The sequence below is a fragment of the Hemiscyllium ocellatum genome, chromosome 14, assembly GCF_020745735.1.
Source record: "Hemiscyllium ocellatum isolate sHemOce1 chromosome 14, sHemOce1.pat.X.cur, whole genome shotgun sequence".
Lineage (NCBI taxonomy): Eukaryota > Metazoa > Chordata > Chondrichthyes > Orectolobiformes > Hemiscylliidae > Hemiscyllium > Hemiscyllium ocellatum.
The window spans coordinates 65,999,576-66,051,074 of record NC_083414.1 but is presented as its reverse complement, the minus strand read 5'-3'; the positions used below and the strand labels follow the sequence as shown (position 1 = coordinate 66,051,074).

General features: G+C 42.7%; 1 protein-coding gene across 2 annotated transcripts; it reads left to right on the top strand.

Annotated features, from left to right (window-relative positions):
• Positions 1-9,515: 9,515 nt before the first annotated feature.
• amt (aminomethyltransferase) lies at positions 9,516-50,882 on the top strand. Of its 2 annotated transcripts, none has more exons than XM_060835241.1 (9): positions 9,516-9,621; positions 17,805-17,972; positions 21,849-21,929; positions 31,304-31,435; positions 32,102-32,180; positions 34,496-34,641; positions 39,335-39,515; positions 46,448-46,603; positions 48,230-50,882. In XM_060835241.1, the coding sequence occupies exons 1-9, from the start codon at positions 9,526-9,528 to the stop codon at positions 48,406-48,408; spliced, it is 1,218 nt and encodes a 405-aa protein (XP_060691224.1). In that variant the 5' UTR covers positions 9,516-9,525; the 3' UTR covers positions 48,409-50,882. The 2 variants fall into 2 exon arrangements, with proteins under 2 accessions (XP_060691224.1, XP_060691225.1); XM_060835242.1 differs by lacking the exon at positions 9,516-9,621 and adding an exon at positions 10,369-10,393.
• Positions 50,883-51,499: the final 617 nt, after the last annotated feature.

Sequence of the window (51,499 nt, the reverse complement as noted above, 5' to 3'; positions counted from 1 at the left end):
CCGAATGGCCAACTCCCCATTCTTGTAGGCCATTCTATGTTGCAAGCCCCCATTCTCTCCCACAATATATCCAGCTGTAGCACCACATGCCCTAGTCGTAGCAAATTCCTTGTCAACCCACACCTGACATATCCTTGGATATTCCCAATGCAAACATCTTCTAAATTTCCTCAGCAAAAAAAATGCTGAAAATCTCTGAGTACTGCCCTACAACACCTTAATGAATTTTCCAACAAATCCATTCAAAGTAATATCATATACCAAGAATTACTGGATAAATCAAAACCCACAGACCACACTGCCTAGTAGTATTTTGCACTCCAAAACATTTCATTGACGATAAACTGCACTGTATAAGTGCAAGTTATATTTGTTTGTCACTACCCTCTATCTGAACTGCTATCTACAAACCAAATATTTTCGCCCTAATGGCCACCATATCTACCATGCTTATCATTACAGAGAATTTGTATTTAAACAATAGCCTTAATCATATATTCTGGCAGGGCCAGAATGGTGAGAGTAGAGTGTGGAGGCAGAATCAGAACTTGCGGAGAACCAGAGCTGTGTTCAAAAGAAACATTAAGATAGTGATTGGCTGGTGAGTATTTCCTATTTATCTAATCTAGAGTATTTCATTTGAGGTAAGTAGAACATTTCTGTTAACAATAAGAATAAACGGCCATACAAGCCAAGAAGGTTTAATTCAAATTGAAGAAATTAATTAGTAAACTAAAATACTGAAGATGGCGGAGCAGGTGATATGTTGCAGCTGCAATATGCAGGTGTTGATGGATGTGATCTAAGGCAAACACAGCAGTACGTTTCTGCAGTTTGAGGAGCTTCAGTTTAGAATCATTGAACTGGAGGCCAAGCTAAAAACTCTGTATATCATGGTGAAGTGACCTCACACTTCTAGAAGGCATAAAGGCTTATAGCTGAATTTCCATTGCAGTTGTAACAAACAGATGAATTGTCAGCTCAAATGGAAATACATTTGGGGCAGCACGGTGGCTCAGTGGTTAGCACTGCTACCTCACAGCACCAGAGTCCCAGGTTTGAATCCAGCCTTGGGTGACTGTCTGTATGGAGTTTGTACATTCTCCCTGTGTCTGTGTGGGTTTCCTCCCATAGTCCAAAGATGTGCAGGTCAGGTGAATCGGCCAGGTTAAATTGCCCACAATGTTAGGTGCTTTAACTAGAGGGAAATGGGTCTGGGTGGGTTTCTCTTCAAGGGGTCAGTGTGGACTTGTTGGGCTGAAGGACCTGTTTCCACACTGTAGGTAATCTAATTTGCATGACCTGTTAGCCATCATATAGCAATGCTTAGACCTGAACAATTCAGTGTACTTATAATTTTGAATGGACAGGAGACACAGAAAGCGTGGTGAGGTTGCCCTCTTAATCAAGAATGACATTGATACAACAATGAGAGATAACTTCATCTTTAGAAGTTAGGTTATGGAATCAGTTTGGGTAGAGAGGATTTTAAAAAAAGAAAGGTAAGAGGTAAATTGTGGAAGTAGATCATATGTATCAATGGCAATGATGCTCTGGGACCAAGTAAAGAGGAAGAAATAAATGCAGTGTCTTAGAAAGATAGCAATAATCTTGAACAATGTAACTTTACAGTCAAATTGGCAAAGGTAGACTAGGAGATCTGTTCTGTATTTTTATGACAATTTTTTACAATAGCGCATTGTAAAACCAACTAGAGAACAGGATATTCTAGACCTAGAAGAGTACAATGACAGGTTTAATTAATGAGTCCATTGTTAAGGAGCCTCTAAGTAGCAGCAATCATGATTAAACTTTGCAATCAAATTGTTGGAGAGAAGGGTGGATCAAAGAATAGTGTACTAAACTTAAAGGGAAATATAAAAAGAGAGCTGGCTAAAATTTTCTAGGAAACCAGATCAAAGAATAGGTCAGTTGAGAAGCAGTGTCAAACATTTACAGTTGATATTTTTTAATAGTCAGTGAAGATGAATTCCAGTGAGAAAGAAAGGTCCAGAAGAAGGGTGAATCATAAGTGGCTAACTAATAAAGACAGTATCAAATTGGAAGAAAAGGTGTACAATTTTTCAAAGATTAGCAGAAGCTTTCACAGAATTTAGAAGCCAGCAAAGTATTTCCAATTATCAATTCCACAGTCTCACTCACCAAAGGATTCGTGTTCACTTTACTCTTTGTACTGTCATTTCATATTTTAAGACCACTTCCTCTCATTCTCTTATTTTTCACTTTTTAGCAAAGGTTAAAGTCACTATTGTCTGACCTGTCAGAGAGAGAGAGAGAATCACAATTGATGGTGGTTTAACCTGAAGGTCACCACTCAGCAGGTGACAGCAGAGGTTGAGAAAGAGAGTCCTTCATGGTAACTTCAGTGTGCACAGGAATTGAACCTATGCCGTTGGCACTACTTTGCACCACCTCTCCCCTTGCCTGCGGCATGGTGACCCTCAGGTTAAACCACCACCAGTCATCTCTCTCCAATGGGAGAGAAAACCTATTGTCTGGTAAGACTATGGCAGCTTTACTTTTGCTAAAATTAAAGAGGAGGGAGGATAAGAGTATAACAGAAAGTTCTCTGAACATATGAAACCATAGTACAAGTTTCTACAAAGATTTAAAAAAGAGTAAAGTGAATAGAGATCTTCTAGCGAATGAATCTGGGGAATTTATAATAATCATCTGGGGAATTTAAACAATGTAAGTATTTAACAGATATTTTGCGTCATCTTCACTGTAAAAGACAAAAGTAACATTAGAGAAATAGTTGTACTCTAGGTGAAAGGGAGTCATCGAGATGTACAGCACGGAAACAGACCTTTTGGTCCAACCTGTCTATGCCGACCAGATATCCCAACCCAATCTAGTCCCACCTGCCAGCACCCAGCCCATATCCCTCCAAACCCTTCCTATTCATATACCCATCCAGGTGCCTCTTAAATGTTGCAATTGTACCAGCCTCCACCACTTCCTCTGGCAGCTCATTCCATACATGTATCACCCTCTGCATGAAAAAGTTGCCCCTTAGGTCTCTTTTATATCTTTCCCCTCTCAAGTATTACTGTTGTCAATATTAGGAATGCTTCTTCAACACTTAGTAGCGATTGGTAGGTATCAAAGCGTAACTATCAGTATACATTTTGCTATTTACAACTCCCTGAAATCCTTATTGCTGACATTAATAGGTATAATGTGCAGCATTTTTGCATCCAGTATTTTAGCAGAACTAGGAACTAACTGAAAATGCACCCATTAAAAGAATGGATAAAGGTGCATAATTCAATACAAGAATCATTCATCTGTTCATATCTATTGCTATGCTATAGCAGTTCAAGAAGTTCTTGAAATTAATGTTCATTTCAATTAATTCCAGTCGATGAACTAAAACTTTGTGCTGTTGCTGAATGGAAATACCTGAGAATGATTTTAGCTGTTTGCTAAGTAATTATAAACGTGATTATAAAAATGTTAGCAAAGTAAAAAAAAGTTTTTGTTAATTTTAAAGCATTAAAATGCATTTACTAATTATAGAAATAGGAGTATATCATTTTATCTGTTTCAAATTTTTGGAATGGACATCAAATTAAATATTAAGCAAATCATCAGCTTACCAAACTGGTTAGTATGGCCCAAATAAAGTACAATACACAGAATGTTCATAAGGGAGGAATGTAAAACAATTACCAATCACCAGAGCTAAGGTAGTAAGAAAACAATTAGAAATAAAGGCTGACAAGTTCCTAGGATCTGACTGGCATCATCATAGTGTCTTAAGAGAAATGATTATGAAGATAGTAGGTGCATTGTTGTAAATTTCAAAATTCTCTGGATTCTAGAACATTCCCATCAGATTGGCAAGTCGCAAATATAACTCTTCCAGAAAAGAGAAAGACAGAAAGCAGGAAACTGTGCTAGTTTACCTAACATCGGCCACAGAGTAAACTTTAGAATCCATTGTTAAGGAGCCCATTAGCAGGGTACTTCAAGATGGCATTAGAGTAGGACGCTTCAGCCGGAGCTCGTCAAAGGTTCCTACATTTGAACATACAAAATAGAAACAGAAGTAGATCATTAAATTCCTCAAGCCAGTTCCAGCATTCGGTACGATCATGGCTAATCTATTTGTGTTTTGAATTCCACATTGCAATATGCCTTACCTTACCTGCGGTTCCCTTAACTGAAAAGAATCTACCTACCTCTGCCTTGTAAGATGTTAAATGATCCCACCTCTGCTGCTTGAGGTAGAGAGTTCTAATGTGACACAACAATCTAAAACATTTCTCCTTATACATGTCATATAGGCTCACCCTTAATTTTAAAACGGTGACCCCAGTCTCGATGCACCCAAAAGAAGAAATGTCATTTCTCTAGCCAACCTGTCAATATTGTTGAAGCATGTAGAATCCCAAGTAAAATCTTCCCTCACTCTTCGAAACTCCAGTGGAAGCAAATAGAGTCTGTCCAATATATTCTCATAAGACAGCCTGCTTGTTCCACATATCAATCTCGTAAACCTCCTCTGATAGATATAAGTACACGACAGCTCATTGTGTAGCAGGTAGCATATTACGGATAGAGGTTTGATTTTCAAACAGGAAGTAGAGAGTCTGGATAAATGATTTCATTTCTGACTGTAATTAGTGGAATGCCACTGAGGTCAGTACTGGACCTCAAATATTTACAATCTATATCAATTATTTTGAGGGCACTATATATAATGGATACATTTGCTAATTGTAAAAAAGGTGGGTAGAAAAGTATGTTGTGAGAAGGACAGAAAGTGTCTGCATAGAGATTTTGGAAAGTTAAGTGAATGAGCAAAATGGAGTGATGGGAAAATGTGAATTTGTCCATTTCAGAGAGAAGAGTAGAGAAACAAAGTTATTTAAATGAAGAATTTGAAGTAACAAGGAATCGGGTACTGGTGTATAAGTTACAAGTGTTAGTGTGCAAGTACAGCAAGCGATTAAGAATGCAAATAAAATGGTTTACCTTATTGAATGTAAAAGTAGAACCATTTTATCACAATTGTACCAGGGTGTGAGTGAGATCATAGCTTTCATACACTGTACAGTTTTGATCTCCTTATTTAAGAAATTGTACAAGTGCATTGGTAGTAGTTCAGAGAATGCTCACTTGTCAGATTACTGTGATGAGGGGTTATCTTGTGAGGAAAGGTAGGACTGACTGGGCCTGTATTCATTGAAATTTTGAAGAATAAGGGATGATCTTACTGAAATATGAAAAACTGAGGGTAATTAACAGGTTGGATGCTGAGAAGATGTTTCTCCTTGTGAAAGAAACTGGAACCAGGGGACAAGTTTTAAAAATATAGAATCCCATTTAAAATGAACATTAGAATTTGGTTTTTTTCTTTGCAAGTCCATGCCCAATGACATTCTCTTACATTGTTTACAATGGAGAGTATGTCATTCAAAACTGAATTAGATAGATTCACAACTAACAAGAAAGTCAGCAGGTATGGGGACGGATAGGAAAGTTAACGTCACAATCAGATTGGCCATGATCTTAGCAAATGGGCACATTTGAGGGGCTGAACAGTATTCCTGCTAATAAAATTAATATTTGTGAAATGCAGCCATCCATTTGAAACAACACCTATAATCTGTTTTGCAATGTAACAGATAAATGTTGTTAGGGAAGACACGTTCCGTTGAAAGATCATCAACCTGAGAGGCGACACTGTCTCCAGAAATTGTGGATTATGTGCTGAATATTTCAAAAATGAGCAGCAGTTTGGTTTTAGAAAATGTCCCTGTTCTAAGTCCATAAGAAATAGGAACAGGAGGAGGCCATTCGGCCCTTTGAGCATGTTCCACCATTCAGTATGATCATGGCTGATTCAAACCTTCTCATCCATTTGTAGTGGACAGTGAAAAAGATGATCTCCGAGTACGAGACCTTGATCAGATGGGTCAATGGGCTGAGCAGTGGCAGATGGAGTTTAATTTAGATAAATGTGAGGTGTTGCCTTTTGGTAAGGCAAACCAGGACAGGACTTCTACAGTTAATGGTAGAGCACTGAGGAGCTGAGGAGTGCAAGTTTATAGTTCCTTGAAAGTGGAGTCACATGGTGAAAAATCTTCGAGTAAAAAATGAGGTCTGCAGATGCTGGAGATCACAGCTGAAAATGTGTTGCTGGTCAAAGCACAGCAGGCCAGGCAGCATCTCAGGAATAGAGAAATTTTTTATTTTTTTGAAGGGCTTATGCTCGAAACGTCGAATTCTCTATTCCTGAGATGCTGCCTGGCCTGCTGTGCTTTGACCAGCAACACATTTTCACATGGTGAAAAAGGCATTTTGAACGCTTATCTTAATTTGTCAGAACTTTGTGTATAAGAATTGGGATTTCATGTTGCAACTGGACAGGACATTGGTGAGGCCACTTTTAGAATACTGTGTACAATTGTAGTGATAGAGATGTACAGCACAGAAACAGACACTTCGGTTTAACTCATCCATGCCGACCAGGTATCCTAAATTAATCTAGTCCCATTTTGCAAGCATTTGGTTCAAATCTGTCCAAACCCTTTCTATAGATATACCCATCCAGATGCCTTTTAAGTGTCCTAATTGTACCAGCCTCCACCACTTACTGTGGCAGATCATTCCATACACACACCATCCTCTGCGTATAAAAGTTGCCCCTTAGGTCCCTTTTAAATCTTTTGCCCTTTTATCTTAAACCTATGCCATGTACTTTTGGACTCCCCCACCCAGGGAAAAAAACCTTGGTTATTCACCTCATCCATACTCATCATGATCTTATAAACCTTTATAATGTCACCCCTCAGCCTTCGGCACTCCAGAGAAGACAGCCCCAGCCTCTTCCTTAAGTTCAAATCCTCCAACTCGGCAACATCCTTGTAAATCTTTTCTGACCCCTTTCAAGTTTCACAATGTCCTTCCTGTAGGAGGGAGACCAGAATTACACACAATATTCCAACACTGACTGAACCAATGTCCTGTACAGCCACAACATGACCTCCCAACTCCTGTACTCAATGCTGTGGCTAATAAAGGCAAGCAACCAAACACCTTCTTCACTACCCTATCTACTCCACGTCCACAAAACTATGAACCTGCAGTCCAAGATCTCTTTGTTCAGCAACACTCACCAGCACCTTAGCATTAAGTGTACAAGTCCTGGGGCTTTCTTCTCTGTAGCATCAGAGGCTGAAGGATGACTTTTATAGATATTTTTAAGATCATGAGGGGCACAGATAGGGTGAATAGCAAAGGTCTTTTTTCCTATGTTGGCAATTAGCATAGGTTTGAGGGGAAAGATTTAAAAAGGGGTAACATTTCACGGAGCAGGTAATGTATGAAATGCATATATGGAATGAACTGTTGGAGGAAGTGGCAGAGGCTGGAGCAATTACAACATTTAAAAGACATCAGGATGGGTATATGAATAGGAAGAACATAGTGGTATTGTCCAAATGCTGACAAATGGGGCTAGGTTAGAGTTGGGTGTCTGGTTGGCAGAGAAGTTTCTGTCTGCATGCTTTGTGACTCTGTAACCCTTGATTGCCCTATCAAGAATCTCTATCTCAGCCATAAACAGGCTCTGCAACCACAGCTTTCTTTGGCAAGGCATTCCAAAAACACTCAACCATATTAAGAGAAATTCTTCATCTCAGTCTTCAATTGGCACCTCTATTCTGAGACTAAGCTCTCTTTTCCTAAACTATCCCATGAGGGGAGACATAGGATGTTTCCAAGATGGTGGCAAAATAGGACACTCCTGTCATCAGAGGTCCTCTGCTCCACCTGTTCTTTTGTTTTTCTGGGTTTTTTTTGTCTCTTTTGTTTCTCCTTCTTCTCTCCCCTTAGCACTGGATGGAAATACTGGTGCAGCAGCAGGCGCAAGCAGCAAGTTCCCAGAGCAGTGGGCCCTGGTACAGCATGTGGGCTGTCAGTTCTGGAACAGGGCAAGCAGCAAGTCTTGGTAGAGAATGTGGACTGCGAGTCCTGGTACAGCACATGGACTGCGAGTCCTGGTACAGCATATGGACTGCGAGCCCAGAGCAGCATGGGAAAGCAGCCCCTGAGCATCGTGCAGGCGGCGAGTCCTGGGCAGAGGCTAGAAGGGGTGAGGCAGTCCTGACACTTACCTTGGAGCAGCTGAGTGCTGGTACGGAGCGGTCTGGGCTTGGACTAGAGCAGGGACTGCTGTTAGACTGGGGTCTCGTGCGGGTGGTGCAGATGCCCTACCCCGAGAAAATTTGAAATTTCCTATCTTATTGTAAACCTTTAATATTGTCCTACTTTTAACTTATTTTACAACCTTTATTCCTCTGCTGTAACCAAGAATGGTACCTAGCTACTTGTACCTCAGATGTTGTCATAAGAAAAAGGTGAGGACTGCAGATGCTGGAGATCAGAGCTGAAAAATGTGTTGCTGGAAAAGCGCAGCAAGTCAGGCAGCATCCAAGGAGCAGGAGAATCGACATTTCGGGCATAAGCCCTTCTTCAGGAATGAGGAGGGTGTGCCAAGCAGGCTAAGATAAAAGGTAGGCGGCACCCCCCCCCTCATTCCTGAAGAAGGGCTTATGCCCGAAACGTTGATTCTCCTGCTCCTTGAACGCAGACTGACCTGCTGGGCTTTTCCAGCAACACATTTTACAGCTGTTGTCATAAGAAGCCAGACATTGTAAAATCTTTTCATTGTACTCCTACAATGCAGTACATGTGACAATAAAAGGATATTTAATTGTATTATTGTATCCTCTCAGCATTTATTCTGTCAAGCTCCTTTAAAATTCTATGTTTCAATGAGATCGCCTATCATTCTTCTGAACTACAGTGAGTAGAGTGCCATCTGTTTAACCTTTGCTCAAAAGATAACCTCTCCATGCTGGGGATCATCTTAATGAAACTTTTCTGAACTGACTCCAGTGAAATAATACATTTTAAATAAGGGACTAAAACAGTTTAGAATACTCCAGATGTGGTCTAACCAACACCTTGTGTCGATGCAGTAAAACTGCCCTACTCATTTATTCCAACTCCCTTGAAATAAGGCCCAATTGAGTCATGAAATGCTTACAACTACTTGACGGGTTACGCAACACCTTAATTAAATGTCTTATCTGACAGATAGCACTCCTGATAGTGCAGCACTCTTAATACAGGTCCAGAGTGTCAGTTTGAGAATATCTGAATTAGAACACTCAAAATGTTATGAACGCAGAAAAATTAGGCAATTAAATTCACGGTAAAAAGCGAAATGGTAGAAACGGGCCAGTTAGTAACCAAAAAAAAATTCATATTGCAGAAATATTTAAACAAATGAAGGCAGAACTTCAAAAGTGCTAACTTTCCAACTAACTTCAGACCAATCAATTGGAGATCCCAGTGCACTATGGGGGTTGTAGTTCCAAGCTGCAGATTGATTCATGGGAAGCGGACAGTTACAGACTACAATTCCCAGACGGTAACAGCGTGGTAGGATTAGCGCAGGCGCATTGTGTAGGAGTCGGATCGGAGATGCTGGTGGCCGGAGCTCGGTTCGGAGCCCGGCTCCGTCTGCAGCCTGAGGCCGTGAGACGGTTACATCGCAACTACAGTCAGGACCAGGGCACGGTAATTGCGGGGCACCGGGTTATGGGGGGGGGTTACATCACTGGAGGGGAGGGGGGATCTAATGGTGTTCACAGATTATATGTAAGTCAGTGTTACAATACCTGTAAATGGGTATTCACATTGAGATGGGTTATTACAATACCTGTTAATGAGTATTCACATTGAGATGGGTTATTACAATACCTGTTAATGAGTATTCACATTGAGATGGGTTATTACAATACCTGTTAATGAGTATTCACATTGAGATGGGTTATTACAATACCTGTTAATGAGTATTCACATTGAGATGGTTATTACAGTACCTGTATATTTGTATTCACATTGAGACTGGTTATTACAGTACCTGTTAATGGGTATTCACATTGAGATGGGTTATTACAATACCTGTTAATGGGTATTCACATTGAGATGGTTATTACAGTACCTGTATATTTGTATTCACATTGAGACTGGTTATTACAGTACCTGTTAATGGGTATTCACATTGAGACTGGTTATTACAGTACCTGTAAATGGGTATTCACATTGAGATGGTTATTACAGTACCTGTTACTGGGTATTCACATTGAGATGGTTATTACAGTACCTGTATATTTGTATTCACATTGAGACTGGTTATTACAATACCTGTTAATGGGTATTCACATTGAGATGGTTATTACAGTACCTGTTAATGAGTATTCACATTGAGATGGGTTATTACAGTACCTGTTAATGGGTATTCACATTGAGATGGTTACATCGCAACTACAGTCAGGACCAGGGCACGGTAATTGCGGGGCACCGGGTTATGGGGGGGGTTACATCACTGGAGGGGAGGGGGAATCTAATGGTGTTCACAGATTATAGGTAAGTCAGTGTTACAGTACCTATTACTGGGTATTCACATTGAGATGGTTATTACAGTACCTGTTGATGGGTATTCACATTGAGATGGGTTATTACAGTACCTGTATATTTGTATTCACATTGAGACTGGTTATTACAGTACCTGTTAATGGGTATTCACATTGAGACTGGTTATTACAGTACCTGTTAATGGGTATTCACATTGAGATGGTTATTACAATACCTGTTAATGGGTATTCACATTGAGATGGGTTATTACAGTACCTGTATATTTGTATTCACATTGAGATGGGTTATTACAGTACCTGTTACTGGGTATTCACATTGAGATGGTTATTACAGTACCTGTATATTTGTATTCACATTGAGATGGTTATTACAGTACCTGTTAATGGGTATTCACATTGAGATGGGTTATTACAGTACCTGTATATTTGTATTCACATTGAGACTGGTTATTACCGTACCTGCAGATGGGTATTCACATTGAGATGGTTATTACAGTACCTGCAGATGGGTATTCACATTGAGATGGTTATTACAGTATCTGCTGATGGGTATTCACATTGAGACTGGTTATTACAGTACCTGTTAATGGGTATTCAAATTGAGACGGTTTATTACAGTACCTGTTAATGGGTATTCACATTGAGACGGGTTATTACAGTACCTGTTAATGGGTATTCACATTGAGACTGGTTATTACAGTACCTGCAGATGGGTATTCACATTGAGATGGGTTATTACAGTACCTGTTAATGGGTATTCACATTGAGATGAGTTATTACAGTATCTGCTGATGGGTATTCACATTGAGACTGGTTATTACAGTACCTGTTAATGGGTATTCACATTGAAATGGGTTATTACTGCACCTGCTGATGGGTTTTCACATTGAGACTGGTTATTACAGTACCTGTTAATGGGTATTCACATTGAGACTGGTTATTACAGTAACTGCAGATAGTTATTCACATTGAGATGGGTTATTACAGTACCTGTGGATGGGTATTCAGATTGATACCGGTCATTACAGTGCCTGTTAATAGGTAATCACATTGCGACTAGTTATTACAGTACCTGCTGATGGGTATTCTTATTGAGATGGTTATTACAGTACCTGTTAATGTGCATTCACATTGAGACTAGTTATTACAGTACCTGTTAATGGATATTCAGATTGAGATAGGTTATTATAGTACTTGCTGATGCGTATTCAGATTGAGACAGGTGACTTCAGTATCTGCTGATGTGTACTCTGAGATTTAGGTGTAGTGGTATTTGATGTAAGTGCATTCCAGATCCCGCTGAGGAGAGTATTTAATTACCTGCCTCTAGCTGGTGCTTGAAATATGGAGAGACGATAAGTCTGGCTTTGCTTAGTTGTGTATATTCCCAGAACTGGAAATGGCGAAGCACAGAATTAATTTTTTTTTTATTTGAGTTGGTTTGCTGATATTTTTTCAATTTTTAACTAATCACTGAAATCACTACATCTTTATTTTTATCTTGTAGCATAAAATGATTACAAAGCTGCACATGCTAACTGATTCCAGCTTCAATCACACTATGTGGGAACAAGCCTGAAATCAGGAAGACTAACACTCCTTTTAGTGCTCTGAACTGCCCGGTGATTTGTGCTTGGAAATTTATTGTATGAATTACATTTGAACATTCGTTTTTGGCTTTACCACGATGATCCCTCCTGTATAAAAAGTGGAAAATAAGGAATGTTTGGATGAGTTAATAGGAGGTGGGTTGTGAATGGTGGTGGAGGGTGGTGGTGGCGGGAGAGCATACTCTTAGTTTGTATCCACTAATAAATCTGAGTTGTAGTAATATTTGAAGATAAAGGCAATTCCGCTCTAAATGCTAATCTGTTTGAACTTTGATTTATTACAGCTGATCTCATTGATTATTGCCTTGTGTAACGCTAGCTTTGCATTATTCACATCATAAGCTAATCAAGATCAAGTGTTTCTATCCAGGATTGTTTGCTACCTAAATAATATTGCTAACTGTTAGAAAAATAAAATACTAGGTGTGTGAGATTGCCACAATATCGTTATTGAAGCGTGAAAGCACTAGCAGAATCGTTATCTTGCCATTCCCAACTTGAATAATAGATCATAACAGTTACGTTTGTACTTAGACAGGCTGAACATCATACGGACATTGTATATGCGTTTACAATGATCATGGGAGAAGTTGACCATGATGTCGGATTCTGTTTCATTGAATTCCAGACCCTGAATATTTCCACATCCTATTCTCCATTTCTCTGGACCTCAACTTTATATGTGCAGTCATTACTGCTGGTGACAATGGATCAGCTTTGGACATGTCCATTTAATGCATGGTCTAATTAATCTTTAAAGCTGTGTGTTTGTAATTTCTTACATTGGAAGCTTTTTAGTTTTAAAAAAAAACAAACTTCCCAGAAAGTTATGTAGGTAGAGTACCTCAAGTCCAGATAACTGAGAATCTGCAATATCCAGAAAAACAGACTTCTTTTCATAGGTGGCCACACAGTGAAGAAACTCACTAATTCGTTCTGGGAGTTACGGCTTCAGCGTGTTGGAATGCCAAGCAATTATCAGCTTTGTTTGTCTGGCATTTCCTGTGCGCCATAGGACTTGTGAACCTTGACCCCCCCCCTTAACCCAGCTTTGGGGAGCTGTTGCATTAGATATTTTTTGCACTGAATTAAGGGATCCCTCCCCCCGCCCCCCCCTCCAAAAAAACAAAGAAGTTTGTCCCCAAGTTTTGAGGTACTGGAGTTGCTGAGAGATTTCACATTTGCCCATCCTTATATCGTTAAAGTTTTAGTTGAAAACTTATCATCTTGTACTTTTGGAACAGGGAATCCTGAAATTCTCCACATTTATTTTGCTGATTTCCAGCAGCCAGTTTGTGTATAGGGCAGGTGTTAGCATAACGGTAATGACACTGAAATACTCATTCAGAGACCCGTACTAATGTTCTGAGGACACGGGTTCAAATCCCACAAATTTAATCAATAAATATGGACCATAAAATAGCTCAGATCGATGTAAAAACCCTAGCAATGCCCTTTAGAGAAAGAAATCTGCTGTCTTTACTCAGGTGGGCTTATGTGACTTGCAGTGTGCAGCAATATTGTTGATTCTTAACTACTCTCTGAGATAGCACAGCAGGTCAGGCAGCATTCCAGGAACAGGAGAATCTTGTTCAGGAAATATGCCCGAAACGTCGATTCTCCTGTTCCTTGGATGCTGCCTGACCTGCTGCGCTTTTCCAGCAACACATTTTCAGCTCTGATCTCCAGCATCTGCAGTCCTCACTTTCTCCTACTCTCTGAGATAGTCTAGCAAAGCCATTTAATTCAAGGGCAGTTAGGGATGGACCATAAACACTGGCACTGCCAACAATGCCTCAAACCCATGAAAGAATAAAGGGGGAGAAATACCTTTCTCCCTAACAATGTTTATGGATCATATGGTGGTCTATATTAGGACATTGTTTGACTGGATACAATGGTGATATGGTTATGTCACGAGAATTTGAATTTCGTTTTTTAAAATTCTGGAACTGTAAGGCTCATATAATTTGAAATGGTAATCAGATCATCCTCACTGGTCTTTCAGGGAAAGATAACTGCTAGCTGACCAGTGTGTGTTCTAGACCCACACTTAAACGGCTGAGTCTTATCACCTCAAGTTCTTTCCTAAGGCAGCTTGAAATGGTTGATGCTGAACTGGTAACAGTGCTAACTTGAGTACTGGGTATGTTTTAAGCTAGGAGTTTGCATATTCTCCCAGTGCCTGCGTGGGTTTCCTCCCATAGTCCAAAGATGTGCAGTTAGATGGATTAAGCATGGTAAATTGTTCATAATGTCCAAGGATGTGCAGGCAAGGCAGATTATTCATGGGAAATGCAGGGTTACAGAGAAAAAGGGTGGTGGGTCTGGGCGGGTTGCTGTTTGGAGGGATGATAGAAACTTGATCAGCTGAAAGGCCTGTTTCCACACTGTAGGGATTCTATGAATGGGAAACAATGTGGTTAGATTGATCACCCATATTAAACGACTAAACAACCTAATCATAACACCTTCCCATCAGGCGTGTTGAACTAAACTGATACAGTCTCAGTATTTGACAATCTTGTTTGCAGAATAGGTGTGTTCCCTCTATTGCAATCTCAAAAGTCAAGACCTGTGAGTGACGCAATGTTTGTCAGCGATATTGCCTGGCAAATGAAGCTGAGGGGCAAGAAAGCATTTTGAAACATAAATCTTATATCTAATTTGGGTCAGTTGTGTACCAAATGAATATCATAGTTTTCTCGTGTTCATGTCAGAATTTTATGAGCGCCTACAGGTTGTACTCGGATAATGCACGTTCCAGCTGAGGGATTTGCTTATAACATCGCTGAGGAATTAAGGAACCATATTTTCAAGAACGCTTACCTCGGTTCACAGTAGCAACCCTGAATGTTCCTTATCCTCAAGTGCAGCTTCACCTCCTGTTAAAAATCATTGATAGAATCAGCTTGCACTCTTTTCCTATTCCTATTTGCTATTCAAGGTCCTGACAACCCTGAGTGAAATATTTCTCCTCGTCTCCCTGAGTTGCAAAGAAGAGTTACATTGGACTCAAACCATTAACTCGTTTCTCACTGCCACAGATCATGACCAGTGTCAGGATGGACACCTCAGCACCACACTCTACTGCAAACCCACAGACAACCTCACAATGCTACACTTCTCCAGCTTCCACCCAAAACATATTAAAACAGCCATTCCCTATGGACAAGCCCTACGCGTACACCGTATCTGCTCAGATGAGAAGGAACGTGACGAGCACCTGGAAGAACTCAGAGTTGCCCTCATAAGAATGGAGTACAATGCTCAACTCATCAACCACCAGTTCCGACGTGCCACAGCAAGGAACTGTAATGACCTTCTCAGGAGACAGACACGTGCTGCAACCGACAGGGTACACTTCGTTGTTCAGTACTTCCCAGGAGCTGAGAAACTACACCATGTTCTTCGTGACCTGCAACACATTATCAATGAGGATGAGCACCTCGCCAAGACCTTCCCCACACCTCCACTATTTGCCTTTAAACAACCGCCAAATCTCAAACTGATCATTGTTCAGAGCAAGCACCCGGCTTTCAGGACAACTCCATACAACCCTGTCATGGTAGGCACTGCAAGACATGTCAGATTGTGGACATGGATACCTCCATTACACGTGGGGACACCTCCCACCATGTACGTGGCAGGTACTCATGTGACTCAGCCAACGTTGTCTATCTTATACATTGCAGGCAAGGATGCCGTGAGGCATGGTACATTGGGGAAACTGAACAAAGGCTACGGCAATGGATGAATGGGCACTGCACAACAATCAACAGACAGGAGGGTTCCCTCCCAGTTGGGGAACACTTCAGCGGTGCAGGACATTTGACCTCAGACCTTCGGGTGACCATCCTCCAAGGCGGACTTCGGGACAGGCAGCAGCGAAATGTGGCCGAGCAGATGCTGACAGCTAGGTTCCATACCCTTAGGGAGGGCCTCAACCGGTACCTTGGGTTCATGTCACACTACAGGTGACCCCCATTGCACTATACACACACACAGACACTCCTACACACACACTCCTATGCACACAGACATACACATACACAGACACGCACACAAACACTGACACATACCCTTACAGACACACCCACTCGCACACTCTCAAATGCATCCTCTCAGAGACTTAGACCACTCTACACTCACGCACTCACATATACACACTCTCTCACAGACACTCACAACCCCCCACCCCAGACACACATACACACTCCCACACTCTCACATGCACCCCCTCACAGACTTAAGACACTCTACACTCACATACGCACACATATACACTCTCTCTCACACTCACCATCCCCAAACCCAGACAGACAGACACGCACAAGACCCACATGCACATGTGGGGTGAATTTGTACTTGCACAGTTACATTGTACTTTGCTCAAAAACTGCATGAATTCATGTAAAACTCTGTTATCTCACTTTTTAGATTAGAATCAATCTAAACATCATGGCACAGACAGCGAACACATGGGACTAACACCTTCAACATATTGTTTAGCTAACACCAGTTGTTACAGTTAACCTGAGAGTGCAACTTTTAAAAAAATGTTTTGTGATTTACACATGAAAGAATTGAAACTATCATGGTATTCGAACCGATGAAGACTCAACAGACAATCCAGGTATTTTTCAATGTATAATTTCAGTTACATCACACTGTAAACCTTTGCTCTAAATTCTGTGCCTTACAATTGTGCCCTCCACAACCACCTGATGAAGGAGCGGCGCTCCGAAAGCTAGTACTTCCAAATAAACCTGTTGGACTATAACCTGGTGTTATGTGATTTTTAACTTTGTACACCCCAGTCCAACACCGACCTCTCCAAATCATGACAGATCCTGCCACTTGTCAGACCTACTGAGTTTCTCCAGAACTTCCTGTTTTTAATGTCTTTTCACTGAACATTTATTTTGCTCTTGGTATTGGTTTTCTGTACCTTCCCTTCTATTGACATTAGGCATATAAACAAAATGCTGGAAGTATTCATCAGATTATGCACCATGTGTGGAGACAGAAACAAAGCCAAACTTTAAGCTTGATGACATTTGTCGCGTATATTACCCCATAGTATTCCTTAGTTGAGCCAAGAATGACATTACAAAAGGTGAAACAAACTGGGGGGGGTGGGCAGGAATATTATTAAGTTTTACTTTTGTCTCCCCATCCCCAAATTATTAAAAAGTGGACTGATGTATTCCTCTTTTGGAATAGCTAAGGAGGAGAGGAAGATCAGCCCAGCTTGGGAGTCTTGTGCTTTGTAAATGGAGTCAGTCTTTGGAATAAGTAGTTTAACCTGACAACATGGCTTGATCTACCTCCATGGATAGATCCCTAAGTTGTAATGTCCCTATGAATTCTCTCTGTCATGAGGTTTGGTTGCCAGGGCTTGCTCCTGCTTTGTAGAGACTGCTAACTTAGACAACTTGGTCCATGTTTTGAGTTTGCTGCATCTCTGTTTCTCCTTATCTAAAAGAGACTACTATCTGACTCTCAAGTCATTTGAATCAACCTATAGTTATATATTGTTGTGTAATAATACAGACCTTTGAGTCTCAATAGCTTAGGACTGCTATATATCGTCATGTCATTAATGTTTACACCCTTATCGCACTAAATTAAGTGCAACTTATATTTAGTTCAAAGAATGTCAACATATTTTGGAGCTTACTTGAAGGAATCTATTGTGTTTTCTATTCAGGAATCGCTAAAGAAGACGGCACTATATGAATTCCATCGGAATAATGGAGCTCGGATGGTGGAATTTGCGGGGTGGAGTATGCCTGTGCAGTACAAGGAAAGTCACATCAGCTCACACTTGCACACTCGCCAGCACTGCTCATTATTTGATGTATCCCATATGTTGCAGGTAAGACCAGAATCTGAAGACTGTACACCAGGGAGCTTAGCCATGCCTTTGTGGCACTGACCAAGTCAGCCTTTTCTCACATGGGTTTTACCAATGGAACCTAGCTCTTGGTCGAACTCAGACACATGAAAGATGTAAGATGTTGTACACCTCTTAGTCAATGAGCTACAGAACAACGGATTGGTTTTAGCACAGAATGACTTACGGTGGCTAATCCATAAATTTGCCTTTCTCAGTCATGTACCTTGTGTGACAATGAAAAGAACCACTTTGATGCTGTGGTGGGAATGAAAACCTGATTGAAAGAATATAAACAATTTGGGAGAATTTACGGAGTCTGTTGTGGGCATCATTAATCATTTCTCTAAGCATTCTGCTATTCTTTTGGCTAATGGGAGGTTTGTATTTTAAAACTTTTAGGTAGTACCAATTTCCTTAGGCATTCGTGCAGGAAGTACAGCTGTTCGTGGCTAGCACTGTGTCGGATAGCATTCATTTCCCATTTTTGGGCCATTTTCAGCGTATTATGCCATTAGATCTTAGCAAGTTTTGATGCTCAGGTTGAAGTTCTGGATGTAGGTTTGCTCACTGATCTGGGAGGTTCTTTTCCAGATGTTTCATCGCCCTACTAGGTAACATCTTCAGTGGGCCTCAGGTAAAGCAGGGTACATGATTCCTGCTTTCTATTTATATAATTCCTTTGGGTTGGTGATGTCATTTCCTGTGGTAATGTCATTTCCTGTTCTTTTTCTCAGAGGCTGGTACATGATATAATATAATATTAACAGAAAGCAGGAATCATGTACCCTGCTTCGCTTGAGGCCTACTGAAGATGTTACCTAGTAGGTGACGAAACATCTGGAAATGCCAGCTCAGCGAGCAAACCTACATCCAGAATTTGGGAAAAGATGGGAATGGATTTGGGAAGGAACAATACAGTCTCAGATTTTAGAAAGGAAAGGGAGTTTGGAGATGAGTTATTAATTTGCATCTGTGGTGGCATGTGACTTTTTTGAGGAGAGGGATGATGACAGCAGATTTAAAGAGAAGGGTCAAACATCTGAAGTGTGTTGGCTGACTTGAGATCAGGAGAGGAAATTTGATCGTCAGCAGTTTAATGGGAAAATTGTATTTTGGGAACTGAAGATCTGGAAAGCAGAGAGAAAAGAAATCCGAGGAATGTATCAACAAGACTAGATAGCAATATGTGTTACGTTCAAGAAAAATAGGAAGCTAGGCCAAGGAGGAGGGGTAGCATTGTTAATCAAGAATAATATTTGTGCAAAGGTTAGGGGTGAACTTGTTTCAGGGAATTATGATGTAAAATCAGTTTGGATGGAGATGAGGAATAGTAATGAAAAGAACTCCCGAGTGACAGCTGTCCACAGGCTTCCTAAGAAGAATCACAATGTGGGACAAAGTATACAAGAAGAGATGTACTACTAGAGAAGGAGCAAAATTTGACCTACTCTTGGGAAATAAGGCAGGGCAAGTGACTTAGGTGTCAGTAGGGGAGCACTTGGAGCCAGTGATCATAATTCTATTAGTTTTAAAATAGTTATGGAAAAGGATAGACCTGATCTAAACGGGAAAGTTCTAAATTGGAGGCAGGCTAATTTTGATGGTATTAGGCAAGAACTTTCAAAAGTTGATTGGGGATGGATGTTCGCAGATGAAAGGACGGTTGGAAAGTGGGAAGCCTTCAGAAATGAGATAATGAGGGTCCAGAGACAGTATGTTCCTGAAAACAAAAAAATACTGGAAATCACAGTGGGCCAGGCAGTATTAATGGGGAGAGAACAAGCTAGTATTGTAGTGGGAGGATTGATGGGGGAGAAAAGTCATTCATCGAGCAGATTAAGTCATTGAGATGTGAGAATAGCAAAACAGAGTCCCACTGGAATGGGGGTAGGGGAGAGAGGACATGGTGACACCGGTTCTCCCCCAGCACTCCACCTCCCCCCAATTATTGCATAAATACTGCCCTCTCCACACTTCATGTCAGCTCCAATGAAGAGGCATCTAAACTCAAAATGTTAGCTTGCTATCACTCCATGGATGCTGCCTGACCTACTATGATTTCCAGCATTTTTTTGTTTTTAGTACAGATTCGAACATCTGCAGTAATTTTCACAGACGGTATGTTCCTGTCAGGGTGATGGGCAAGGCTGCTAAGTATAGTGAATGCTGGATGACAAAAGAAGTTGAGGTTCTGGTCAAGGAAACGAAGGAAACAAAAGTCGGGTATAGACAGCATGGATCAAGTCAATCCTTGGAGTTTAAGGGCAGTAGAAGTATACTTAAAAGGGAAATCAGGAGGACAAAAAGGGGTCATGAGAGAGCTTTTGCAAATAAGGGTTGAGGAAAATCCAAAGCGTTTCCACAAATACATTAAGGACAAAGGAATAACAAGGGAAAGAACAGGGCCCTTTAAAGATTAACAAGGCCATCTACATGTGGAACTGCAGGAGATGGGGAAGATACTAAATGAGTATTTTGCATCAGTGTTTCCTGTGTGGAATGATATGGAAGCGAGAGAACTTGGAGAAGTAAATAGCGATATCTTGAAAAGTGTCCATATTACAGAGGAGGAGATGGTGACTGTCTTAAATCGCATAAAAGTTGTTAAATTCCCAGGACCTCTTTGGGTGTACACAGAACTCTGTGGGAAGCTAGTGAGGTGTTTGCTGACCTCCTTGCTGAGATATTTGTATCATCAATAGCCATGGGGAGGTTGACTAACACGGTGTCATTATTTAAGAAAGGTAGTAAGGAATAGCCAGGGAACTATAGACCGGTGAGCCTGATATCAGTGGTGGGCAGGTTATTGGGACAGAATTCTGAGGGACAGGATTTACATGTATTTGGAAAGGTAAGGACTGATTAGAGATAGTCAAGATGGCATTGTGCGTGGGAAGTCATGTCTCACAAATTTGATTGAGTTTGTTTGAAGAAGTAACAAAAAGGATTGATGAGGGCAATGTGGTGGATGTGATCTCTCTGGACTTCAGTAAGGTGTTCATCAGGGTTCCACATGGTAGACTGGTTAACAAAGTTAAATCACATGGAATGCAAGAACTAGCCTCTTGGATACAAAATTGGCCCAAAGATGGGAGACAGAGAGTGGTGGTGGGGGGGTTGCTTTTCAGACCAGAGGCTTGTGATCAGTGGTGTCCTACAAGAATCGGTGCTGGGTCCACTGCTTTTCATCATTTATATCAATGATGTGATGTGAACATAGGAGGTATAGTTAGTAAATTTGCAGATGACACTAAAGTTGGAGGTGCAGTGGACAGCAAAAAAGGTTACCTTGAAGTACAACATGACCTTGATCAGATGGGCCAATAGGCTGAGGAGTGGCAGATGGAGTTTAATCTAGATAAATGTGAGGTGCTACATTTTGGCAGGGCAAATCAGGGCAGGACTTATACACTTAATGGTAAGATCCTGGGAATAAATAGAGGTGGTCATGAGGCCAAAATGGGTGAGATTAAAAAGAAAAGGAATCAATTATTAAGGATAGAATTATATGGATAGATTTAAATTGATAAAATACTCTGTGGAACAGAATGTTTGGCATGAGGGCAGCAAACCAAGGGCCAAAACGTGGAAATCTGAGGCTGGATGAATCATCTGGAGTTTTGCATGGGGTCAAACCTGCATCATTATATACATAATTAAAATAAACGCTCACACTTTGTCATGAACTTTACAAACTCAGTTTGTGCTTCAGTCCTAGTGAATGTGCAGAGCATGCAGGTGGTTCTGTACTTTTTCATCCACAAACCCGTCTGGCTGCAAGAACATCATTTTTATTTTATCTCTGGCATAACTGAGAGTCAACAGTGACTACACAAAGAGTCTGCTTTGTTTCAGAGCAAGGTGATGGGGAAGGATCGAGTGAAATTCATGGAGAGTTTGATCGTTGGGGACATTGCTGAGCTGAAAGATAACCAGGTGAGAATCAAATTCTCCCATCAAAAAGCATGCACTCTAATTCTTGTGGTCTGCTGCTCTGTTTCAGACTAGTGGGAAAAGAAAGTAACTTGCCTTTAAGCAGTGCCTTGTTCATCCTCAGGCCGTACAGCCAGGGGAGTACTTGTGGAGCTCAACACGCAAATCGATTTGCGCACAGCATGATCCCACAGACAGCACAAGAGATCAATTTTGAATCATTTGTTTCAGTAATCTTGGTTGCTAGTTAAATATTGGCTAGTACGCTGGAGGGGAACTCTCCTGTTGTTCTTCGAATCGAGCATCCACTGAGAGGGGAGAGAACAATGGGTCAATGGAAAGACAATATCTCCAACCATGCAGTCCCCTCCCAGTATTGGAACGCTGGCCCAGAATTTGCCCTTAAACCTCTCGAGTGGGACTTGAATCCACAACCTTTTGAATGTAAAGGAAAAGTTCTACCATCTGAGTCATGGCTGAGCACCTGTAGTAAAGTGCCTGGCATTGCCTGAAGCCTGACATTGCCTGAAGCCTGACAGACCAGAATTTGTGCTTGACTCCTGGTCTTTGTTGCTTGTAAGTGGGTTTTGTGGTTGACCACTTTGTGGTCAGAGTGGAGAATCATTGTTATCTAGTTTTGTGCTCCTGATTACTAATCGGTAACCCCTGCCACAGAGTTTAGTGGTTAGCTGTGATGCTAACTTTTAGCCTACAGTTTTCCGCTGTTGAAGTTGAATGTGTGAGAGCTTGAATGGGTAGTTCAAGACCAGTAATCAAAATAGAAGGGGAAAGATTGGCACTATGATAGGGTTAGGTTTAATGTAATTAATGTCTTTGGCTTGAGCATCTCATGGTGTTTACATCCATAATTAACTGAAAAATAAATGAATTAATGAAACAATATTAAACATAACTATTTCAATGTCCAGGTACTATAAAAGTGCTGACATAGATGGGAACTTCCACTCCTTCATTTTGCCCAGTTTTTATTCTTTTGCAGGGTAATTGTGGTAAGTAAACCCAGCATTTCAGCATCTAATCATCCTCCAGAAGGTGGTAGTAAGACACATTCTTGAACCACTGCAGATATCTGGTTTGACTTTTCGGTCATGATTTGATGTAAGTGATGAGTGGCTCACTAAGCCCTTTCAGAAGGGAGTGTAGAATCAGCAGAGTGCTGTGTGTCTGTAGTACCTTGCTGATCTGTTTCTCTGGCCTAACCTATACCTTTGATTTAAAGGTAAATATTCTAAATGTGAAATGAGGTGATGCAAGTATTTAGAACCTTGATTGAAACATTAATGGATCAGTAGCATTAGTTTGAAATTGTTGAAGATAAAAATTAATACATTTACAGTGAATAGAGATTTTGCTAATATACAGTAACAGGCAGAGGCGATGGCCTCATGGTATTATTGCTGGATGGTTAACCCAGAGACCCCGATTAACATTCTGGGGACCTGGATTCAAATTCCACCAGGGCAAACAGTGGAATTTGAATTCAACAAATATCTCGAATTAAGAGTCTAATGACTGTTATAAATTCATTGCTAATTGTTGGAAAAACCCATCTGGTTCACTGATGTCCTTTTAAGAAAGGAAATCAGTCATTCTCACTTGGTCTGGCCTATAAGTGATTGCAGACCCATAGTAATGTGGTTGAATCTCAACTGCCCTCTGGGCAATTAGGGATGGGCAGTAAATGCTGCCTAGCCAGGAATACCCTCAACCCAGGAATGAGTAAAGAAGAAAAACTGAAAAACTACAATATGTTTATACGATGCTGTAAGACAGGATTTGAGGAGCATAAGTTGGGAGCATAGGCTGTCAGGGAAGGATGTGGTAGAAATGTGGAACTTTTTCAAGGAGCAGATACGACGTGTCCTTGATATGTATGTACCTATCAGGCAGGAAAGAAATGGTCGTGTGAGGGAGCCTTGGTTGACGAGGGAGGTTGAATGTCTAGTAAAGAGGAAGAAGGAGGCTTACATAAGGTTGAGGAAACAGGGTTCAGACAGAGCAGTGGAGGGATACAGGATAACCAGAAGGGACCTGAAGAAAGGGATTAGGAGAGCTAAGAGAGGGCATGAAAATTCCTTGGCGGATAGGATCAAGGATAACCCCAAGGCATTTTATGCGTATGTGAGAAACATGAGAATGACGAGAACGAGGGTAGGTCCGATCAAGGACAGTAGTGGGAGATTGTGTATTGAGTCGGAAGAGATAGGAGAGGTCTTGAATGAGTACTTTTCTTCAGTATCTACGAACGAGAGTGACCGTATTGTTGAAGAGGAGAGTGTGAAACGAACTGGTAAGCTAGAAGAGATACTTGTTAGGAAGGAAGATGTGTTGGACATTTTGAACAACTTGAGGATAGACAAGACCCCCGGGCCTGACGGGATATATCCTAGGATTATGTGGGAAGCAAGAGAGGAAATTGCAGTACCGTTGACAATGATCTTTTCGTCTTCACTGTCAACGGGGGTGGTACCAGAGGACTGGAGAGTAGCGAATGTTGTGCCCCTGTTCAAAACAGGGAATAAGGATAACCCCGGGAATTACAGGCCAGTTAGTCTTACTTCTGTGGTAGGCAAAGTAATGGAAAGGGTACTGAGGGATAGGATTTATGAGTATCTGCTTGATTAGGGACAGCCAGCACGGATTTATGAAGGGTAGGTCTTGCCTTACAAGTCTTATTGAATTCTTTGAGGAGGTGACCAAGCATGTGGATGAGGGTAGAGCAGTGGATGTAGTGTACATGGATTTTAGTAAGGCATTTGATAACGTTCCCCATGGTAGGCTTATGCGGAAAGTCAGGAGGCATGGGATAGAGGGAAATTTGGCCAATTGGATAGAAAACTGGCTAACCGGTCGAAATCAGAGAGTGGTGGTAGATGGCAAATATTCAGCCTGGAGCCCAGTTACAAGTGGAGTTCCGCAGGGATCAGTTCTGGGTCCTCTGCTGTTTGTAATTTTTATTAATGACTTGGATAAGGGAGTCGAAGGGTGGGTCAGTAAATTTGCAGATGATACGAAGATTGGTGGAGTTGTGGACAGTGAAGAGGGCTGTTGTCGGCTGCAAAGGGACTTAGATATGATGCAGAGCTGGGCTGAGGAGTGGCAGATGGAGTTCAACCCTGCCAAGTGTGAGGTTGTCCATTTTGGAAGAACAAATAAGAATGCGGAATACAGGGTTAACGGTAGGGTTCTTAGTCAGGTGGAGGAACAGAGGGATCTTGGGGTCTATGTACATAGATCTTTGAAAGTTGCCACTCAGGTGGATAGAGCTTGTAAGAAGGCCTATGGTGTATTAGCGTTCATTAGCAGAGGGATTGAATTCAAGAGTCGTGAAGTGATGTTGCAGCTGTACAGGACTTTGGTTAGGCCACATTTGGAATAGTGTGTGCAGTTCTGGTCGCCTCACTTTAGGAAAGATGTGGAAGCTTTGGAGAGGGTGCAGAGAAGATTTACCAGGATGTTGCCTGGAATGGAGAATAGGTCGTACGAGGAGAGGTTGAGAATTCTCGGTCTTTTCTCGTTGGAACGGGCGAAGGATGAGGGGTGACTTGATAGAGGTTTATAAGATGATCAGAGGAATAGATAGAGTAGACAGTCAGAAACTTTTTCCCCGGGTACAACAGAGTGTTACAAGGGGACATAAATTTAAGGTGAAGGGTGGAAGGTATAGGGGAGATGTCAGGGGTGGGTTCTTTACCCAGAGAGTGGTGGGGGCATGGAATGCGCTGCCCGTGGGAGTGGTAGAGTCAGAATCATTGGCGACCTTTAAGCGGCAATTGGATAGGTACATGGATGGATGCTTAATCTAGGATAGATGTTCGGCACAACATCATGGGCCGAAGGGCCTGTTCTGTGCTGTATTGTTCTATGTTCTATGTTGTTGCAATATGCTGCTGTGGGTCAATGAGTCAAAATTTATTGTTCCTTTGTAGTAGAATGACAATATTAAGCAATCTCATGTCAAAATGAAATTACTTGACTGTAATGGCTGAAATGAGAAATATTTTGGCACCCCCAAAGTTTGATCACAGGATTAAAATGTGCAGTTTCCTATACAAATTGCTGGCAATTTAATATAGTTTGTATATAGAATAGTTTTTCTGTATTTTCACTCATTTTAATAACTCTAAGTTTGACTATTCCAATGCACTTCTTGGTTGTCTCCCACATTCTACCCTCTGTAAACTTTAGATCATACAAAACACTGCTGAGGACAGGAATTGGGAGGTCATGTTGCGGCTGTACAGGACATTGGTTAGGCCACTGTTGGAATATTGCGTGCAATTCTGGTCTCCTTCCTATTGGAAAGATGTTGTGAAACTTGAAAACATTCAGAAAAGATTTACAAGGATGTTGCCAGGGTTGGAGGATTTGAGCCACAGGGAGAGGCTGAACAGGCTGTGGCTGTTTTCCCTGGAGCGTCGGAGACTGAGAGGTGACCTTATACAGGTTTACAAAATTATGAGGGGCATGGATAGGATAAATAGACAAAGTCTTTTCCCTAGGATTGGGGAGTCCAGAACTAGAGGGCATAGGTTTAGGGTGAGAGGGGAAAGATATAAAAGAGACCTAAGGGGCAACTTTTTCACGCAGAGGGTGGTACATGTATGGAATGAGCTGCCAGAGGAAGTGGTGGAGGCTGGTACAATTGCAACATTTAAGAGACGTTTGGATGGGTATATGAATAGGAAGGGTTTGGAGGGATATGGGCTGGGTACTGGCAGGTGGGACTAGATTGGGTTGATTTATCTGGTCGGCATGGACAGGTTGGACCAAAGGGTCCGTTTCCATGCTGTACATCCCTATGACTATGACTCTATAACTAGTTGGTCATAACAGATAAGGATGGCAAATACCCTTCTCTAAATGACATTATTGAACAAAATGCTTTTTTATAACAATTAATGACTGAGGCCAATTCATATTTATTCATTTATTGAATTTAAATTCCACCTTTTTTTCTTATGACTACTTGGGTCTACTTAGAGAAAACAGATATCTAAGACCAGAAAGGCATATTAGGCAACCAGGAAAGAGGCCTCTGTATTTATAACAAAGCAAATATGGGCCGTAAATTCCATTTCATCTCCTGTAAAAACTTTGTTCATCTTTCTTCAGTCATTTGACTTTCTTAAAGCAGCATGTAAACCACAGCATGCATTTACAGGAGCATTTCTTGGTGTCTACATCCAAACTTAACTGAAAAGTAAATGAATTCAATAGACAGTAGGTGCAGGCGTAGGCCATTCTGCCCTTCAAGCCTGCACCACCATTCAATATGATCATGGCTGATCATCCTTAATCAGTATCCTGTTCCTGCCTTATCTCCGTAACCCTTGATTCCACTATCCTTGAGAGCTCTATCCAACTCTTTCTTAATGAATCCAGAGACTGGGCCTCCACTGCTGTCTAGGGCAGAGCATTCCACATAGCCACCACTCTCTGGGTGAAGATGTTTCTCCTCATCTCTGTCCTAAATGGTCTACCCCTTATTTTTAAGCTGTGTCCTCTGGGTCGGCACTCACCCATCAGCGAAAACATGTTTCCTGCCTCCACAGTGTCCAATCCTTTAATAATCTTATATGTCTCAATCAGATCCCCTCTCAGTCTTCTAAACTCAAGGGTATACAAGCCCAGTCGCTCAGTCTTTCAGCGTAAGGTAGTCCCGCCATTCCAAGAATTGACCTCGTGAGCCTACGCTGCACTCCCTCAATAGCCAGAATGTCTTTCCTCAAATTTGGAGACCAGAACTGCACACAATACCCCAGGTGTGGTCTCACCAGGGCCCTGTACAGCTGCAGAAGAACCTCTTTGCTTCTATACTCAACTCCTCTTGTTATGAAGGCCAGCATGCTATTAGCCTTCTTCACTACCTGCTGTACCTGCATGCTTACCTACATTGACTTGTGGAAAGAACACCAAAGATCTCTTTGTACTGCCCCTTTACCTAAATTGATTCCATTTATGTAGTAATCTGCCTTCCTGTTCTTGCCACCAAAGTGGATAACCATACATTTCACCACATTAAACTGCATCTGCCATGCATCTGACCACTCACCTAACCTGTCCAAGTCACCCTGTAACATCCTCCTCACATTTCACCCTGCCACCCAGCTTAGTATCATCAGCAAATTTGCTAATGTTATTACTAATATCATCTTCTATATCATTAATATATATTGTAAAAAGCTGCGGTCCCAGCACTGATCCCTGCAGTACCCACTAGTCACTGCCTGCCATTCTGAAATGGAGCCATTTATCACTACTCTTTGTTTCCTGTCAGCCAACCAACTTTCAATCCAAGTTAGTACTTTGCCCCCAATACCATACGCCCTAATTTTACTCACTAACCTCCTATGTGGGACTTTATCAAAAGCTTTCTGTAAGTCCAGGTACACTCCATCTACTGGATCTCCCTCGTCCATCTTCAGAGTCAGCACAGAAGCGCTTCACAGGAGGCTCCCAAGCACTGAAGATGTCACCTAGAAAGGGGACGAAATGTTTGCAACAAAAACTCCCAGCTCGGCGAACAGAACCACAACAACGAGCACCCGAGCTACAAATCTTCTCACAAACTTTGAAGAGTTACATTCTCAAAAAATTCCAGAAGATTAGTCAAGCGTGATTTCCCCTTCATAAATCCATGCCTACTGTGACCTATCCTGTTACTACTATCCAGAAGTGTCGTAATTTCATCCTTTATAATAGACTCCAGCATCTTTCCCACCACTGAGGTCAGACTAACTGGTCTATAATTTCCTGCTTTCTCTCTCCCACCTTTCTTAAAAAGTGGGACAACATTAGCCATCCTCCAATCCGCAGGAACTGATCCCGAATCTATCGAACTCTGGAAAATAATCACCAACGCATCCACGATTTCTCGAGCCACCTTCTTCAGTACCTTGGGATGTAGACCATCAGGCCCCAGGGACTTGACAACCTTCAGACCTAATAGTCTTTCCAATGCCAAATCCTGGCAAATATAAATTCTCTTAAGTTCAGGTCCTTCAGCCACTGTTACCTCAGGGAGATTGATTGTGTGTTCCCCAGTGAACACAGATCTAAAGTACCAATTCAATTCGTCTGCCATTTCTTTGTTCCCTGTAATATATTCCCCTGTTTCTGTCTTCAAGGCCCCAATTTTAGTCTTTACCATCTTTTTGCCTTTCACATATCAAAAAAGCTTTTACTATCCTCCTTTATATTTTTGGCCAGTTTATCTTCGTACCTCATTTTTTCTCTGCATATTTCCTTCTTAGTAATCCTCTGTTGTTCTTTAAAAGCTTCCCAGTCCTCCATTTTCCCCCTTATCTTTGCTATGTTATATTTTTTCTCTTTTAACTTTATATGTTTCTTAACTTCCCTCGTTAGCCATGGCCACCCATGCCTCCTCTTATGATCTTTCTTCCTTTTTGGAAAGAACTGATCCTGCACCTTCTGCATTTTACACAGAAATATCTGACGTTGTTCCTCCACTGTCATCCCTGCTAAGGTATTACACCATTGAACTTTGGCCAGCTCCTCCCTCGTAGCTCCATAGTTCCCTTTATTCAACAGAAATATTGTCACTTCCGATTGTACCCTCTCCCAGTAACTATTTCAATGTCCTGGTACTCTAAAAGTAGAAATTGTCAATCTAGAAATTGTCCCAACAGTTCCGTATCTGGTACCATGGTGGGATTTTAATCCATTTCCCAAAAGCATTAGGCTGAACCTCTGGCCTTCTCATCCAGAGGCATTGTTATGTTATCATCTACCCAGTTGTCTGCTTTCACAGACCTAAGCTGGCTAGCTGATGGTGTTGTGAATATGTTTTTGTATTTATGGACTGAAAAATTAGAAGATATGAGACTGTTAAATGACTGAGGAAAGATGAACAAAGTTTTTAGCAGGAGATGAAATGGAATTTAGGGCCTATGTTTGCTTTGTTATAAATACAGAGGCCTCTTTCCTGGTTGCCTTTCTGGTCTTAGTTTTTCACTGAATAGACCTAAGTAGTCATGAGGAAAAAAGGTGAAGTCTCTCACTCCTTCTTTCACTGGAAGTCCTTGGGAACCCGATTAAAGTTTCTAAAAGATCAGCATTTCTCACCAGCTTATAAACCTTGAAAAGCCGAACTGTGACCGCTTTCAAAGACTCAGATCCAGTTTGATTCCTGATGAAGGGCTTTTGCCCGAAACATCGATTTTCCCGCTCCTTGGATGCTGCCTGACCTGCTGTGCTTTTCCAGCACCACTCTAATCCAGACTCGGGTTTCCAGCATCTGCAGTCCTCGTTTTTAATCCAGTTTGATTCCAGTCTAACTGAAGATCTTCGATCAGTCTATGGCTGTCAGCAATTTGATTTTATCGAAAGAAATCTGAGGACCCTGAGAACTGATCAAATTTGTTTCCAGACTTTTGGACAGCAGGGTTGTTTTCTTCTTTTTCTCCTTTTTAAAAAAAGATGTCTGCAAAGACTGTTGTCTTTTTGTATCGTGTGAAAGTATCTGTTTTGGGATTAAGGAGATACAGTCCAAATTTTGAATTACAGTACTGATGTCATGGTGTTTGCCACTTGTTCAAGGATTACATTTTGTGGTATTATAAACAGGTTATTTGAGTTCATTAAAGAAGTCTGGTGAAAGTTTCTTTTAGTCTGGATAGTTGTACAAAAGAGAAGCAAATGGCCATTTCGGTGATGGAATCGATACATGGTGTGACTGTTGGACTATTGAGGCTTCATCACCAGTGCATACCTCTCATCACAGTCGTGGTCATGACAGGCATCAAGGTATGGTGATGCTACAATTGTCCTTGGTGGTACAGTCAACAAAGTGTGATATCAGCCGGGGAAAGTGAACATTGAGAGACCTCAGTGTGAGCTATACTGCAATTTCCCTCGCAGTCAAATAACCTGGTAATACTCACTGACTAGGTTGACAGGCTGCAATCCAACTCCCAATAAATTGCATGCCAACAGGTAGAGCATTTCTAGGACATTTTCCGTAGGAAATCTAGAATGATCTTTTCTGAATGCTTTTCCCAAAAGTGTACTTCAAGGATTATTCTGTGATGATAGAGTGAAGTGGTCATCCTGCAGCACTGTCAGTCCCATTTCCAAAACCTCCCGGTCAGTCAATCCCATTCTGTTCATCACCCCATTCAGTATCCGGAGAAAAATCTGCTCAAATTTAGGAGAAGGAAGCTGTTGGAAACTGCATCTGGAGCCCGGAATGAGTGAGCCATTAACTGATTTGACAATAGTGCACACGTTTCTACTCATTGGTGGCTCCGGTCTGTTCCTCCTGACTGGTTTTATTTATTGGGTGCAATTTCCATGTGTCCTTCAGTCCTAACCTTTCATTTCTTTCTGTTCAGGGTACGCTGTCACTCTTCACCAATGAAAAGGGAGGGATAAAGGACGATCTGATAGTGACTCGGACTTCAGATGGATATCTGTACATTGTATCGAATGCTGGCTGTGCTGACAAAGACTCTGCCCACATGAAGGTACATTGGCTTTGCTGTAGACATCGCAAGGACACAAGCATGCATGCATGAAGTTACTGAGTTATCATTATGGGATCTTGCTGCTGTGTTCACTGCTGAGTTGTAGGTGGCCAGAACATTCTAGATTCAGTCGTGGCTTTGCAAATTCCTGAGTCATCCTGCTTTAGGCAGTATTTAGGCCCTAATTTGGGTCTTGATAAAACAGAACGTGGCATCATTTTATTGTATGATTGAGTCGGGTTGCTATTTTTGATAGGGTGTTAAGGAAGAAACAATTCCATCGATTTGCTCTTAGAGCTGTACTAAAGTTAAATCTGATTTTTGAGGACTGTGATGTACAAGTTTTGCTGGGATTGATTGGGAACAGAGTGTGGGGCTTTCACAGGATCTGCAGACACATGCTCTTCCATCTTGCCCTGACTTAGACACTCAATCATTGGTTTTCCTAATTTGAAATATCGTTGAGGTATGTCTGACCTGACATTCAATTCATCTATCCATTCATCCCCCTGGGGAGCATAAAAAAACCTTGAGTTAATTTAGGAGAAAGGAGCTTTTGGAAACTGCACTTTAGGCACAGGGGGTTTGACACTGGCGCAATAGTTCAGACCCCTCATCATGCTCTGGAGTGTGGGCCTTTGCTAATTGCCTTCCTTCTGTTCCTAGGAGAGACTGGCTGAGTTCAGAGCTGCTGGTAATGATGCTGACCTGGAGTTTTTGGAGGCGGGATTGATAGCGCTGCAAGGTGACCATTTCACACTGTCATCCCTGAATAATCCTGAATTGCCAGAGCTCCACTTAAAATTTTCTGTCTTTTTGATACAGCCTGATCCACAGATTTAATATTTATATTTTAAAATATCTCCCCTTGCGAGTGCACTCTTGCATAAGTGAGTACAGTGTTCACACTTGCACAGGCAAATGTATCCCTGTGCATGGGCACAGTCAATCATACTCATGTTATATCCCCCCATCGTGTGTAAAGTGAGAAGCACCTGGGCCCACGTGCTGTCATTGCCCCTTGGCTTACATCTCCCCTATCCTCAAGCATTTATCTGACCTCAACATTGGCCTTTACTCATGCTCACCTCCCTGATACACACTCTCTCTCTCGCTCAGGCACCCTAAGCCTCTACTACCCACTCCTCGAGGCCCACACAGTCTTCCCTCCCACTCCCCAGGGCCCGCACACTCTCCCTCCCACTCCCCGGGGCCCACACACACTCCCTCACGCTCCCAGTGCCCACACACACTCCCTCCCTCTCCTGGGGCCCGCACACACTCCCTCCCTCTCCTGGGGCCCGCACACACTCCCTCCCTCTCCTGGCAGCCGTGCACTCTCCCTCCCTCTCCCCAGGGCCTGCACACTCTCCCTCCCTCTCCCCGGGGGCCTGCACACTCTCCCTCCCTCTCCCCGGGGTCTGCACGCACTCCCTCACGCTCCCCAGGGCCCACACACACTCCCTCATGCTCCCAGTGCCCACACACCCTCCCTCTCCCTGGGGCTGCACAGTCTCCCTTCCTCTCCTAGGGCCCGCACACACTCCCTCTCTCTCCTGCTGGCTGCGCACTTTCCCTCCCTCTCCCCAGAGCCCGCGCACTCTCCATGCCTCTCCCCGGGGCCCGCGCACTCTCCCTCCCTCTCCCTGGGGCCCGCGCACTCTCCCTCCCTCTCCCCGGGGCCCACGCACTCTCCCTCTCCCCGGGGCCCGCGCACTCTCCCTCCCTCTCCCCGGGGCCCGCGCACTCTCCCTCCCTCTCCCCGGGGCCCGCGCACTCTCCCTCCCTCTCCCCGGGGCCCGCGCACTCTCCCTCCCTCTCCTTGGGGCTGCTCACTCTCCCTCCCTCTCCTGGGGACCGCACACTCTCCATCCCTCTCATCGGGGCCCGCACACTCTCCCTCCCTCTCCTGGGGCCGCACACTTTCCCTCCCGCTCCCTGGAGTCCCATACACTCTCCTTCCCACACACTCAGCCTCCTATTTATGTGGACCTGTATCCTCTGCCTCCTGCCCCTGTCCCCTGGATTCCCTTTCCTGGCTCTCAGGTTCTCTGCATCTGGGCCCTGCACCCTCTGCTTCCTTGTGGCTTTCCTGGGAACGTGCTACATTGTAATTAACTTGTTTTAAACTAATAAACTTTTTTCTTGTTCAAAGTTTGGGAGAAGATTTGTAGCTCGGATGCTCATTGTTGTGGTTCTGTTTGCCGAGCTGGGAATTTGTGTTGCAAACGTTTCGTCCCCTTCTAGGTGATATCCTCAGTGCTTGGGAGCCTCCTGTGAAGCGCTTCCGTGATGTTTCCTCCACCATTTTTCTTGTTACTCGAATGCATGCTATTTGTCCCACAACTTCCATGTGATCATCCTTCTCCACATTGCTTATATGTATAATCAACTGGTACTATGGGAGAGAGAGAGATGATGACAGCTTTTACACACAGGAGATCCTCACAGATCCAGGCACCAGTTGAGGACAGTTCTTTCCTCAGTAACAGTTACAATCTGGAGCACACTATCAGGAGGACTTCCAATGCCTGCCCCAAGTCCTGGACTTGCTTCATAAACTGTTTAATCTTGAACAGACAGACACTCGCACACTACAGACATGCGTGCATGCATACAAAGACGCACGCATACAAAGACACAGGCTGGGGAGAAATATGTTGCTCTTTGAAATAGCGCTTTTCCACCTGAAAATGTTAGAGAGACAGTAATGTCTCACAGAGTAGGGTGCACTGAGACCATTAACCTGCTCAGGTCTGTGGAGTGGGTCTTGTATGTTCTGTCCATTGAGTCAGAGGTGAGTTTACTAACAAGGGAACCGTAGCTAAACCAACTCTTTGTTTCATCCCAGCCAACCATCAACTTAGCTTCTAATTGGGAGTCTCCACGCCCGGCAACAAACAAGCATGAGGGTGCATCAGGGGTCCTAGAGTCCACCCTGTCCTTTTCCGTCCTTGGTGACCTTGCTTTGATGTGATAAAACTGCAGTCCTTTTTACTTCCTTGCCTTTGGGGACTGGAACCTCCTAGATAATGTGGACCTGTTGTTTACGTTGGTTAGGTCCATCTGCAGCGCAAGTACTCCAGGAGGGTGTGTCTGATGACCTTCAGAAGCTGCCGTTCATGTGGAGTGCCTTGATGACTGTATTTGGGGTACCAGGCTGCAGAGTGACTCGTTGTGGCTACACTGGAGAAGATGGAGTGGAGGTGAGTTAACTCTTCCTAATGGATACAGTGGGACCCGCTGCTTAAATGGGTTGCCTTTGTTTGTAAATTTTGTTCTCATTGAGTCAGCTGGTGGCTGGAACTGAGAAATAAGCGGTTTTCACTCCCAACTTTCCCTGTATCAAAAATTGTTTCCATTTAGCACCTTGAACATAGCAGGTCGGTCAAAGCCATACCAGAGTGGCACTATCGAGCTAAAGAAGCAGAAGTTAAAATGTATGAATAAAAACACAGAGTTAATAGGACCATAAAGAGAGGGGATACCACCGCTTAATGTGCAGCTAGCTGAAGACACATTGACCAATCTGGGGCACAATAATTCAGGAATGCTAATGAGTTAGTTCCATTCTTACCTGTCTCATCATAGTCGGAGTCTCATTTACTTCTTATCCCACTCCCACCACATTGCTGTCCCCCAAGGATCTCTCCTTCCTACCTCCCAATGCTCATCTACATGCTGCCCCTCAGCAACATCGTGTGAAAGAATGGAAATTAAAATTCGCCCATACACTGTCGATCCCCTACTCAGACTCACCACTCCTTCTCTCAACCCTTCCACTGTTTAAATTCTCAGACTGATATAAAGTACTCAATGCACAGGAGTTTCCTCCGGTTAAATATTGGGAAGTGCCACTCTCTAGCCAACAATCCCATCCCTCTCCCTGTACCACAGTGCTCGCACCCACAACATCATGTTAGGCTGCGAGATGAACTTCCTCGTCTGCACAGTCAGCTCCACAGCCTACTCAATTCTGGCCTGCCTTCTCCTGACAAGGCCATGCTACAATTATTCATAATTTTAAACTCTTTCTGTCAGTGTTGGTAAAGTTTCACCCACTCGGAGGCTCAGCAGTATCATTTTAGATTAAAATATATGATAAAGGTGGAAGGCAGGTGATGTACTGCGACCGCAGGATGTTGGAGCATCTGGATGCCAGGCGATCCAGGGCAAATACATCTGCAGTAAGTGTCTTTGGTGCATGAACTTGAGCTCACAGCCACTGAGCTGTAGACTGAGTTACAGATGCTGGTACACGTCAAGAAGGGTGAACATTACCTAGATATTTTTTTCCAGAAGATAGTCCTATCCCCTGAGATAGCATCATGTGATGTGGGCAGAGGCAGGAGGGTATGATTGCAAATGAAGCAGGTAAAGGGACCCAGAGGGCAGGAATTTCAATTGCCCAACAAGTTTGAGATTCAGCTTTTTTGGATGAGAGTGAGAGCTGAGCCAACTGACCATGTCACCGTGGTATAGGAGAATATTTCAGCAAGGTGAATAGCAAAGGAATATCATGGCCATAAGGCACACTACAGTGAGAGGAATTGACACTGTCTTTGATTTTAGAAGGAAGGAGAACAGAAAAATATAGGTCAATTTAGCTTGATGTCTGACATGGAGAATTTGTTAAAATCGATCCTTAAGAAGATTGTAGCTGGACAGGTAGAAAAACTCAAGGTAATCTGGAAGAATCAGCATGGCTTTGTAAAAGGAAATCATTTTCTACTAATTTATTGGAGGTCTTTGAAGAAGTAATGTTTGTTATGATAAGGAGAAGCCTGTAGAACAACTGTAATTGGATTTCCAGGAGACATTTGACAATGTGCCAAGTAAAAAGTTATTGTGTAAAATAGAAGCACATGGTCTAGGGGTAGCATACTAACGTAGGCAGAAGAAAGTAAGGACTGCAGATGCTGGAGAAGGGCTTATGCTCACATTCCTGATGAAGGGCTTATGCCCGAAACATCGACTCTCCTACTCTTCGGATGCTATCTGACTGCTGTGCTTTTCCTGCGCCACACTTTTTGACTAACATAGATGGAAGATTGGTTGGCTGGCAGAAAACTGAGTATTCATTAATTTGTATTGAAGACTTTAGCTGAGGGGAGTGAAAGCATAGTAGCCAAATTTGCAGACAACACTAAGGTAGAAAGGGAAGTGTGTTGTGAAGAGGACAGAAGGAGATTGTAGACTGACACAGGTGAGTGGGTAAAATATTGGGCAGATGGAGTTTAACGTGGAAGAATATGAATCACAAAATTGTTAGGGTACAGAAGAGGCCATTTGGCGCATCATGTCTGCACTAATTCTGATACCTTGTGCTGATTTTTGTTTCATTCATGGAATGAGAGCACCACTGGCTAGGCCGGCATTTATTATCCATCCATAATTGCCCTGAGGGCAGTTAAGAGTCAACCACATTGCTGTGGCCCTGAAGTCAGACCAGGGTAAGGACAGCAGTTTCCTTCCCTAAAGGACATTAGTGAGCCAGATGGGTTTTTCTAACAATCGACAATGGACTCATGGTCATCATTAGATGATTAATTCCAGATCTTTATTAAATTCAAATTCCACCATGTGGAATCCACCAGGATTCGAAACTGGGTCCCCAGAACATTATCTGGGTCTCTGGATTAACAGTCTAGCAATAATACCAGTGTCTCAACTGAACTTACCTCCACCACATTCCAGGCAGTGCATTCCATAACCTAAAAACTCAGTGTGAAAATTTTTTTTTCACAATACCCTTGCTCTTCTTTGAACAACTACTTTGTTGTTCACCTTGACAGGAAGAAATGTAAAACGGAGAACAACTGGAAAATTCTGAGGTGCAGAGCGATCTAGATGTTCTAGCACATGAGTCACAAGAAGTTAGCATGCAGGTACAAGTAATTCAGAAGGCTAATGGAATGCTTTCCTTTAATGTGAAAGAATGTTTCCTCTTGGGGTGAGTCCAGAACTAAAGGGTTTTAAAATTAGGATTTACCTTTTTAGGACAGAGGAGTATTTTGTTTTCACTGTGGACTGTGCGACTTTGGAACTCTCTGTCTCAGAAACTGGTGCAAGTGGGGTGTTTGAACATTTTTCTGACAGAGATGGATAGGCAAGGGGAATTGAAGGTTAACAGAACTAAATGGTCTGTGGAATTCAGAGCACAAACACATGGCCTTATTGAATTGTGGAATCGTCTCCAGGTCTCAATGACCAACTTCTGCTTTTAATTCATATTGCCTGTGCTACCTTAAACCCTGACCATTCCACATTCTAATTGCCCTGCCTCAGTCCCAAGCTTTGGAATTCTTTCCTTAAAACCTAACTGCTTCCCCACCTAATTTTAAAACACTCCGTAAAACCAATGGCTTTGGCTAAGGTTTGATCATCTGACTTAATATCACCTTAATATCTCCCTGTCAAATTTTGTTTTATAATGCTACTGTAAAACACCTTGGAACACTTCATACTGTTAAAGATACTGAATAAATATAAATTGACAATGAACAAAGATCCTAGAGGGTTGTACCTCAGCATTCCCAAAATGTATTAGATGCATTAGATACTTGCTCCTAATTTATTTCTTAATGCTGCACTGATGGATCAGCTCCACTAGATGGTGATAGAGTACTTCTTTTGTGTGAATCACGTTGCATTATGTCTCCAGTAATTGTCTCCTCTTCGGGTATTTAATTTCCATTTTAGTGGTAGTGAATCTGCTTCCTCCATCCTCTTGGATATTACTTTCCAGATTACGAAAACCCACTGTGTAACATTTCTTTTTCTGCATAACACTGTAGGATCATAAGAATCCGGAACAGAAGTAGGTCATTCAGCACATGAAGAGAAAAAAAACAACTGGGAGATGCTGGAATTCAAAGTAGATAAGCAGGAGGCTGGAGGAACACAACAAGCCAGGCAGCATCAGGAAGTGGAGTAGTCACTGTTTCAGGCCAAGACTCTTCATCAAGACTTAAAATGTCGAATTCTCCACCTCCTGATGCTGCCTGACTTGCTGCATTCCCCCAGCTTCCTGTTTGTCTCATCCAGCCCAACAAGTCTGCTCCGTCATTCACTGAGATCATGGCTGATCTGATAATCCTCAACTTCACTTCCCTGCCTTTTCTGAATACCCCTTGATTCCCTTACTGAATAAAAATATGATGATTACTCAAGTATAGTTTTTCACAGAGGCTGGTTGTTATGTGGCATGTGGAGGGTCCGTTACAACATTTAACAAACTCCTGGATAGGTACATGAGTAGGACAGGTTTTGGAGGATATGGGTCCCACAGGCACTTGTTTTGTTGGCCTTGAATAATTTGGAGGTCGGTTTGCGTGCTGTATGATTCTACTTAAAATATAATTAATGACCAGCCTCAACAGCCCCATGTGGTAAAGAATTCTACAGGTTCACAACAGGCTAAGAGAAGAAATTCCTCCTCATCTCTGTCTTCACTGTGAGGAAATGATATGGCGAAGAGCGTGGTGATTAGATGAGATTGATCTAGGGCAATGGGGAAGATTGCAAGACAGTGGAGATCATTTTGGAATTGATACAGGATAGTGGAGGAGGGTTGTAGGGCAGTGTGGATTATTTTGGGTTTGATACAGGGATATGGAGGGGAATGTAGAACATTGGGGATTAGTCTGACATTATTACAGGAATATGAGGGAAGAGTGTAGAACAGTGGGATTATTTTGGGATTGATACAGGGATTTGGGGGAAGAGTGTAGGGCAGTTGGGATTAGTTTCAGTTTGATATCGAGATATGGGGGTAGATTATAGAATAGTAGGAGTTAGATTTTGATTACTGTGGCATGGAACTGCAGTGTTATGATGAGACTCTCCCCCTGTGCTAGAAATATCTGTAGTTCTAATATTTTTGTCTTTAAATTGTAGATCTCGGTCCCTATTGAGCGCACAGTGGAACTAGCAGAATCGCTGTTGAAGAACAGTGAGGTGAAACTCGCTGGACTTGGAGCGAGGGATAGTTTACGCCTGGAGGCTGGACTTTGCCTTTATGGAAATGACATTGATGAGACCACCACTCCAGTGGAAGCGACACTTTTATGGACCATAGGTATTCCAACTGTCCAATCCCTGTATCTCTATAGCATATAGTGATCTAGCTCCTGACCAGATAATGGAAAACATCCCTGACCACTTGATTCTTTGATCTAATGTATTTAATTTGATGTTTACATACATATATGTTGTATACATTCCAGTCCAGACTTCAGCCAGATCTATCCCTCACTGAGTGTTGCTGCATCTTCACCTTCTGTGCCTTCATCCAAGTATCTAGCACCACCCAAGCTTGGTTATAAAGATACACTTCAACTAATTTCCTAATTGGTGATCACCTATTTAACCATTTTTCCTTCCTCCACTTTGGTCGATCCGACTATTTTGATTTATTTTCTATTTGCTTCTCTGACAGCTCTAATATTTAAAATCTGTGATATGCATTTAGTTTAGATTAATCCTATCTGGGCTGAACAGTTTTGTTTTGCTCCAAAACAAGCATTCATGTTCAAAGAATTTAAAATTAAATTCAACTCCTACAGCCACTGACTGCCTGTGTCTAACCTGGTTATCCCTAACTACTGTAGTGAAAGAATCATACAGTCATCCTCTTTAAACTTGTACCGAATCCACTTGGCAATACCTGCATTCTAATCCTTATCCTGACACTGCTTCACAAAACAAAAAATGTCTTTCACTACCCAGAGATTATTCCTTTCTGCTCCCTCATGGCCTCTTTTCAGCAATCTGAGGACATCAGTACCACTGAAGAATGTCTGTCACAGTTGCTGAAGCTTCTTGTGTAAAATCACCTTATAATAAAGCTTACACCTCCACAGGAACAAAATGCTGCAGATACTGGAAATCTGAGCAAAAGCAGAAAATGTTTGGAAACAACTCAACAGTTCAGGCAGCATCTGTGGAGAGAGAAACAGTTAATTTTTCATCTCTTTGGCCTTTCTGACTGTTCTGTTGAAAGGCTAATGACTTGGGAATTTAATGTCCACTTTTCCTCTATCAATAGATGCTCCCTGACCTGCTAAGTATCTACAGCATTTTCTGTTTCTATTAAAGTTTTCAGTTACATGGCCCACTTCGCGTACAGCGCATATATCTGTAAAGATGGCCTCAGACTCAGGAAATTGTGTTCCATCCTCCAAGTCAGGCACTCCCACCAAGCCCATGAGCATGGCTTCCGATTTTATGAAATTAATTTTATAACCCGAAAAAGTGCCGAATAATTTAACCTTTTGTATTGACCAAAGCACAGACTTTTCTGGGTTAGTCAAAAAGAGAAGAACATCATCAATGTAGAGAGTAATTTTGTGCTCTCCCACTCCTACCTTTAGCCCCACTATTTCAGAGTCCTTCCAAATAGCCTCCGCCAACGGTCAATAAATAAATAAATTTAAGTAAAATACTTAAATTTAAATAAATAAATGAATAACTGCGGTAAATAGCAGCGGCAAGAGAGGACATCCCTGTTGGCCGCCTCTCCCGATGCTAAAATTGTCTGATCTAATGCCGTTCATAATGACCGCTGCCCTGGGGTCGTTATACACCACTGCCAGCCACCTAGTGGAAGCCCTCACCCCCAAGGCCAAAACGTTCCAGGACACCAAAAAGAAACGGCCATTCCACCCGAACAAACGCCTTTTCCATGTCTAAGGAGACCACCAAGCGCAGAGTTGACTTCTGCTGGCATACCTGTACTATATTTCAACACCCTCCTGATATTATTGGAAGAGCTCCAACCCTTAATAAAACCCATCTGGTCTTCCTTTATGAGAGTTGGCAGTACCCTCTCTAATCTCAGAGCTAGTGTTTTAGTCAGGATTTTAAATTCTATATTCAGCAGCGAGACAGGTCTATATGAGGCACAGTCCTCAGGATCTTTCCCTCTTTAGAATAAGGGAGATATTAGCTCCCTAAGAGAGGATGGAGGGCAGTCCTGACTGTATGAGTGATTGTACAACCCAATATTGACTCATTGTAGAACTCGCTCAGAAACCCACCTGGGCCAGGTGCTTTTCCACTTTGGAGCTGCCTTACTGCCTCTTGTGTCTCCTGTATTGTTAAGGGTGCATTCAAAAAGGAAGCTTGCTCTGCTTTTATAGCTGGGAGGTACAGATTCTCAAAAAAGGATTCCATCCTTGCTACTCCATCCTCTGACCAGTATTACTGCATAGAATTTCCTGAATATGGCACTGATCTTTTGCAACCCGCGAATGATAATACCAGTTCTCTCCTGAATAGAAACTATTGACTGCAGGGCACTTTTCTTCCTAGCCAGATATGCCAAATATCTACCTGGCTTATCCCCATATTTGAGTAAGCTTTGTTTTGCAAAGGAGACCTCTCTCTTTGCCGCCTGCGGAAGTACTGAATTCAGAGCAGGAGAGCTGTGACCCGCTGTAGCTTGCCCACAGACGGTCTATCATAATTTGCTCATTCAGCTGCCTTCAGCCAGGCCTCCAGCATACATTGCTGTTCTCTCTCTGCCTCTTCCTGGTTGCTGAATATGAAATAATTAAACCCCTTAAATACGCCTTGGTGGTCTCCCAAGGCATCGATGGGTTACTTGCCATACCCGAGTTGATGTCCCAGAAGGTCCTAAACTCCCTTGTGAAGTCTTCTATAAATTTGCTATCCTTCAAAAGAAATGGATCCATGCGCCAGTGCCACGTGTCTAATCCACTACCTCTGATCTTGACATCCAAGTACACTGCTGCATGTTCCGAAATGGCTATGTTCCCAATCCTGCAGGTTAGCATCAAATCTAGACATATCGATGGAACAAAGAACATATCAATTTTTGTGCAGCACTTATGCAGGTTGGAGTAAAAGGTAAAATCCCTACCATTAGGGTGGAGACATCTCTATACATTCACCAGCCTCTACTCCCTACACAAATCCACTAGCTGTCTGGATTGCAGGGGGATACCCAAGAGACCCCTTGGCATCCTGTCTGCCTCAGGGTCCATGAGATAGTTGACGTTTCCTCCTATAATCGTACAGCACACCTCAATAGTCATTAATTTGGAGAATGCGTCAATTAAGAATTTAAGGGGGTGTACGGGGGAGGGGGAGCAATAGACATTTGGAATGCCATACTCTTTCTTGTGTATTAAGGCCTTGAGGATGATGAACCACCCTTGTTCACCCTTCATGGTCTATTATCTGGAATGGGTGAGTATGGCCACTCCTCTGCTTTTAAGAATTGAAAGAGGAGAAGAGTACCCTGCCAAATCCTCACTGCTGTTACTTCAAGTGTGTTTCCTGTAACAGGGCGATGTCAACCATTTCCTTTCTGAGGCTTGAGAGCACCTTCTTTCTTTTGATCCGGGAACAGTTCCCTTTTATGTTCCAGCTGCACCTTCTGAACGAACTGTCATGACTGTCCAGAGTGGCCCGCATCCCCCTGAGAGGAAGAAGCTCACTCATGGTGTGCCGAGTGGAGAAAACACAATTTATACAATCTAAAGACTACCATAACAGATACTACGAAAACTACCACCACTCTGAAATTAAACAAACAAACATATAAACAACAGATTGCTGGAGATTTCCCCCCTTGCCCATAAGGGACACTCGTCCCAAACCTTACAACTCTCCTGGTTCCTTCCAGCTACGGCCACATTCCAAACCCAAGCAATACACAAACAAAGAAAACCTATTATTTACACACGTGAGAGTTAAAAGTGGACGCCCACTCCATCCCCTCCATTTTTTTAACCCCATTTGTCTTCAATAAAAGAAATAACCAGCCCTCAACCAGAGGAAACAAAGAAATAACAAAAATTACTAAAAGAGAGGAAAAAAAAGGGAATTTTACATCAAAGCAATACCAGGCCTGTAGGAAAGGATGTGCCATTGTCCATAGCTTTTTTCTTCTCCAGACCCAGACCATTTATTTCAAAGAGTCCAAAAAATCCCTTGCTTTCTCTGTTGAGTCAAAATTATACACAAACCCTCAATGGTTGAAGCCAAGTACTGCCGGGTATTGGATGTTCAGGTCTCTCAGTCTCTTCCTGACTTCATCAAAAGATTTCCTCTTGATTATGGCCCTAGAGAAATCTTGAAAAAACATAAATTTCGAACCTTTGTACACCAGGGCCTGGGGGTCTTTTCCCAGCCTTCTGGAAGCTTCCATTATCAGTTGCTTCTCTTTATAACACTGGAGTCACACTAGGACCGGGCGGGGGTGCAGATGTGACCCAGGTTTGCGCATCGCAATCCGGTGGGCCCGCTCAACACACACCCAGCACGATTCAACCTCCAGCCCCAGGAGCTGCAGGAGCCACTGCTCCAGGAAGTTAACCAGGCTCTCACCCTCCTCATGCTGCAGGAGCCCAATCATCCATAAGTTTTTTTTTGGTTGACCTCGATTCTCAAGGTTGTTGACCAGGTCCAGCAGGTCCTCAACCCCTGGCCTTCCAGTATTCGGATCCGCCCCTCCGAATTCTCAGTTGTGCTCTCCATTGCCCGGTCCTTTGTTCAACTGCCTCTACGGTTGGTTCCAGCACCAACTTGATTTTCTCTCGGAGTTTTACAAACTCCAAGACAAGATCCTGCTGGTCCAACGGGTTCAAATGCAACGCCGCGGGAGTACTTGACACTGTAGGGGAGTGCCCTGTTTATTGCGATCCTCTCACTCCCTTTCCTTTATTCATCTTCATCTTGTTCCCAGAACGTTAGAATCAGAATTTAAAAGGTTCTAGTTATTTTGTATTACTTTGTTTTCTCGATTTTTCTAATGGGTGATGAGTGAGGGGGTGTCGTCCCGTTTCCCTATCCCTGTATCAGTCAGAGTAAACACTTGGAGACAGTATGGCTTTACCTTCTCCAACTTTATTCCAGGCCCAGGAGGGAGAGAGAACAGTCACCAATGTGCATAGAGACATGAGTTCTCAGTCTTCTCTCGAACGACAGATTCTTAAGGAATTATATAGTCACTTACAGGGAGCAGTATCCAGATAAGGCAACGTCTATATTGACTGGGTGACCGTTACAATCAGCGAGCATCAACAGTAAAGATTAAGCCATCTGGTATTATACACTGGATGTTCTTAACTTTGTTAACTAGCATTACATAATGGATGCTTTTCAACTCATTAACTCACTACCCTTGCCCCCAGCACCTCATAGTTTACTGCAAGTTCTTATCTGGTCAAAGTCATGCTAGCTGAGCCTTTGTCACACAACCCAAAACTTAATTCTTTCCCTACCTGTTCATACCTTACACATTTTCTCGGGGTGTGGTGATGAAAGCCCACCTTACTTGGTACAGAGCCCAGCACAGCAGACCTATCAGATCGCCGCCATCTTGGATTCCCCTTTCCCCACTCTTAAACTGTCCATGTTCCTCTGCAGCCTCTTGTACCATCCTCGCCACTTGCCTTCCCACCGACAGTTGTGCCATTTACAAATCCAGCCTGCTGAAATTTGAGCCTGTGTTAAAAACTGCAGACTGCAAATGTTCTAGAACTCTCTACTAAACCAAATGAATCTCAGCTTCTTAAATCCCAGTGGTAGCCAATCTCTCAAGTCATGCAGACTACTAATTTCTGAGACACTGTCAAAACAGTGATCAGGATAAAGCATTAAAATAAATGGAAGTTACAATAATGGCCAAACATTCACCAGAGATTTAGGTGGTACACTATCTGTAGATCAAATGGGCTTCACACTGGGAGAATATAGCTATTGTATTCGACCTCTCAGGCAGATCTTAACTCAAATCTCACATAAGATTCTTGAACCACTTACTCAAAAGTAGGGGTAGTTTCCCATTGTCTTCCTCATAAAACACTATCTTTGGTGTACCTTCAACCAAGGCTAAAGCATACAATACCAGCATTCCCACCAGGTGTCAAACCTGCAGAGTGGAAGCCCTGTATCCACGGATTCGGTTTCCCTGGTTTCAGTTATCCATAGTTTACCACAGCCCGAACATATTACATGGAACATTCCAGAAATAATTCCAGGGGCTGCCAGGGAGGTAGGTTTCCCATTTAAATTACAGAGTTAGCTATTTTCAGCGGTTTCGGGATCCGCGGTAGGTCTTGGAACACATCATCTACGGTGATACGAGGGGGGCGGTGGGGGGGAACCTGTATTCAGAGCCAGGGTCAAATGGACTAGGCCCAAACGTTATGGTCCTTCTGACTTCTAGGTAAGGATAGCACCCAAATCCACGGTCACTCTATCCAAATGGGAGTCATGGGGTGTCAGCAAACCAGTTGGAGACGTACAATAATCTCGCATTCTGTCATCACTTTTACATTTAATTGAATTTATTTTCCAGATTTTGAAATTCAATAAGTTCTCAAATTTAACGAAGTTTTAATCTATGAGGAATGCTTGAGGACTCTGCGACTATACTCGGTGGAGTTTAGAATGGCCCGGAGGGAGTGGACATTGGGAAGCTTTCTCCTTTGGCAAGAGAGACGAGGATGCAAGGGCAGAGCATTAGACTAAAGGGAAGACCTACTTGAATGGAGATAAGGAGAAACCTCTTTATCTATGGAATTCATTGCCACAGAAGGTGTGGAGACCAGGTCATTGAGTATATTCAAGACTGAGATAGATATGCCCTTGATTACCAAGGGGATCAAAGGCTATGGGGAGAAAGTGGGAAAATGGGGTTGAGTGGAGCACAGACTTGATGATCTGAATGGCCTAGTTTCTGCTCCTATGTCGTATGGTCTTAATGGGACTTGAGATCACTTACATGATTAAAAAAAAACACCCTAAGTAACACTTGCCATTATCCAAATTCCCTTCTCACTCACATGATCTCCAGGGCCCTTGTTCTGCTCGTTCCTATAACAGCTAATGTGTTTGTGTTTTAACCAACCAAGGAGGAAGGGCCTTTATATGCTATGCACGTTTGTCTCCTCTGACGAGGAAGATGTTTTCTGTCATTCCCTGAGCCAAGGCCTAGTTTACAGTCTGTCTTTCCCTTTGCTCTCCCTCTCTCTGCAGGAAAGCGGCGGAGAGCTGCAGCAGACTTCCCTGGAGCTGGGATCATCCTGAGACAGATCAAAGAGAAAACTAAACGGAAACGAGTGGGCCTGATGTCGGCTGGGCCCCCAGTCAGGCAGCATACGCCAATTTTGAACCTTGATGGAAAAGTCATTGGTAAGTTCCAGAACCGCAGCCTGGACGGTGCATGAGGATTTACCCTGTAGAAACAACTGTAGAGGATCAGGAATTACACTGCACTTATAACTTTTACAACAAATTGGATTTAAATACTTGAAAGGGAAAGGAATGCAGGGGCTAAGGGTGAAGAACATGGCAGTGACATTTAGTACCAGAAGTCAGTGCTGCAGAACAGTGTCAGCATGCCAATCTCTGTTTCTGGACCTTTGGCTTAAGAGCGAAAGTTGCTGGCTACACAAACCTGCAGAGCACTCTTGCCTGAGCCAGAAAAGTGTGCATTCAAGCCTCACTCCTGCATCCTGAGTACGTTGCCTAGGCTGACGTTCCAGTGTGGTACTGAAGAAACATTGCACTTTCTGTAGTCAGAGTTATCAGGAGGGTATTCAGTCCATCCAAGTCATGCCAGTTTCTCCGTACGGCAATCCAATTGTAGTCCCACTCCCCTGCCCTGTCCTCATGGACTCTCAACTTTTGTTCCATCAAATGCCAACCAATTTCTATTGTATTTTGGTTAAGAAATTAGACTGAGGCCTTGTTTATATCCTTGGCTGGGAGTACAAGATCTCATGGCATTAATCACAGCAGATGGAGGCTTTTCCCCCCAGTGTCCTGGTCAATATTTTTCCCTTAATCAATGTGTCAAAATGAAGATTTTGTTTATTCTTACATGGGATACAGGGTCACTGGCTAGTCCAGCATTTATTGCTTGTCCTTCACTGTTCTTGAGTTGGTGGTGTGATGCTTTTTTGAACCACTAAATTCCACTCGGTGTCGGTACACAGTAGCTGCTGGGAGGGAAGGAGAGTCTAGCTACAGATAACCAATTATAAACCATTGAACTATAATCCTAGTAGTGAAAATTCTTATAAATTTCCCCTCCATGCACACATACAAACAGCCAAAGTAAAGCAAGAGTCTTATGGATGAAGGGAAAGACTCGGAAGACAATTCACTGGCCCCTATTCACATGATTTGTTGAGATGAACCATTCGCCAATCAAAATGCTGCTTTTTGATCTTCCTTCTCCAGATGCTTTCACTTATTTACAGGAGGCACAAGGTGACTGGCTCCCACTTATAAAGGTCTATGACATATTGATTAAAATCACAGCTTACAGCAACTCGAGGGGAAATGAACTGGCTATCTTTAGGCTTGAGATACTTTTTAACCACAGAGGAGAAACACCATTCCTTCCTTTCAGAACATCCGATTCCTTCGTCCTTTCCTGTTCACATCCCAAACTGTTCAGTTACCAAACGCACAGTTTTTGGTGAGCGGAAGGTCTGTGGATAGTGACCAGTTGTGATGACAAGCAACAAATAGTTGACAGCGAAATCTCCATGCATACACAGCCCCCTGTCCTGGTTGGAACAGACCCTGCAGCACAGTGTTTGGTAATGGAATGCTGTGTAGGAACCTGCTCCTCAGCAGTGGGATATGTACAGTCAGGAGTTGGAGATAAGGAAACTGGGGATCAATGTATTCCTTGGACATAAAATCCCAGACAAATGAATCTGAGTATTATTGGCTGAGTAATTAACCAATAATAAAGAATATGGAATATGTACTAACCTCTTAGCCTTGCTTTTCATTCACCCTCAGGGGAGGTGACCAGCGGATGCCCCTCTCCTTGTCTGAAACAGAACATTGCCATGGGATATGTGGATACGGAGTACAGCAAGCCAGGCACTCAAATAAAGGTGGAGGTTCGGAAGAAGATTGTGGATGCCACTGTCTCCAAGATGCCTTTTGTACCATCTAAATACTACACTGTGAAGTGACTGTCTCATTTTCAGATTGAGTGAAATGAACGCTTTGAAGACGATGACCAGATTTGATTAGGACTTTTATATTTTTATGATTATTTTGTATCTGCCTTTGGTTCACAAAGGTTAGCTGTTGACTTGTTCTGATCCCCTGTCCTGCTGTGATAGAATGTTGTGTGCGTTTTCAGGGGGATGGATGAAATTGCATTTAATGAAGAACATGGGGAGGTCATTGTTCATTGCTGTCTGGATTTGGGCCTTGCTCCATTCAGCTTATCAGCAATCATTTCTGTTCACGAATCCATACTGCAACCTGACAGCAAGGCCAACAGACAGTCAACAAACACCACTGTTAGCTGAGTAGATCAACATCCTTCCTATTGTAATGGCAGAGATCTGCCAGGTGCAAGTTACTCCAGCAGTTCAGCTGCAGTGTCCTGAGTAGCTGTTGGCTTATTGGATTTTTTTTTTACTTTCCAAGGAGAGTAAAGCATAGAGTTGAGAGTGTACGAAGGCCTCATGTTGTGGGTAGGATTCTTCATCCAGGCCTTCAATTTGTGGAGCCATGTGGGGAGTGGTTTTTGTTTTACATCCACTGCCTCTTTGACCATGGGCGGCACGGTGGCTCAGTGGTTAGCACTGCTGCCTCACAGCGCCAGGGACCCAGGTTCAATTCCACCCTGTTTGTGTGGAGTTTGCACATTGTCCCCATGTCTGTGTGGGTTTCCTCCAGGTACTCCTGTTTCTTCCCACAGTTCAAAGGTCAGGTGAATTGGCCATACTAATTTTCTCATGGTGTCCAGGGAAACGCTAGGTGGATTAGCCACGGGAAATGCAGGTTTACAAGGATTCTCTTCAGAGGGTCAGTGTGGACTCGATGGTCTTCTTCCACAATATAGGGATTCTATGCTGCCCGGTGGGTTGTGACCTCAGCATTTTGCACACTTGGCTGTTCGTCGTACAAGCTGAGATGGTGAAAATTCGAGGGGCATTTGAGTAGAAACAGCACCGCAATGCCACACTTCTCTTCAGCAGGCATTAGTAAGTAGCAGAATAGCAGTCCAATCTTTTGCCAGTTGGACTGCTATTCTGCAGTCTATCTGTCACTATCAGTCACTATCTATCTGTCCCTCCTCACTCACTTCTAAGACCTATCTTAATAGCCCACCAATAGCCCACAAACCAAGAATCTACGGGGCACAATGGAAACTGGTTGTACGACAAACGGAGTCATTGCAGAAGACCATCAGGCTGTAACCTCTGCTGGGACCTTGCCACACCCTGCAGCAGCTGCTTTCAGGAGGATTTGAGAATGACAGGTGACTTCCTGTTTGCATCCAATAACCAACAGTCTCAAGGAAAATTTCTAATCCATCTGTTAAGAGATGTTATTACACACCTCTGGAGCAGGTGTGACATGCACCTGGACCTCCTAGTCCATAGATAGGAACACTCGCACTGCACCGTAAGAGCCCCTACCAACAATCTCAACATAAGAAGAAGTCACTGTCACTATCAGTATCTGTGGGAACAGGGATGATTATTTCTGAACACTAACCTTTGTGGACAAAGCTTAGATACTGCAGCTGCAGATGAATGTGAGTGCTTACTAATGAAACTAATGATAATTTAATCACAAATAAAGGTGTTAATGAGACTACCAACATTGCTGAAAGTTTGCTGCAGTAACAGAATAATGAGCCATTTTCTAATTGGGTGGTATTGAAATGTATATGTGAAGGTGATGGTCAATTTCATACCTACAGCTAATATAATGAATAGTGCCTTGTGTTTACAAACTGTAATTGGGGCTGGCCTGATCTCAGAGAAATCAAGGCCTCCCTGAGTAAATGTTGCTTTTCTTTATGTTTAAAGAAATACAGCTGCAAAATCGCAAAATATAGTAGTATTGAATGAAGAATGACTGTGTTAAACTCGTCTGAAAAAGGTACCCTCAGTGTTTGACTAACAAGCCTTATCTCCTTCACTACCTCAGCCTTTCCCAGAACCTCCAAACTCCTCACTTCCTTTGGTGAACTAAGTTCCAAACACCCCACCTTCCTCAGGCTCCTTCCCTCCATGTTTCCCTTTCCCCTTGAGCAACTGTCCTCCTAAATCCTCACATTTTTTTTCCAAATTCCTTGCTTCTCTGCCGCCTTCCCTCCAGACCCCTTGCTCTCCTCAATCTCATTCCCTCAAGTTTCCCAGTTCCCTTCCCTCCCAACTTCTCACTTCCTTTGGAAACCTTCTCTCCAAACTACTTGCTATCCTTGACCTCTCTTCCTCTTGTAATCTGGACCCTTTAAAACTTAATCTCCACATCACTTGGATACATATTCCTGAATTGTCTCCTCTCCATGCTCCTTTCCAGCCAAGATGATGTCATGAATTTCAGGCATACGATTCTCTCATTTTAAAAAAATTGCACTTTGCAACACTATATTTGATGGATGCTATTTGATAACTTTTATTGGGATTGAGTCAAGCATCTGATCTATTTTAATTAAAGATTAATTACAATATATAACCATTTGTTGCCTCTATCCCTTTTTGATTGGTCGCAGTGATTTGATGAGTGGAGCCTGCTATACAAGGTGGGAGGGTGGCCTGTGAAAGACTAGGCTGTGTGATATACTGTGAACAGTGGTGACCGAGTCTGGGTCAAGAAAATAATGAAAAGTCGAAGTGGACCTTTCTTTCCACTACCTATTGTTGGTTCAAGTCTGTTGGCCAGATTTTCTGAATCTTGGTCTCCTGCCAGATTCACTTGCCTTTCACTGAATCATTCCCATTCCATACTTGATCATGTCCTTTCAGTCTGATTGGCTTTCATGCTCCTTCATGCTGCTTTGCGTCATTCACTGATAACTACAGAATGTGCTACAGGTACAGATAATTGCAAGCCAAGATGTAAGTGGGAAGACTACAAAGCTTTTTACATGGAGGAGGTCTGATGGATGACCACGGAATCCCAAAGTAGGTTTTCTCATGGGGAACTGACTGGGCAAATAATATCAAGACAGTCAGTGCAAATAATCCCAGGATCTGCAAAGCAGTGCATTACAGACCACCTCTCATGGATGACGTTGCAGTAGATCCACATTTG

Bases quoted from the DNA above. Each gene is read 5' to 3' on its own strand.
- amt (XM_060835241.1), top strand. From the start codon at position 9,526: ATGCTGGTGGCCGGAGCTCGGTTCGGAGCCCGGCTCCGTCTGCAGCCT. The intron at 34,642-39,334 runs GTGAGTTAACTC...TTTAAATTGTAG, and splicing joins CTGGAGAAGATGGAGTGGAG to ATCTCGGTCCCTATTGAGCG. The intron at 39,516-46,447 runs GTATTCCAACTG...CTCTCTCTGCAG, and splicing joins GACACTTTTATGGACCATAG to GAAAGCGGCGGAGAGCTGCA.